This window comes from Dama dama, chromosome 24, assembly GCF_033118175.1.
Source record: "Dama dama isolate Ldn47 chromosome 24, ASM3311817v1, whole genome shotgun sequence".
Classification (NCBI taxonomy): domain Eukaryota; kingdom Metazoa; phylum Chordata; class Mammalia; order Artiodactyla; family Cervidae; genus Dama; species Dama dama.
Window position 1 is genome coordinate 27,312,630 of NC_083704.1, and position 72,089 is coordinate 27,384,718.

The 72,089-nt window shown below is 38.8% G+C and overlaps 1 protein-coding gene and 1 long non-coding RNA gene across 2 annotated transcripts; one reads left to right on the plus strand and one right to left on the minus strand.

The window, feature by feature from the left end:
* The first annotated feature begins 9,994 nt into the window (after positions 1 to 9,994).
* Positions 9,995 to 11,983, plus strand: LOC133045738 (uncharacterized). The gene is made up of 3 exons (XR_009690328.1): positions 9,995 to 10,358; positions 11,569 to 11,685; positions 11,847 to 11,983. It is a non-coding gene; the product is annotated as an uncharacterized LOC133045738 (long non-coding RNA).
* Positions 11,218 to 18,971, minus strand: LOC133045737 (histone-lysine N-methyltransferase SETMAR). Its single transcript, XM_061128049.1, has 2 exons — positions 18,752 to 18,971; positions 11,218 to 12,216 (listed from the first exon to the last, which is right to left on the minus strand). Exons 1-2 carry the CDS (start codon positions 18,866 to 18,868, stop codon positions 11,413 to 11,415), a joined length of 921 nt encoding a protein of 306 aa, XP_060984032.1. The 5' UTR covers positions 18,869 to 18,971; the 3' UTR covers positions 11,218 to 11,412.
* Between the last annotated feature and the right edge of the window lie 53,118 nt (positions 18,972 to 72,089).

Below are 72,089 nucleotides of genomic sequence, written 5' to 3' on the forward strand. Positions count from 1 at the left end.
CACACAGTGAAGCTGCAGCTTTTCAGTACTATTTTTTTTTTTAATCCTACAACGAATCTGAGAACAACTAAGGTAGCTTAGTGTAGGAAAATTCTCCTGTAGGAGTCAGACCTAGTTGTCAGAGGGTGATGAATGAAATCAAACTGAGGTCTTCATCTGGCCTTACCACTGCAGCATTCCTCACTCTCTGTGGCTGAAATATAACCCTGGGTTATGTGATCGGTCCAATTTTGATTGCAGATGAGTTCAGTCTGCAAAAGTGATTCACTGTTAATGAAATCAGTATTAAGGAGTAAATTGTTTCTACTCCCTACCCCTGCCCACAATCCACAGTGACCTCTTTACTGCCTGTAATTACTATGTTATTTTCCTCCTTGTGGTTTGGTGATCTGGACCCCATCTCTGAGTTATTCATTCTGACCTTTCCTATATATGGCTTGGTTTGGATGCTTCAGACCTTAGGGGCCCCTGAAAGTTTAAAAACTCATAGTCTGAAGGTCAGAAACCTTGCCTGTTATTGAGTCTCAGCAGCTTCGTATTCCCTATCTCTCTACTCCATCTAATGTCCTCAGAGCTGGTCCCTGTGCCGCGCCTGGCTTGTTGTGTTAGAAGTACTCCCGAGAGTTGTCACAAATGCATTTTCCTGAGCCCGTGTCCCAGAAGACTAAGTGAATAGGGCTCCAGTGAGGCCCGGGATCACTACTTTTTCAAATCCCCATTCTCACCTCTGGGGCTGCTTACTCCCAGAGGTAAGCTTTAGTTGCATTATCTAAAAGATGAAGGCTTGAAGTATATCAGATTTTCCTGTAGGGAAAAGGAGTAGCGAAGGTTGTCAGGAAATTCTGCCTGCGATTGTAGATGAGGAGCATTGCAAAGGAGTCACTCGTGTGTCCATCTTGGTGGAAACATTGGCAGCTGATAACTGCTTCTGCTTTAGGCTCTGTTTTTTGGCTTCCTTCTGAATGACGCAGACCAGTTGGGAGGAAACGTGTGCACTTACCTTGGTACAGATCTATGGCAGACCCCTCATTTCACAGTGAGGGACCCTTCCCCCTGGAATTCTGTGACTGGGGTCCCTGGTGAAGTAAACACAAAGGCAAAGCCAGGGAAACAAAACTAAGCAGTAGCTTTTGCTTTAAAAACAGTAACAACAGAAGGCTTTCCATAGTACTGAAGCGCCAAAATGATAGCTGCTATGTAGAAACTGTTTTTATAAATGTTTATAGATGTAGAAAGAGCCACATGACCTCAGTTTTTGAAATTTGCATTGAGGACCTAAAGTTGGCCTGCTAGCAGCTCCTTGTTGGTTTGTGGCTTTTTGGTTATCCTTGGCATGTACTTTCTCTGTTGGGACCTGTGGGTTTTGCAATATGAACATGGAGGTTTGGAGTTTTTATGTCCCATAATGTCTGTAAGATTCTAATAATCAAATTGGCTTTGTGATAAGGGATAAATGATTACTTACTGCTTTGTTTGTCTTCAGAGTGGCACTGTTGATAAACAAATAAGTTGAAACTGCAATTGGAGAATTCTAAATGAATTTCTTCTTAATTAAAAAAAAGTGTGAATTAACATTTGTTATCACCATAGATGCTTTATGGCAGTGACGGAGTAGGTGGACAAGGTGTTTAACCAGCTGTGAAAGTATAGGTGTATCAGTAAAAAAAAAAAAAAGTTTTTTTTAAAAGGGAAAAAAATATGACTTCACTGGATTGCTGTCCAGTAATGAATGCCTAATGAATGCTTATTATACTTTAAACCATTTCAAATGACAGGTGCCAAAAAGTCTCCCTGCCTTTAGCCTTATAAGTTTCCTAAATTTTAGAAAACCTATTTCTGCCTGGTATCATAATGAGAAATTGATACAAATGTCAAATTTGCACACACACACATCAGAATAAAGTGTTTTGAAGACCTATGAAGTATAGACATAATACATAGACCTTTCAGTTGAGACCCTCTCACTCTTGTTTATTTCTCATATTGAGCTGTACATGCTTTGAGAATGAAGATTGCTTTTGGTCTCTATTTCTCCAAAATGTAGCATAGCAGGTGCTTGGAAACTTTTGCTGAGTTAAATATGAGTTCAGGGACTCGACTTCACTCCACCCAGCACATACTAGATAACTTGATTTCTGAGGAATGAATGAATAACAGAATTGTTTAGGTGACTGGGGGGATCAACCAGAACTACTTCCCAAGTGCTCATCTTGGGGAAGAAAAGTAAGGCCAAGTGTCAGGTTTTCTATAAAGCTATACTGATTTCATTTTAAGAACTGCTGAGATATTTTAAGAGATTATATGTGCCCCTCCCCACCTTCCCTGCACCTTGTGTTTCAGAAAAGGTGGTGGTAGTAAATATAAGTTGATTGTAAAATCCTCTTACTAAACAAAAAAAAAATCAACAATTCAGTAGCCAAACTGGTTGTAACTGCTACTGCTAAGTCACTTCAGTCATGTCCGACTCTCTGTGACCCCATCCCTGGGATTCTCCAGGCAAGAACACTGGAGTGGGTTGCCATTTCCTTCTCCAATGCATAAAACTGAAAAGTGAAAGTGAAGTCGCTCAGTCATGTCTGACTTTTTGCCACCCCATGGACTGCAGCCTACCAGGCTCCTCCGTCCATGGGATTTTCCAGGCAAGAGTACTGGAGTGGGGTGCCATTGCCTTCTCCGAAATGGTTGTAAACAAGTCAAAACTTTGGGAGCAATTGCTGCAGAGAAAGGTAGGGTGCTGGGAGGGTCAGGGGTTTGCCAAAGATCAAAGATTGGTCTCTGAACCATCCTTAATTTCTACACTTGATGGAGTTGAGAATGCATTCCAGTGAGTGTACAGTTGGGGGAGTGGGAAAGAGGTAGACTGGTTACTGGAAAGGAAAGGAGAAAGAAGTTATTTTTAAGAGTTGGGGAAGACTGGAGAAACAGGAGACAGACACTTCCAAAAGAAACAACGAAAACAAACCCACTTTGCCTTGAGGGTAAATAGAAGTTCTAATGGAGGGGATTAAATTATGTTTAATACCGGCTAGGCAAATACATTTCAGGTTTGTTTGGAAGCAGTTTTCTGTATCTACCTACTCTGCACAAATGCCTAGAGGTAGTGGTAGGTTAGAAAAAGACAGAGTGGTTTAGGGGTGGAGGGAGGGTGGAGGGTGGTCTGGTCAGAGGGGTACATGGTGAGCAGAGGCCTCGGGACATGCTTCAGCCCTTGTTAATTGGCTGCCCTTGTAGACAGGGAGCATTGAATAGGTCTAAACCAGAAGACTAATCGAAGTACATAGCAGGGATAGTATTGAGGTACATCAAGTAATTTATATTTTCCCAGTTCAACCATGGAGACTTGGCAATGAGGACAAGGCTGGGCAGGTGGCTGGAGGAAGATGAATGACAAGGAGACAGCAGGCTGATGGAAGTGATGGCTAGCCAGCTAGCAGCAGACCGAAACAGGAGTAGGAGGGAAGGAAGGAAGAAGAGACAGGGAATTAGAATTGCTGGCTCTCTTGTTACTTGAGCTGCCTGGAAGCCATTTAAACAGGTAGCCTGGGAGATGGAATGTAAGAATACCAACAGTATCCAAAAAGACAATCCAGAGTATTCTGCAAAAAGAGGCAAGGGTAAGAACAATTTAAAGTAAAATCACACACACACACACACACACACACACACACCCCTAGTGCTCCAGAGTATTCTGCAAAAAGAGGCAAGGGTAAGAACAATTTAAAGTAAAATCACACACACACACACACACCCCTAGTGCTCCAGAGTATTCTGCAAAAAGAGGCAAGGGTAAGAACAATTTAAAGTAAAATCACACACACACACACACACACACACACACACCCCTAGTGCTCTCTGAAGGTAAACTTAAGCAACCTGCTTCTCTAAGTTTCTTCCAAGGGTAAGAACAATTTAAAGTAAAATCACACACACACACACACACACACACACACACACACCCCCCTAGTGCTCTCTGAAGGTAAACTTAAGCAACCTGCTTCTCTAAGTTTCTTCCAAGGGTAAGAACAATTTAAAGTAAAATCACACACACACACACACACACACACACCCCTAGTGCTCTCTGAAGGTAAACTTAAGCAACCTGCTTCTCTAAGTTTCTTCCAAGGGTAAGAACAATTTAAAGTAAAATCACACACACACACACACACACACACACACACACACCCCTAGTGCCCTCTGAAGGTAAACTTAAGCAACCTGCTTCTCTAAGTTTCTTCCAAGGGTAAGAACAATTTAAAGTAAAATCACACACACACACACACACACACACACACACACACCCCTAGTGCTCTCTGAAGGTAAACTTAAGCAACCTGCTTCTCTAAGTTTCTTCCAAGGGTAAGAACAATTTAAAGTAAAATCACACACACACACACACACACACCCCTAAATCACACACACACACACACACACACACACACACACACACACACACACACCCCTAGTGCCCTCTGAAGGTAAACTTAAGCAACCTGCTTCTCTGAGTTTCTTCCAGAAGGGAAGGGGAGGATAAGAGAGAGCATGGCTTTTCAAGGTGGACCTCAGAGAGAGATGAGTGAGAGATGAGGTGGAGAGGGAGGCAGGGGCCATCTGAGCATTTTGGGCTCCATCCTGAGTGTGATAAGTCACTGAAGGGTTTGAAGGCAGAGGATGCCCTGTGGGGATGGTGAGGCTGGAGGCACAGAGGCTGTGGCTAAGAGAAGAGAGGCTATGGGTGAGAAGAAATGATGGATGCCTGGAATGCAGCAATAATGGGGCAAAACAACAGATTTGAGAGATGCGTAGGGCAGGGAATGTATAGCACTTGGTGACTGATTATTTATGGGGAAGAGGAGGAAGAATCACAGATGACTTGTAGTTTTGGGCAGTGAGGCAACAAGTAATGCCATTAACTGAGTAACAGTGTATACAAAAATAGCTTTTTATCATCCCAGGGAAATCCCAAATAATTATAAAGTAAAAGGGATGATGAACTAGAGAGGTGGAATGAAGTGGGGATGGAGTTTCAAGAGGAAGGAGATATATATATATATATACATATATATATATGATTATGACTGATTCACATTGATGTATGGCAGAGACCACCTCAACATTGTAAAGCTGTTATCCTCAAAGGAAAAGTAAACTCCAAGGATATTCTTCACATACTCTTCATAATTTGGCTATAATTAAATGATCAAAGACAAGTATTCTTTTAATTAATTGATTAACAGATCTCCTTTGGGAACTTATTCTAATTCTTCCACAACATTTACCACCAAGAGAGACTTAACACTATATGGAATCTAAATTAATCTTGACTATGATAATATAACAGGCGTGTGTTTGGTTCTGTGTAGCAGTGTAAACCCAGAAATATGCTTGTAATGATAACCAAATTTATATGGTACTTTACAGCCTACATAAATCCACTGTTTCCTCTGAGTCCCATAACAACCTAGCCAGGGGAGCCAATTCCTTCCTTCCTTTGTAAGCATCAAGGCCAGGACAGCTTGTGGAAGAACCATAGGCAATATGTCGAAATATTTAAAATTTTAAGTCCACTTTGACAAAAATGTCTTCATAACCACAAGAATAGACATCATGTATAAAGTTACAGGTTTTTATATGACTGAAGTTGGCAAAATATCATATATGATGAAATTTAATTATCCTTGGGCTTCCCTTGTCGCTCAGCTGGTAAAGAATCCATCTGCAATGTGGGAGACCTGGGTTCCTCCCTGGATTGGGAAGATCCCCTGGAGAAGGGAAAGGTTATCTACTGCAGTATTCTGGCCTGGAGAATTCCATGGACTCTATGTCTATGGGGTCGCAAAGAGTCAGACACAACTGAGCGACTTTCACTTTCAATTATCCTTGTTCAATCCTGGCATCAAGTTGAGTTGGCAATGCTTGGATGGATAATAAAATAATGACTTGTGTGATTCATAATTTTTTACATAATTATTCTAAAGGGTCAATTTTTCTTATCTTCCTTTCAGTAAAATCATAAATTGTGCTATTATAAACAGGATTTTCACATGGTTGATGTCCTGTTAACAGTGATGCCAAATGAGACACATCTTTTTGAGTCAGTGTAGCTCTTTGATAGTCTTTTTTAAATTAAGTTTGAGAAAGCTTCACTGTGCTGAAACAGAGTTGAAAATAAATTATGCAATTTATTTATCATGTCCAAACATTTAATGATATTATATCTGATGAATTATCATTGTAGAAAAAGATGTTAACTTTGTCACATAAACTACTATCACTTATGTTGTCATTTTAAGTATCTCTTTAATGAGAAAAATGATAAGAACCATGTAACGTGAAGAACCAATATCAAACTTCTAGACACACACATCTGCAAATTTTAAAGTAGTATGAATTACAAAATATTTGCCTCCATGTGCAACTGTAATGCATACTGTGCTAATTCGTAAGAAACCACACAAACCACTGGAACGACAAACTCAAACAGAAAGAGAAACAAGAAGATTGATATGCAGTACTACAAGGAAACCATACTTTGTTATTTAAGAATTGCATTCATGTTGAGAGGAAGGATGTGACAAATTAATCTATCCATGTTCTTACCAAACTAAGTACTCCTACTGTTTAAAATCTTGCTGCCTTGTGAGCAGAGTCTATCTCTGATAGTGGTGATGGCCACAAAAAAATCACATTAGATGTAGTCTAATGTAATCACATTAGATGTTTTGTTTTGAGGACATGAATAAAGCAAGTGAAGTATTTCCCTGGGTTCTGAGAGTGCTTATTCCTGAGAGTTCAGTTACAGGTTACCAGTTTCCATGTGAGAGGCACCCATATCTTCTTTCTTTTTCTTATGACAGCTTTGAAAGTGAAAGTGTTAGTCGCTCAGTCATGTCCGACTCTGCGACCCCATGCCCCATGCCCGCCAGGTTGCTCTGTCCATGGAATTTCCCAGGCAAGAATACTGGAGGGGGTTGCCATGCCCTTCTCCAGGGGATCTTCCCGACCCAGGGATCAAACCTGTGTCTCCTGCATTGCAGGCAGATTCTTTACCATCTGAGCCACTAGGAGATACAATTCACATAACATGATACTCATCCCTTGAAAGTGGTTTTTAGTATATTCACCCTAAAAATAAACTCTGAACCCATTACCAGTCACCTCCTGTTCCTCTCTTTGCACCAGCCCCTGGCAAAAATTAATCGACTTAATGTTTCTATGGAATTACTCTGGACATCTCATGTAAATAGGATCATACAATTTGTGGCTGTTTGTGTCTGGCTTCTTTCATTTCATGTGTTTTCAGCATTTAACCATGTTGTGGCATGTCAGCACTTCATCCCTTTTTATAGCCAAATAATCTGTGATATGGATATCACATTTTGTTTATTCATTTATGAGTCAGTGAACATTTGGGTTGTGTCTACTATTTGATTATTACAAATAATGCTACTGTGAAGGCTTGCATACAAGTTTTTGTGGGACATGTTTTCATTTCTCTTGGGTCCACACCTAGGAATGGAGTTACTAGGACACGTGGTTACTCTATGCACAGCATTTTAAGGAACTAATCAAATGACTTTACGAAGTAGTTGTGCAATTTTACAACTCTACCAGCAAAATATGAAAGTTCTAATCTCTCCACATGCTTGTCAACACGTGTAGTTGCCTTTTTCATTGTAGCTACGTTAGTGCTGCATTATTGCTTAAGCCCTTTACAAATGTTAACTTATTTGATCCTCTCAATAATGCTATATCCAGAAAAGGGAATTCAGAGAAGTTCAGTAACTTGCTGAACACTCGCGCACTGGAGAATGGTGGAGCTGTAATAAGGAATATGTTACACAAAGAGAACTCTGAACACTCAAGGGAATGATAACAATTTGGGGAGATTTTCACCTCTCTTAAATGAGATCTTCCTGAATTTAAGATAAAACCATCTATTCTATGCAAGACAGGCTCCTGTTGATGTATACTTAATCTACTTCTGACTTATGTTTCAGAATTAGGCTGTATTGGGGCTCAGTATTGAAAACAAGAGGGAGTAAAATAATCTCTGAATATTCATTTCAATTAAGGCAAAATTTTCCATTTAGTCAAGAATAAAATATACTAGCCACTGATACTAACATTTTGTGATTATTAACTTGAAATTTTAAAAAATAATTTTAAAAAGACTTCAAAAGTTGTGTTCTCCAAGTATGTTCTTTATTATTCTCGGGTGAAAACAATTTCTGAAGTACATATTTCCACATTCTTAATGAATTCAGTGGAAATTGACATAAGAGCCATTTTTATATTTTAATTCCATGAATAAACACAACACCTTTTAAAATTCTAATTTTATAGTAATTTATAATTGTAAAAAGCAAAGAGTCAGACATGATTAAGTGACTTTCACTTTATATATTTTTATATTATAATAATCAAACAGAAGTATATCTTTTAATATTTTCTCTCAAAAGTGTAAGTGTCAGCTTTTTTAGGAACATAGCAATTAAGTAAATGCAATTAATTCAGTGCCTATAAAAGATGTGAAAGTCTTCAACTCTTACTTTGGGAATCTGATTTCCAGGTGCACATGTGCTCAGTCATGTCCGACTCCTTGTGACTCCGTGGACTGTAGCCTACCAGTCTTTTCTGTCCGTGGGATTCTGCAGGCAAGAATGCCAGAGTGGGTTGCCATGCCCTCCTCCAGATCTTCCCAATCCAGAGATGTGAACCCCCGACTCTTAATGTCTACCTGAATTGGCAGGTGGATTCTTTCCCACTAGCGCCACCTGATTTCCAGGACTATGTGCTGTTTAAGCATACATTTGTGTATGAGTACAAAAAACTCCAAGGCTAAGTTCTGTCTTTGGAAGAGACATCACGACAGAAGATACTGCTCATGTCCTAACTGCTTATGCACAGTGATATTCAATAGATAAGGAGCAGAGGGAAAAAGGAAAAGGGTATTTGTAGAATCAGTGACCCACTCGTGTTCCTTCTGACCACTTCCTTATTCTTCTTTTTATGTTGTTGTTAAACTTTATCTTTACTTTTTATTTTTTGACCATGGCACATACCATGCAGGATCTTAGTTCCCTGACCAGAGATCGAACCCACATTCCCTGCAGTGGAAGCATGGAATCTTAACCTGGACAACCAGGGAAGTCTCTCCTTATTGCTTCTTAAGTAAAGCACTTGAAAGACCATTTAAAAATTGTTACAAGCTGCCTTACAAAAAGCAGGACTGTTTCAGAGAAAACAGAGTTACAGAGGAAGGTTGGTAGGAAGAAATGATTAGTTTGGAGGAAAAAATCTGTTCTCTTTTAGAACAGATTTGTATGTTTGTAATTTGGGGCATTTTATGTGTATATAGTGTCATTTGTTCACAGGGAATCATTCCTGATAATGTTATATGGATATGCACACTGTAACATAGTTATTACCTTAACAGTTTCATTGAGATATAATTCACATACCATACATTTCATTCACTTAAATATACAATCCTTTTTATGATATACAGGAGTACAGTGTTATATATAATATGGGCCCCTATGATATACCTTTTAAAGCTTACAGTCCCTTGGTGGTAGAGTTTAAATGTACAAGAAAAATTATAGGGCCCAAGTAATCATTTTAGCTTTCAAAAAATCTAATAAACCTCCACAGTAGCTTTGTTTTTGCATTAAGGAAGTTAGAGATGTTTGCCTCTCCAGAAGTTTAAATGCAGTTATAAAATTTCCACCACCTTCAGTGGTGTTGACAGTGTTATTTTCATGTTGTTAAAACATGGAGTGAAGCTGTTTGAAGTTTTGAAGCATAACTTCACAAGTTTTCCAGTATAGCCATGATATATAGCAAAAATTTTACAGTTTGTTTCCTTTTATGACTTTTGGTTATACACATGGAAGTCATTCTCATGGTTATAGTTTTCACTATGGGTGGTGATCATTAGGGTTTTAGTAGGTGATAATCAATCATGCTCTTTTCCTTGATTTGTTCAGCAACAAATGAGAAATAAAATGTAGGAGTCAGACAGAAATGAAAATATCAGCTTTATTACTGATAAAATGGATTGTAAAGTAAGGCTTAGGTATATAGCCATAAGGGCTTCCTTGGATCATTGATTAGGTTTGGTGCTGGTACTGGAAAATTCAAAAGGACAGTGGCATCAATGATGAAAAGACTATTTCGCACCTAAAAGTCCAGAGGTGTCAGATCCAGACTGGTAGAGAGCACTGCACAATGTACCAGCCCCAGACTCCTTTCCGTGTCGCTGCTTTGCTGTGTGTGTTTTCCTTTTCATTTAGGGGACCAGGATGCATGCTCCAGCTCATTATCATGTATACCTTACAGCCAAGAAGAAAAAAGAGGTGGGTACGAGAAGGATGTCTCAATTTAAGGACCCATTTTCCCTCATATTCCACTAACTGCAACACAGTCCCTTAGACACATCTAACTAGGAAAAACGAGTACAGTAACATATGAATGAGTTCTGTTCCAAGAGCATGTTAATAAGTCCATTTTGTTCATTAAGTCCAACAAAGTTAGCCTAGGTACCCAACTAACATGGGCTTCCCTGGTGGTGTTAGTGATAAAGAATCCATCTGCCAATCCAAGAGACACAGGAGACTCAGGTTCGATCCCTAGGTCAGGAAGATCCCCTGCAGGAGGAAATGGCAACCCACCCCAGAATTCTTGCCTGGAAAATTCCATGGACAGAGGAGCCTGGCGGGCTACAGTCCGCCATGGGGTCACAAAGAGTTGGACGTAACTGAGCACACACCCAACTAAAACAGCTGACTGTACAGTACTGTCCTGTGGTAGGTTTATAATACTTTTCACACAAATACATAGAAAACAAACATATACACAAAATGAAACAGTTTTAATCTTACGGTACAGTACCTTGAAAAGTACATTAGTACAGTACAGTACAATGGCTGGCACACAGGGGCTGGCACTGAGTGAACAGGCAAGGAGAGTTACTGACTAAAGGGGGTGAGTGATGGTAGAGCTGAAGGATCGTCAACGATAGGAGATGGAGGGCAAGCTGCAGTTTCACTCATACCTGACGTTGATGGTATGCTTGTTTGCATCTTTGACAGTTTGCAACTTGAAGGTTTGTACGTAGAGGACTTACTATGTTCTCAATAGTCACATACCCAGCTAAAAACTGAGAATTCTGATAGGAAGGGAGAGAGTGTTGCTGGACAATGTGTCGTCTCTGCCACATTCCCAAATTAAACTTACGCAGCCAGGCAACCACTGGGCTCCCCTAGAGTAAGGGGTGAGTGAGCTGCTTTCTGGAGAGCAGAGACCAACCTCGAGGGCAAGTTGCTTATAAGAAGGGAACCCAGGAAGAGCTGAGCCAACATGCTTGGTTCCTGCTCGTTCTCTTCCACTGTGAGGCCGGACACATTTCTCCTACGCTCTTCCTTCCTCACTCGTGTTTGGCTTTTCCGAGGGGCAGTACAGGGAGCTGTCATAGGGCAGGAACGCAGCACACGATCTGGCGCCACAGTAACAAGGTTTCCTTAATTCCCCATTATCTAACCTTGCTTTGTCTTCACCATTCATTAGATTAAGAAATCTTCCTGAATAGTCATAAGAGAGTTCTTCTTCGGGCAGAATGTCTCTGGCTGCAAAAAGTGCCAACTTTGGTACCATCGAGTCGATTCGGACAGGAATCATCAACAGGTTTGGCTCACAAGAATGGTTAAGGAATCTTCCGATGTTGCCTATCAAGGCAGGATCCACAAATGTTTCCATTACCTGCCCATTACAGACATGCTCCCTGATGGCTATAATGTAATTCGAATCATGTATTGTTTGTAACTGAATTCTTCTCTGCACTTCAGAGATCCCCAACACCTCACCGGCATATTCACAGACAAACCGTCCCTTTGGTATGAAGTCCAGGGTACGAAGTCCCCAGCCTTTGTGATCCGTCTTGAACACCTGGAGGTGGAACTGCAGACCCCACTGGACCACTCTGTTCTGGCAGTGGTCGCCGCACTGACACAGGACGTTGCATTCGAAAACTGGCTCAGCACACTTTGCTTCTGATCCCATATCTCTGAGGCATAAATGGTCGTCATAGTTATTCTCACGACGGAGGCAGGAGCAAGTACCAGGGAGGCAGGGAGTTTTGAGACAAGCACATCCAGGAAAGGTTATTTGAGAGGGATCTGTATCTGCTCCAGGCCCAGCCACATGATCAGGAGTATACTGCAAAACACAGAAACACTGTAAGTCAGCATGGTACGTCATAGATCTCATCTGTATTTCAAGCAGCTTTTGCTGAGACACTTCCAACAAACAGAACAGAACAAAAATGACAAGATATATTAAAATACTGTGAGAAAACATCTCCAGTTTAAAAAAAAAACATAAGGTTATTTCTTAGACTTAAAATTCAGTGGTTTCCTTTTAGGTATTGGAATAACACTAGGAAAAAATTATGTATCTTTCTCTTACCAGATATTGAAAATTCTGTAATCCATTTTGTTTCCCTCTTGGCTTTAAGTGTCAGGAAAATCGGTGCTGAATTTAGTTTTTGAATACAGCTAAGTATTTTCTCTTTGGTTTTTGACCTCTTTTACATTTACCTGATAATATACATGTATATATGTCTTTTTATGGTGAGTTACCTGAGATCTTTTTTTAGGATAAGAAAGTCATAAATGATACATCAATGACCTTTGGGAGAGAGTCTTCCATTGATTTTTTTTTTTATTTTTTTTTTATTTTTTTTTTAATTTTTTTTTTAATTATTATTATTATTTTTTTCCAGTGGGTTTTGTCATACATTGATATGAATCAGCCATGGAATATGAATCAGCCATGGTCCATTGATTTTTTGAAAGAATTTTTAAAATTTGAAGATTACCTAAACTCATATATTCTTTCATCTTTTTAAAAACGCTGTTATCTTATAGTTCTACTTGAGTATTCACAAGGTTCAAAGTAGAAACTTGGCAAAAAACTTGCAGACAGAATTCAAAAACTGGTCATGTAATTTTAATAGATACTGAAATTTATTGTAGATATATACATGTAAAGAAATCTTGTTCTTATTAAATGTGAAAGGGATAAAACAAAAAGATTTCTTGGTCTTTGAAATGTTCAAAATGTTACATTTATAAAATGTTATGAAAAATAAGTCCTAAGTCTAAAATCTCTGTGTGAAGCCTCACTTCCAGTTATTTCCTCACTGGCAGAATGAAGTATGTTCTCAAACCCTGAAGGTCAGAGTATCTCTGGTGAGCCCAGTGTATTTCTTTATATATAGAGTAATTCATTGACTTATACTTGTTTTGTTCCAAAAAGGAACTTTTTAATGAGACTTACAAAGAAGAAAGATAAACAAACAACAGGTAAGGAAATAAGGTGAAGTGAAAAATAAGTCAAGCGAGCTTAGACACCTAAGTGTGCAGCAGAAGTAGACTGCACATCTGGCTGTGTGCCAGGATAGTCAGAGGGAAATATGGTCAGATGTATGGCTTGTACTGTCCGTAAGAAACAGTCTTACTGTTCAGAAGCATTGACTTTTTTTAGTATGGAGACGCGAGAGAAATGTCATCAATGAGTCTGTCAAACTGTTCTTTTACAGGAAGCAGTTTCATGGACTGCTTTTCATCTCCTTCATTTTGACCCTCAGGAAATGCCAACAGCCTGTCAACAAGAGACCAGCCGAATAGCCTGTAGTAATTCAGGGATTGATTTTAGTGCATCCAGAGGAACATTTGAACAACCTAGCTTGCAGTCAGTTTTCTATTAATATTGTGTCAATACTTTCAGAAAAAGTATTGAACAGCATGTAGTTACACTCCCTGTGGAGGCCTCGGTGGAGCTATGCAGTTAGGTGCAGAATCCTATATTTTAAAAAATGCTGAGCTGGGGTGAAGGATTGACATCCTCCTGTGAAAGAATGGTGAGTGGGTGTACCTGCGGGGGAAGGCCAATACTGCTTAAAAAGTGACTTGGGGGTGGAGAGCGGAAATAGTTTCTCTTGTTTGTGTGGGTTCTTACAGCTTTAGCTTGGCAGAGGTGTCCTAAAAGGATAAAGGATGGCTTAGAAAAAGATACCCTATCAGTCAGATTCAGTGACTGCTGTCTTATACAGAATCTACTTCCAGATTTTAAGAGTCAACTTTGAAATGGTTACTGAGGCATTTTAAGAAGTGCTTGTAAAATGAAGACTTTACTATCACTTTGTTAAACTTTTTATGAAGAATTCTTTTCAACTGATGAGTTTTTAAAGGTACATATGGGCTTCCCTGGTGTCTGAGACAGTAAAGAATCTGCCTGTAATGCAGGAGACCAGGGTTCCATCCCTGGGTCAGGAAAATCCCCTGGAGAAGGGAATGGCAACTCAATCCATCTGGAGAATCCCATGGACAGAGGAGCCATGGGGTCACAAGGAGTTGGACACGACTGAGCAACTAAAACTTTCACTTTTCATTAAAGGCGCATATAATTTTAATGTGTTATAGAAATCACTAAACTCTAAGGTGATTTTCTTTTTTGACACAGAAGTATGTGTTGTATGTGCTTAGTCACTCAGTCATGTCTGATTCTTTGCGACCCCATGGACTGTAGCCCGCCAGGCTCCTCTGTTGATGGGATCCCTCAGGCAAGAATACTGGAGTGGGTTGCCAGTCCTCTTCCATGGGATCTTCATAACCCAGGGATCGAACCCATATCTCCTGTGGCTGCTGCACTGCAAGCAGACTCTTTACCACTGAGTCACAGGGGAAACCCTCTTCTTTCACAGGGGTTGCTAAACTGTAGAGGATCTACCAGGCATTCCTAAGATCGAGCACAGACATATGACCTACTGAGTGTGTGCCCCACCACAGGACGTGAGAGCAGGGGTGTGAAGTGGGGAGGTGGTAGAAATATCTGATGACAGCTTGAGCGTTCTGGATCCAGAGATGCCTACAGTTACTGCTCTTGGACTTTGCTTTTATGTGGGGCAACTGCTTCCCTTTTTTGCCTGAGTCAATTTGTATTGTATTTATGTTTCTTACAAACAAATGAGTCTTGACTAATACACCCAGGGTGGAAGCTGAGCATGGTTCCAGGAAATGGCTGCAAAATTTAGTCAAAGATATAAACGGCTAATAAGCAATGAGGTCTCCAGCTGGAAAGTGAGATGAGAGCAAAGCGGGCGGGAGGCCAGCCGTGAGCTCTGTGACTGCTGCCTGGAGCGCTGGGCAAGCAATAGAGAACTTCTTAATGCAGAACATGGAATGTCCCAGAGGAGACACACACAGGTCCAGGCTCGTGTTAGCACCGTGACTTATACCAAGTGACTCGCTAAACTTCAGGTTAGCAACTGTAAATCACGGATGACAGCTATATTCAAGGGGGGAAGGTTCTCAAGAAATTTAATTAACATAATATTGTACTCTGTGTCAGCCACTTCATACTTTTAAAATAGTCACTTTCTTAAATTCTTCTAGATACTATTTCTAGATTTTTATATCTAAAATACCATATATTTCTGGCATATTACTTAAGCTCTCTAAACATTCCCTTCCTATCTTCTCTCTCTTACAGGTTGCTGTGAAGGTAATAAATGTGAGAAACCATGTAAAAAGCTTACTCCAGTGGCTGGCTCATAAGTGTTCAATATGAATTATACAGTAGCCATTTAGTAGTGGTGGAAAAAAACAAACAGGTTCTGGAGTTAAACTTCTCAGGTTTAAACATACTCAAACCAAAGTATGTGTGGGAAACCATATGATTATCTTCCTACCTCCCATTACTTAACCATCTGGAGCAGGGAATACCAAGAGCTGACCCAGTACCGACTGTCTTCATTCATCAGTAAATACTGCCTTATTGTCTACTGTATGCACATGCTCCATGGGGTCACAAAAGAGTGGGACACCACTTAGCAACTTATCAACAAACAACATGCACATGCTGGGGTTTAGAAAGACTCACTCAGAAAAACAGAAAAGAGGACATGGGATTTTTATCATTTTTTCAGTTGTCACAACAACATATGCTTCACTTTTTCCATGTATGTATGAAAGCACAAAATTTATCAGGTAAGAGTTGGAAATAAATACAAAATGATCAGTTCAAAATGTACCAGAAACCAGATCCTTCAAGAACTGGGTGGAGAATTCATGTTTTTTGACAGAAAACTTAAGAGAAAAACTTTTATAAACAGAGTCACCCAAGAAGCCAAAATGCAAAGACAGAATGTTAAAGAGTAAATATACCTCCTTGGCTATCCTCATATACAATTAATTTCTCCCTTCTCTGAACTATGTGTGCACTTATTAATAGCATGAACTTTGGAATCTTAAGTGGCATAGACTGTCAGGCTCTCTGGTTGTACTAAGTGTGTAGGTCTGACCTTTCTAACAAGTATATATCTTAAGGAAAGGCATGGTCATTGAGGTTTGAGGTATAGAATGGTGATAGGTGTTGGGTTCCTATCCATGGTACTAGGCACAGAGCAGGTGACTTAGGGCATGTTATCTGACTTCTTAATTTCAGCTCTTAATAATTTCTGATTGGAAGACTGACATTTTTGAGTCACATTCTGTACCACAGCCCCAGAAACTAAAACATGTCATTGCACAATATTCCAGGCTTAAACCCTAGGCATCAATTCTGGATTTTAAGGAAGTGCTGTGAAAATCTTCATTCCTTTTTTGGTTGTTTTGAAACACCAGCTACAAGAATCTTTGTACTTGGCCTCTAGCCCCGTGAGTTTGTTTTTGCTCCAAGCAGCTATTAGGAGACTGTGAGCCAGATCATTCTTGTCAAGGCCAACTTGAGATCTTAAAAAGGATATCTGAGGCTGGTTTTAGAAACCTGAAAACATGGCTAGATCCAGCTCTTAGTTCAAGAAAATCGGTTTATTTTCTACTTGTGTTTCAACACCGATAGCATTATGATGTATTTGTTTCCAATCTTGAGTATCTGAATGTTCTTTTTGCCTTTTCATATAGGACCCGAAAGTAAACTAGACAAAGTTATTTTGACCTTGAATTCTCTGTGCTTTAATTCTTATGTGTACATATGCCTGTGAAGGTAGGGTTTGGGGCAAGCAAACTGTTTTGACCTTTTGTAAGGCTGCTATTGTGCTTCATGAATATATGGAAGCAAACTAGTTGAAGGCACTTTTAGACATATTTCAGGAATGCTTTAACTTCTTGGTAAGGCTGTAAGCTCCTTAAGGAAGGGAGCTTGTCTTCTATTTGTAACTCTTAGTGTACTCAGAGCTGTGCACACAGCCAGGAAGCTAGACCACCACGGAATTGAGTCTTAGTTTCCTGATTTTCATTTCTGCCCACCAACTGTGGGTGTAAGGATCAATCACAGGGCCTCCACCTCCACCCCACCCCACCCCACCCCACCCCACCCCACCCCCATATAGTGCTTCCTATATGCTCTTCTTGCAAGCTCAAGGGCAGGAACTGTATTGTTACCATTTTATCTTCTATGCCTAGCTTAACATGCTGGGCACATTATAGGCACTCAGTTATTTTTGGAAGAAAGAAAACATATATCAGTGTTTTTGACCAGGCATTTAACAGTGTTTGGTCTTCAATAAGCTTTTCGGGATCAGTGTTTAATATGGTGCTAGTCAACTGTATTATTAACCATTAACTGCCTAACGTAGTTTGAGGAAAAACAAGCATTTCCAACATGAATATCCTGCTCTACTCTTTGAAAACTGCTATGAATCTTTACCGCCTTACTTGATTCTCAAAATAACCCTAGGAAGAGGACAGGCAGGCTTTGATATTGATTATGGGTGTGACAAGGGGAATAAAACTTTTATTTTCATTTTGGAGATTAAGAAACTCAGGCTCTGAGACATGGCTAAGATGCTAAACCCCGAACCTAGCTCTCCTATAGTTCCATGCCCAGGGCTCTTTCCACTCCAACATTCTTGTTTTTTGTGGGGTTTTTTTGGTTATTACTCGTTTCTTAAGCAACATGCAGGAAAAGATCAGAGAGAGTGAAAAGTTGGAGCAGAAAGGGCTTTGAGGTAATAAGAGTAGTGAACATTTATTGAGTTCTTTAAGCAAACCAGGAGCTGTATTTTTACCTGTAATTCTCAAAGCAATCTGTAAAGAGCTACTATTATTTTAATAGTACACGAGAGGGCTCTGAAGGTCTAGCCGAGGCTATTTATATTTGCCAAAGCTCTCACAGCATGGGGGAAGCCTCAACTAAGTCTGATTCTAAAGGCTGTTTTTAATCATGACACTGGGATCTTAACGACACCTGAGACCAGACAGGCAAGTGATTTGCTCCCTATCTTTCAATGAGTTCTGGGGACAGAACCAGGACAGAAAGCCAGGTTCTCAAGGCTTTTTCCAAGGGACCTCAAGAAACCCGGTTTTCTCTTAAGTGAACTGCCATTCTTAGGGTAGAAAGCTAAAGGGTTAACTGAAAAAAACCGGAAACCTGTCAATTTAGGACCTATTTCCACGCGCAGATAGCTGTGAGATTGGGTTAAGGGGGAAAAAAAAAAAAGCGAAAAACTTGGACAACCCGAAGCAAGCATGAGCATCAACCATCGAAAGACGACCACTTAACGGTAATTGCGAGCCGAGTGCGAGGACCACCCGCTCTACCAGAACGCTTCCTGGAAAGGCGCCAGCGCCGACCCCGACGCTGCGCACGTAGCGCGCGAGACCGCCTAGCCCCGCCCCACCGAAAACGATGCCGGCCACGCCCTCGGGGGCCGCGCGCGGCTCTCGGGCTAGCCGAGCCCCGCCCATACCTGAAAGGGCTCAGGCTCCGCCCCTGGGGGCCAGGCGCTCACGGGCAGATTTTCAAGGCCACGCGCAACGTCCAGCTGGTCTTTCAAGGCCTCAGGTGCCTCCTCACACGCTGCCATTGTGCCAGGGCCAGTTCTCTACGGCCTTAGCGGCCGTTTTGCCCCGACACGGTGCTCTTACCACCTAGACCTCTTGAGCCTCGCAGAGGACGCTGGGAGTCAAGCCGTGGGGCCCCACAGCCTCATGGGAGCGGTAGTTTTTATACCGCAGCTCACGAGTGGCTCCTCCCTCCACGCTCAACTTTCCTTCACTTTATGGTCTGGTTCACTTTTTGCTTTGAGTCAGACGCACAACAAGTAATACAAAACCTTGTAAGGTACGGACAGAGCTTTGGGGACACAGTGAAGTCCTTGACGTTTTCCTGTGCGCCCAGGGAGGGCTTTCGAGGCGAGGTCGTTTGTCCGTGTCTGAGGGTTTGGAAGTTTTACCTGGCGCAGGGTGGGGGAGGGGCGCGCCCTACGCTGAGGTGGGCAAGGCTACCCCCTGGGTCTCTGAAAACCTGAAATTTGTGGAGCGACTCCGGGGCGTGTGACGGAGATTGTGCTCGGAGGCCAGGTAGCCTGACCTGGGATCGGAAGTCTGTGGAGGGTCCGCGCGCTCCCTGACTGGAATCTCTGTTCCCTGTTGACGTCCCCTGCTCTGAGAAAACCAAGCCTGGTCCCGCAAAGAATGCTGATAACGTCGAAATTGCTGAATCCAGTGGAATATTTTGAACTTTCCCAAAGCGCTCTGACCCGACTGTTCTGCAGCTTCTATGTGAAACCCTCTCTCACAGAGTGTGGGGGCCCCGTCCTGGGTGCGCTTGCCTTGCGCAGACCGTCCTTCCTATCCTGACCTCGGGCGTGACTGATAATGGGGGCGGTTGTCACAGGTTTCTCTCGGGGCCCCTTTCTCACCTTCTTTGGGATTCCTCAGTGATAGCATCTACTTCTTGGCTTTAGATACTCTTATAAAAGTATTAGGGTTTCAGCTCAGCTGGAGATGGATTCCGATTGTGGATCACTTCAGTTCACTCGCTCAGTTGTGTCCGACTCTGCTGCCGGCTGCAGTCCATGGGGTCGGAAAGTCGGACAGGACCGAGCAACTGAACTGGACTCCAGCACGCCAGACTTCCCTGTCCATCACCAATCTGGGAGTCTACTCAAACTCATGTCCATCACATTGGTGATGCCATCCAATCATCTCATCCTCTGTCGTCCCCTTCTCCCGCCCTCAATCTTTCCCAGCATCAGGATCTTTTCAAATGAGTTCGTTCTTCGCATCAGGTGGCCAAAGGATTGGAGTTTCAGCTTCAACATCAGTCCTTCCAGTGAACACCCAGGACTGATCTCCTTTAGGATGGACTGGTTGGATCTCCTTGCTGTCCAAGGGACTCTCAAGAGTCTTCTCCAACACCAGACAGTTCAAAAGCATCAATTCTTTGGCACTCAGCTTGCTTTCTAGTTCAACTCTCACATCCATACGTGACTACTGGAAAAACCATAATAGCCTTGACTAGACAGACCTTTGTTGGCAAAGTAATCTCTCTGCTTTTTAATATGCTGTCTAGGTTGGTCATAGCTTTTCTTTCAAGGAGCAAGTATCTTTTAATTTCATGGCTGCAGTCACCATCTGCAGTGATTTGGAGCCAAAAAATAGAAAGTCTGTCACTGTTTTCACTGTTTCCCCATCTATTTGCCATGAAGTGATGGTACCAGATGCCACTATCTTAGTTTTCTGAATGTTGAGTTGTAAGTCAACTTTTTCACTCTTCTCTTTCACTTTCATCAGGAGGCTCTTTAGTTCTTTGCTTTCTGCCATAAGGGTGGTGTCATCTGCATATCTGAGGTTATTGATATTTCTCCCGGCAATCTTAATTCCAGCTTATGGTTCATCCAGCCCAGCGTCAAGATTGCCAGGAAAAATATCAATAACCTCAGATATGCAGATGACACCACTCTTATGGCAGAAAGTGAAGAGGAAGTAAAGAGCCTCTTGATGAAAGTGGAAGAGGAGAGTGAAAAAGTTGACTTACAACTCAACATTCAGAAAACTAAGATAGTGGCATCTGGTCCCATCACTTCATGGCAAATAGATGGGGAAACAGTGGAAACAGTGAGAGACTTTATTTTGGGGGGTCCAGAATCACTGCAGATGGTGACTGCAGCCATGAAATTAAAAGACACTTACTCCTTGGAAGAAAAGCTATGACCAACCTAGACAGCATGTTAAAAGGCAAAGACATTTCTTTACCAACAAAGGTTTGTCTAGTCAAAGCTATGGTTTTTCCAGTAGTCATGTATGGATGTGAGAGTTGGACTATAAAGAAAGCTGAGCACCGAAGAAATGATGCTTTTGAACTGTGGTGTTGGAGAAGACTCTTGAGAGTCCTTTGGACTGCACAAAGATCCAACCAGTCCATCCTAAAGATCAGTCCTGAGTGTTCATTGGAAGGACTGATGCTAAAGCTGAAACTCCAATCCTTTGGCCACCTGATGCAAAGTACTGACTCCTTGGAAAAGACCCTGATGCGGGGAAGGATTGAGACAGGAGAAGAAGGGGACGACAGAGGATGAGATGATTGGATTCCATCACAGACTTAATGGACATGCTTTTGAGTAAACTCCAGTGGTGTTTACCCAGTGATGGACAGGGAAGCCTGGCGTGCTGCAGTCCATGAGGTCGCAAAGAGTTGGACACAACTGAGTGGCTGAACTGAACTGAACTGATGCTGGGAAAGATTGAGGGCTGGAGGAGAAGGGGATGACAGAGGATGAGATGGTTTGACAGCTTCACTGACACAATGGACATGAGTTTGAGTAAACTCCAGGAATTGGTGATGGACAGAGAAGCCTGGCATGCTGCAGTCCATGGGGTTGCAAAGAGCTGGACATGACTGAGCAACTGAACTGAACTGAAATATTCAGACTGACAGGACTGTTGTAAAGCCACATGTGTCAGGTTCACTCCGAAGGTCACAGCCTGCCACCCCAGAGGCTTCAGATGTTCTTTGGGAATAGCACATGCAGTTATCACACAGTAGATGATTACACAGTAGGTTATAAATGCCTTAGTGTTCTTGTTTGTCTTCCCAGAGGATGGTTCAAATGCAAGAGGAGATCCTTATTAATAGGAAATGGAATCATCCTGAATGAAGAGTCTTAAACACCATTGGAAGTATAGGTTTGAAGGTAAATATTTTATCAGACTCGGCTATGCACTTGCTCTTACCTAGGAGACAGTTACTTATGCAATCCAGTTGGTTAGAGTATAATTAAGGATGTAAGGAAGTTTTAGGTAAATTGAACAACAAAAGAAAGAGCAGTTGTAGGTAGGAAATTTAGAGAAAGTTTCATGGAGAAGGGGTTATTTGCCATAGGCCTTGAAGAATGAATAGGATTTATGAGATTAGGAAAGGGCATTGCAGGCAGAAGAAACAGTAGGAGTAGAATAAAGAGAGAAATGTGTAGAGAAAAGGAAAATTTCATATTAGATGATGGCAATCAGGTTCATTTCATTTCTCAGGAATTGTAAGTAATGAAGTAATTTGCAAATATCCAAAGAACATGATGTTCTTTGATTTTAAGAAACGTTGGAACACTGATTACGTGCACAATGTTACCTACCAATTTGGGGAGTGTACCCATGAAGAAGACATGGTGCCCAACTAGAGCTTCCACTCCAGCACAGAACTATATAACACCCAGAAATTTATAAGAACTTGAAGAAAGTTTTGAAAAAGTAATTATAGAACAGTGAGAAGAACCACACTTGTGTTTTTAGATTATTATGCTGTTTCCCTTTTTGACTTTTTTGGTAATATTGTCTGCCTTTTGGAAAAAATGGAAAGATCCTTTTTTTTTTTTTTTTTAATTTCTAAAGTTGTCAGTGATGGTGCTTCCAGTAAGATATTTAGTTCATGTCATCCTTTCATTTGTTTTTGTCTTTCTGGCAAAGGATTCCCATGTATTTTATGTAGTGAGGTTAAAATAATGAGAGGGTGTTTACAGGCTGATATAGCCAACCTTCAGAGTGCCAAGCAGTCATTCATCTTTTCCAGGTCTAAAAACCTATCTTATTTTCTCTGGACACTTGACTAAGAGCCTGAATCTTCAAAATTTGTTCTGAAAACTGTTAATGGCTGTTTGGTGAAAAAAAAAAAATACACCTCTGGACAGTAATGAGTTGCCCAACTGACTTATTAGTAAGCCTTGGACCTGAAAATGATCTTGATTATTCAAATTTCTTTTGGCTTTTTCACTGGCAGAAGAGAAAATAATCTGTTAAATAACAGAGAAAACATTAAAGGAAAAGAAAGCAATATAGTATAAACTGCAGCATTTCATATGTTCAGTTATTTTTAGCTCAGTTATGAAGTTTCACCATAATGGCCTTTAATTGATATGTTTTCCTTAGGCTTTTTCCTTTTGCCACTGTTTAAGTTTTGCATGATTTTGTGTTTAGAAGCTAGTCTTTCATCAAAACCTAACTAGCATTATCTGAACTTAATCTGAGATATATTTTATAGCCAATGATGGAAGGTCTAAAGTTAGCAGAAATTATATATTTATTGGTGTTAATGACTGCTTTAATAAAACAATTTGGAACATCTTAGCTTTCTAATAACTATCACTACTAGATATTCAGTCAGTTCAGTTGAGTTCAGTCACTCAGTTGTGTTCGACTTTTTGAGACCCCGTGGACTGCAGCACATCAGGCTTCCTGTCTATTACCAACTCCCAGAGCTTGCTCAAACTTGTGTCCAGTGAGTCGGTGATGTCATCCAACTATCTCATCCTCTGTCCCCTTCTCTTCCTGCCTTCAATCTTTCCCAGCATCAGGGTCTTTTCCAATGAGTCAGTTCTTTGTATTAGGTGGCCAGAGTATTGGAGTTTCAGCTTCAGCATCAGTCCTTCCAATGAATATTCAGGACTGATTTCCTTTAGGATGGACTGGTTGGACCTCTTTGCTGTCTCAAGTCTTCTTTATCGCCACAGTTCGAAAGCATCCATTCTTCAGCAATCAGCATTCTTTATAGTCCAGTTTTGTCATGAGATTGCAGCAATTCAGTCACACTTTCAGGCTCCACTTCTAATTCTAGTTCTCTTGCTATTTCCACCACATGTGTAGCTTCTTCTTTCACTGAAGTCTTGAACTCCTCAAAGTCATCAGGGGAGTTGGAATCAACTTCTTCCAAACTTGTGTTAGTGTTGATATTTTGCACTTTTCCTATGAATAAGGAATATTCTTACTGACATCTGGAATGGTGAATCCTTTATAGAAAATTTTCAGTTTATTTTGTCCATATCCATCAGAGGAATCGTTATCTATGACAGCTGTGTTTTACACTATGTATTTCTCAGTAAGACTTGAACATCAAAGTTACTCCTTGATCTGTAGACTGCAGAATGGATATTGTGTTAGCAGGCATGAAAACAACATTAATCTTATTGTACATCTCCTTTAGAACTCTTGGGTGAGTAGATAGTAGGCACATTGTCAATGAATAGTAATATTTTAAAGAGAATTTTTTTTTTCCCCTCTGAGCAGTAAGTCTCAACCATGGACTTAAAATATTCCGTAAATCTTGGTGTAAACAGATGTGCTGTCATCCAGACCTTGTTATTCCATTTGTAGAACACAGACAGAGTAGTTTTAGCATATTTCTAAAGAGCCTTATGATTTTCAGAATGGTAAATAAATATTGGCTTCAACTTCAAGTCACCAGCTGCATGAGCCCCTGACAAGAGAGTCAGCCTATCTTTTGAAGGTTTGAAGCCTGGCGTTGATTTCTCCTCCCTAGCTATTGAAGTCTTAGATGACACCTTCTAAAGTAAGATTATTTTGTCTGCATTGAAAATCTGTTGTTTAGTGTAGCCACTTTCAATAATTATCTTAGCTGGATCTTCTGGATAACTTGTGCAACTTCTTCATCAGCACTTCCTTCACCTTGCATTTTTATGTTATAGAAATGGCGTCTTTCCTTAAACCTTACCAAAATTTTCTTCTGTAGTTTCCTTACCTCTCTCACCCTTCATAAAATTGAAGAGATTAGGTTTTAACTTAACAGAAATGGCTGGCTTGATCTCCTATCCAGACCACTCAAACTTTTTCCAAATCAGCAATAAGGCTGTTTCACTTTCTTATCATTTGTGTGTTCACTAGAATAGCACTTTTAATTTCCTTCTAGAATTTTTTCTTTGCATTAACAACTTAGAAAATTGTTTGGTGCAAGAGGCCTAGCTTATGTCTTCTTTTTACATGCCTTCCTGACTAAGTTTAATCATTTCTAGCTTTTGTGTGTGTGTGTGCGTGTGATAGGAAATAATTTTATTATATTTTATAGCTTTTTACAAAATTTAAACTTTTCATTTTATATTGAGGTATAGCTGATTAACAATGCTGTGATAGTTTCAGGTACTCAGCGATGTGACCCAGACATACATATACATCAGATACCCCTAAGTATCATCTGAGATCAGAATTTTTCTTACAGATCATACTAAATTTCAGTTTCTTGTAATTCTTCATTCCTCAACTTTCTAGACCTGTAGCAGCATTTTCTCTCTGGTAGCTTCCCAGCTGCAATTCTGATATTTGGAAGGAGAGACAAAGTGAAACCAAAGAATACCAAGACTAATGCAAAGAATTCTACTCAAGTACTCAAGACTAACTGGTTAAATTATCTCTAGGGAAGTGTTGATTATTCATACCTATTTTTAGATATTTCAGTGAGAGAAAATTTGGTGTGAAAAGAATCTTACAGAGGAAAATACCCTTTCCTTTCCATTATCTCTGTACGTGTTACTGTGTCAAAGTCAGTAGGAGGAGATGATCTTTGGATATAAATCGAGGTTACTGTGGAGATTCTTTTCCTGTCCCTGCCCCCCACAGTCCAGAAAGACCTTCCCCAATGTCTGCTGTAATGCATGAAATCTCTGTTGTTAGAATTTCTCCTGTTTGTGATAAGCACTGTTTTCTCCCTGCAGTGATCTTTTAGAATGCCATTATTCCTAGGAGAGAGAGAGAAAAAAAATATAAACATGAATATATCTTATCATCTTGCTCTCCTTCATGATAAGGAGATAACTTGGTAAGCCTGAGAATTTAAAGGAATTGAAGAGGCAGAGGGAAAAGATGCCCCACTGAGCAAATGAACATTTATTGAGCACTTACTAGATTCTCTAGTAGTGTCCAAAAATTTCTATGATGATAAAAATGTTCTGTACCAGCCATAGGAGATTGTTGGTTATTGCGTAGTGTGACTGTAGAACTAAATTTAAATTTTATTTAATTTTAATCTATCTAAATTTGATTTAAATAGCCACATGTAGTTAGTGCCTACTATATTGGGGAGCATATTTATAGACTTTATACTTCATACTATATACATTTCTTGTCTATATACATTTCTACATACTATATATATACTACATACTATATATATACAAATATATACACATTTCTTGTCCATGAAGTAGGCAAAAGTATCTCTATTAAAAAAGTTTTGGGAATTGAAGTTCAGATAAATTAAGTAAATTACCTGGTGTGCTGTAGTCCATGGGGTTACAAAGAATCGGACAGGACTGTGTGACTCACTTCACTTGCATATGTGTGAGAGTCTGTAGAGTGGGATTTGAGCCCAGGTCTGAAACTGCCTGTAAAGACAAAGTTTCTCACCATTTGTGTTGACATATCTTAGCCATATTCAGAGACTGCCTTTCTTCCAGCTTGTTCAGTCACTCAGTCGTGTATGACTCTTTGCAACCCCATGGACTGTAGCACACCAGGCTTCCCTGTCCTTCACCATCTCCTGGAGTTTGTTTAGACTCATGTCCATTGAGTTGGTGATGCCATCCAACCATCTCTTCTTTGTCATCTCCTCCTTCTGTCTTCAGTCTTTCCCAGCATCAGGGAAATGAGTCGGCTCTTTGCATCAGGTGGCCAAAATATTGGAGCTTCAGCTTAAGCATCAGTCCTTCAAATGAATATTTAGGGTTGATTTCCTTTAGGATCGACTGATTTGATCTCTTTGCTGCCCAAGCGACTCTCAAGGATCTTCTCCAACACCACAGTTTGAGGGTATCAATTCTTTGGTGCTCAGCCTTTTTTATTGTCCAGCTCTCTCATCCATACATGACTACTGGAAAAACCATAGCTTTGACTAGATGGACCTTTGTAGGCAAAGTAATGTCTCTTCTTTTTATTTCACTGTCTGATTTGTCATATCTTTTCTTCCAAGGAGCAAGCATCTTTTAATTTCATGGCTGTAGTCACCATCCACAGTGATTTTGGAGCCCAAGAAAATAAAGCCTGTCACTGTTTCCATTGTTTCCCCATCTATTTGCCATGAAGTGATGGGACCGGATGCCATGATCTGAGTTTTTTGAATGTTGAATTTTAAGCCAGCTTTTTCACTCTCCTCTTTCACCTTCATCAAGAGGCTCTTCAATTCCTCTTCACTTTCTGCCATAAGGTTGGTGTCATCTCCATATATGAGGTTGTTGATATTTCTCCTGGCAGTCTTGATTCCAGCTTGTGCCTCATCCAGCTGTGCATTTCTCATGATGTACTCTGCATATAAGTTAAATAAGCAGGGTGACAATATACAGCCTTGATGTACCCCATCCCCAATTTTGAATCAGTCCATTGTTTCATGTCTGGTTCTAACTATTGCTTCTTCCAGCTACTGTGGAGGAAAGAAAGGTTTATAAATGATGAAACTTAAAAAAATATGTACTATGTATATTGTATATATACAATCTTTTATCTTATTTGAAAGTATAGTAATTGTAAATGAGGAACTTCCCTGGTGGCTCAGATGGTAAAGAGTCAGCCTGCAATGCAGGAGACCTAGGTTCTATCCCTGAGTCAGGAAGATCCCCTGGAGAAGGGAATGGCCACCAACTCCAGTATTCTTGCTTGGAAAATTCCAAAGACAGAGGAGACTGGTGGGCTATAGTCCATGGGGTCACAAAGAGTCAGTCAGGACTCAGTGACTAACACTTTCACTTTCTTTCCTGTAGATAGTGGCATAATTTAACTTGAGAGTTGTTTTTTTTTCTTTTTTCCCCCTAAGTTCTGTGTCCTTGGGCTTTGAAAAAACAACCAGGTTAATTAATTATTTTGCCTCAAAAAAAAATCTTTATCTCACTACTGGATATTCTAGTCCTGAAATCTGACTACTAAGAATAGCCTCTTAGGCTACTGAAGTCTCTGCCTTGTGACAGTCAACTGTTATTACTATGATTTTACTGATTTGAGTTAGCTGAGAGAAGGGACTGAATAATATAAATCTATTTGCGGTTGGGATTCTGTCTATCTCTTGGTACTAATCAGAGTGTAGGGAAAACCACCAATTTATGAAGGGCCACAGGAGCAATTTCTAGTTCCACTGTCTTTATCTTTTAGTCATTTTAAGTAAATGGAGGCAACCAAATTCTCTATTCCTGTGCCACTGAGGGGAGGCAAAATAAGTGGCCTTTTGAATGCCACAACCTTTCACCTTCAGAAAAGAAGGCGAGAAGTTTATTTTTATGGGAAATAAAACTTTCTTTGTAATAGTAGTAGGGTTTTTTCAGTGTCTTTATAGTCCTAACTCTTTTACTTCCAGTTATATATTATAAAAACACTACATGGTTAATAAATGACTGATTATATCTTGCAGGTCTGAATTTCCTTCCCTAGTTGATTCTAGCTTTAATCTCCTTGGTTGAAAAGTTTCACCTTTCATTTAGCTTTCCCCTTGCGATATTAATTTGCAATTTTTAAAAAAGTGAAATATTTTTTGAACCTATTTGCTTTAGTAAAGTTTTAGCTCTGGAAGGTGAAATTTTATGTCCTGGAATTCACCCATGAGCTCAGCTTATAGGAACATTGAGTATAATAATTTGCTTTTTTACAGAGACTGGAAATTACAGAGTTGATGACAGGAGAAACTGATTCTCTCTGAAGATGAAATATGTGCATCTTATCCTCACCTCTTAGCAAATTTATTAAAGTTTTCCCCCAAAGTGAGTTTTTTGTTTTTATTTGGTAAATTATATAGGAAGTTCAGATTGTGTTTTCTAGACCCTAGATTTTGTAGGTATTTTGTTGCTGGGACTTTTGTCTTAATGAACTCTGGCAGTACCTCTTTAGGTAAGGCAGCTCATTTTACCTTTGCCCTAGCACTGAGTCCAGCCATCTGCTCTCGGTCTGGATTCAAACACAAAGGGAAAATACAAATTATAGCGGACTTGGTGGTGACAGCTGTTGGGAAAAAGAATCATTGTGTTTGATAGTGTCCTTTGGAAACAGACCAGGAGGTGAATCAAATACAATGTATTGTTTCATCTTATAGGTACCTGCAAGTTAGTTGAAATTTTAATTTCTAACTAACCCACCTGTTTCTACTTCTAGAGGAAGCCCCTTCTGTCACATACTGTGTCATCAAAATGTTCTTGGGTAAGGGTAGACCAGGATTGAAGTAAATATTTCACTTGCATCAGCCAGTGCATTGTGGATGTGCTATTTGTTTCAGTCTCTGTGTATTTTTAAACTAGAAATGATCATGGACAGAATTGCATATTCTCTAGGGCAAATGATCATCTTAGTGATATTACTGAGCCAATATTTTATTTTTCCCCCATTAAAAAATCTCTGTGCTGGAATTGGGTGGAGAGGGAGGTGGGAGCGGGGATCGGGATGGGGAATACGTGTAAATCCATGGCTGATTCATATCAATGTATGACAAAACCCACTGAAATGTTGTGAAGTAATTAGCCTCCAACTAATAAAAAAAAAAAAAAAAAACTCTGTGCTAATTAATAATAGCTAAGTAAGGGGAACAAAATTTTATATGAATAAATTTACATTTGAGCAACTGGAATTTTATTCCAAGCCATCTGGAGTAAATCATACTCCAGTCTGTTTTTGAAACTAAGTAGTTACAACTAATTAGTTGTTCCCATTTTTTTGGTTTTATTAGTGAGCAGATGAAGCTACAGCAGATCCTTAAATATAGTTATTGGAAACAGCCTTAAATCTAAAGAAACACCATATTAGGATTGTGATGAGGTGGGTAAAGAGATTTAAGGGTGACATTAACCTTGAAGGACAAGGAGATTTCTCATATTCCTTCTTGGAAAGTGTCTGAAATTCTTTTTTTTTTTTTTTTTATTTATTTTTTCAGTGGGTTTTGTCATACATTGACATGAATCAGCAATAGATTTACACATATTCCCCATCCCGATCCCCGCTCCCACCTCTCTCTCCACCTGATCCCTCTGGGTCTTCCCAGTGCACCAGGCCCGAGCACTTGTCTCATGCATCCCACCTGGGCTGGTGACCTGTTTCACCATAGATAATATACATGCTGTTCTTTCGCAACATCCCACCCTCACCTTCTCCCACAGCGTTCAGAAGTCTGTTCTGTACTTCTGTGTCTCTTTTTCTGTTTTGCATATAGGGTTGTCGTTACCATCTCTATAAATTCCATATATATGTGTTAGTATGCTGTAATGTTCTTTATCTTTCTGGCTTACTTCACTCTGTATAATGGGCTTCAGTTTCATCCATCTCATTAGAACTGGTTCAAATGAATTCTTTTTAATGGCTGAGTAATATTCCATGGTGTATATGTACCACAGCTTCCTTATCCATTTGTCTGCTGATGGGCATCTAGGTTGCTTCCATGTCCTGGCTATTATAAACAGTGCTGCGATGAACATTGGGGTGCATGTGTCTCTTTCAGATCTGGTTTCCTCGGTGTGTATGCCCAGGAGTGGGATTGCTGGGTCATATGGCAGTTCTATTTCCAGTTTTTTAAGAAATCTCCACACTGTTCTCCATAGCGGCTGTACTAGTTTGCATTCCCACCAACAGTGTAAGAGGGTTCCCTTTTCTCCACACCCTCTCCAGCATTTATTGCTTGTAGACTTTTGGATAGCAGCCATCCTGACTGGTGTGTAATGGTACCTCACTGTGGTTTTGATTTGCATTTCTCTGATGATGAGTGATGTTGAGCATCTTTTCATGTGTTTGTTAGCCATCTGTATGTCTTCTTTGGAGAAATGTCTGTTTAGTTCTTTGGCCCATTTTTTGATTGGGTCATTTATTTTTCTCAATTGAGCTTCAAGAGTTGCTTGTATATTTTTGAGATTAATCCTTTGTCTGTTTCTTCATTTGCTATTATTTTCTCCCAATCTGAGGGCTGTCTTTTCACCTTACTTATAGTTTCCTTTGTTGTGCAAAAGCTTTTAAGTTTCATTAGGTCCCATTTGTTTAGTTTTGCTTTTATTTCCAATATTCTGGGAGGTGGGTCATAGAGGATCTTGCTGTGATTTATGTCGGAGAGTGTTTTGCCTATGTTCTCCTCTAGGAGTTTTATAGTTTCTGGTCTTACATTTAGATCTTTAATCCATTTTAAGTTTATTTTTGTGTATGGTGTTAGAAAGTGTTCTAGTTTCATTCTTTTACAAGTGGTTGACCAGCTTTCCCAGCACCACTTGTTAAAGAGGTTGTCTTTTTTCCATTGTATATCCTTGCCTCCTTTGTCAAAGATAAGGTGTCCATAAGTTCGTGGATTTATCTCTGGGCTTTCTATTCTGTTCCATTGATCTATATTTCTGTCTTTGTGCCAGTACCGTACTGTCTTGATGACTGTGGCTTTGTAGTATAGTCTGAAGTCAGGCAGGTTGATTCCTCCAGTTCCATTCTTCTTTCTCAAGATTACTTTGGCTATTCAAGGTTTTTTGTGTTTCCATACAAATTGTGAAATTATTTGTTCTAGTTCTGTGAAAAATACCGTTGGTAGCTTGATAGGGATTGCATTGAATCTATAGATTGCTTTGGGTAGAATAGCCATTTTGACAACATTGATTCTTCCAATCCATGAACACGGTATGTTTCTCCATCTGTTTGTTGAAATTCTTGATAATTTGGTTTTCAGCTTTGTACTTGGAAACTTAATTTTTGCCTTTCCCCAAAGGTCAGTCAAGAAACCCATTTTCTGCCATTGGGCAATCAAACAGGAGTATGGGAAAGAGACTTAGTAAAAAGCTACTTCATTTTCTTCTGTTGGAGAAACTTAAAAAGCTTATTCACTAACCATGAACCCACGTTATCTATGATTTACAACAAGCCTTTACTGAAACAAAATGAGGCATAAATTATATATTTTGCATTGTGAAATAAACTAAGAAGAACAGGAGAAAGGAGGCACTTTAGATTGAATCAGAAGGGCTGAAAAATGCAGAAGGAAACAAAGATTTGTATATCTCTCTAGATCTATATTTATGTAGGTATATATATCTAGAATTTTAATCTAAATGAATATAACTGGAAATTTTTGAGATAAAAATCTGTCAATTTATTTAGAGCAGGAAGAGGCTGGGTTATTTTTCAGCAAAGAGCTTATATCCCTTATAGTGATCTGTTCTGTTTTTAACCTGGGACTACTATCAGTGTTAACATGTCTTAAAATATTCCATTGAAATTCTTTATTTTATTTATCATTTAACAATTGAGTATTTATTGAGGGATTTACTACTTGCAAGGCACTGTGATGGGGTAAGGAGAATGATTATAGTATTTGGTGAGCATACTTAATATGCCAGACAGTAGACACAGCCTTTTATGTGGGTTATTTTGTTCAGTCCTTCAAGAGTCTTGTGTGGTAGGAACTCCTCTGTCTCTCCTCACTACATAATGCAAGTAGAGAAAATGAGATGTGGAGAAGTTAAACCTGATTAAAATTTTGTAAAGTATCTTGATTTGTTTTCTGATTTCTGTTGTGTAAATGTTCCTACCATGACCAGTTTCAACCTACCAACAGTTTAACAAATGGCTTGAAAATTTCTGAGTAGTAAGCTATTGGTGAGACCAGGCATGAGCCGGTTTCAGTACTTGAAGTCTATATGTCCTCAAAATACTTCCAGTGAATGTAAGACTTTGTAATACCAGCTGGAAAATAAGAAGGACCGTATAAGGTGTAATGGAGGTTTAGAGCAAAGATACATTTTCATTTAGTCATTATCTTGTAATTTTAATTTACAATTAGAGATGATTCTATGATGTGGACATTTAAAAAGAATGACATTGGTTTTATTCATTAGAATTATTAAAGTCAACCCAAAATGCATATGAATATAACATGATAAAAATCTGCCATCATGTTAAATGATTGAAAATTCCTCAGCCTATCATATTTTCAATAATTACTTGTTTATGAATTGTTCTATTTGCTAACAAAAATCTAAAATGTCATAAAATATTATTTTAAATATTTTAATATTAATTGCAGCTTTATGTTTAAGCCAAATGAAAATAATTTCTTGTATTGCATATAGAATGATTGCTTTCTGAATTTTCTCGTATATGTCCCTATGGAGTCTCATACCATTCACATCTGTATTTATTCTTTTAACAAATATTTATCACATGAATGTTTATTACTTGCATCTTATGAGGATGCTGCTGTGCTAGTCCATAAGCTTGTATATTCACTGCCTCCAAATAAGGGTGAGAGATAGATGACCAAAAAATTTAAGTTAGAAATTGGTCAAAAATATAATAGATGTGAAATATATACATATATAATAGATGTAATAAGTTTAGCTTAGTTGCTCAGTCGTTTTTGACTCTTTGCGACCCCATGGACTGCACCACTCCAGGCTTCCCTGTCCATCACCAGCTCCCAGAGCTTGCTCAAGCTTTTGTCCATTGAGTCGGTGATGTCATCCAACCATCTCATCCTCTGTCATCCCCTTCCCCTCCTGCCTTCAGTCTTTTCCAGCATCAGGGTATTTTCCAATGAGTCAGTTCCTCACATCAGGTGGCCAAAGTACTGGAGTTTCAGCTTCAGCATCAGTCCTTCCATTGAATATTCAGGACTGATTTCCTTTAGGATGGACTGGTTGGATCTCCTTGCAGTCCAAGGGACTCTCAAGAGTCTTCTCCAACACCACAGTTCAAAAGCAACAATTCTTCGGTGCTCAGCTTTCTTTATAGTCCAACTCTCACATCCATACATGACTACTAGAAAACCATAGCTTTGACTAGACGGGCCATTGTTGGCAAAGTAATGTCTCTGCTATTTAATATGCTGTCTAGGTTGGTCATAACTTTTCTTCTAAGCAGCAAACATCTTTTAATTTCATGGCTGCAATCACCATCTGCAGTGATTTTTGGAGCCCAAGAAAAAAAGTCTGTCACTGTTTCCCCATCTATTGTCATGAGGTGATGTGACTGGATGCCATAATCTTTGTTTTTTGAATGTTGAGTTTTAACCCAACTTTTTTACTCTCCTCTTTCACTTTCATCAAGAGGCTCTTTAATGCGTCTTCACTTTCTGCCATAAGGGTGGTGTCATCTGTGTATCTGAGATTATTGATATTTCTCCTGGCAATTTTAACTATAGGTTGTGTTTCATCCAGCCTGGTATTTTGCATGATGCACTCTGCATATAAATTAAATAAGCAGGGTGACAATATACAGCCTTGATGTACTCCCTTCCCAATTTGGAACCAGTCTGTTGTTCCATATCTGGTTCTAACTGTTGCTTCTTGACCTGCACACAGATTTCTCAGGAGACAGGTAAGATAGTCTGGTATTCCCATCTGTTGGTAGGCATAATACCCAGAGTAAAATTACTTATAGATGGTCTATAATTTGGTGATAAAATAATTCATGAATAATTGTGAGGACATTTAAACTATATTTTAGGTAATGGGTAAGATGTAAAGATGTGGAATTAGAGGCAGAATAACTGGAGGTGATGGGAAAGCATGAGCAACTACTGTTCTCTGTTTTCTGTCCTCCCATTCTTAAAATGTGCTTTTGGCTCTGAAGCAGCTATACCCTAACAGTCCACAAGGTGGTAGGATAACTCTATCGTTTTCTTCAAGTTTTACTGTCGAAAGTAAGTTTTCGGTGTGTATGCCCAGGAATGGGATTGCTGGGTCATATGGCAGTTCTATTTCCAGTTTTTTAAGGAATCTCCACACTGTTCTTCATAGTGGCTGTACTAGTTTGCATTCCCACCAACAGTGTAAGAGGTTTCCCTTTTCTCCACACCCTCTCCAGCGTTTATTGCTTGTAGGCTTTTGGATAGCAGCCATCCTGACTGGCGTGTAATGGTACCTTGTTGTGGTTTTGATTTGCATTTCTCTGATAATGAGTGATGCTGAGCATCTTTTCATGTGTTTGTTAGCCATCTGTATGTCTTCTTTGGAGAAATGTCTGTTTAGTTCTTTGGCCCATTTTTTGATTGGGTCATTTTTTTTTCTTCTGGAATTGAGCTGCAGGAGTTGCTTGTACATTTTTGAGATTAATCCTTTGTCTGTTGCTTCGTTTGCTATTATTTTCTCCTGGGCATACATACCGAGGAAACTAGATCTGAAAGAGACACGTGCACCCCAATGTTCATCGCAGCACTGTTCATAATTGCCAGGACATGGAAGCAACTTAGATGCCCATCAGCAGATGAATGGATAAGAAAGCTGTGGTACATATACACAATGCAATATTACTCAGCCATTAAAAAGAATTCATTTGAATCAGTTCTAATGAGATGGATGAAACTAGAGCCCATCGTACAGAGTGAAGTAAGCCAGAAACATAAAGACCAATACAGTATACTAATGCATACATATGGAATTTAAGAAGATGATAACGATAACCCTATATGCAAAACAGAAAAAGAGACACAGATATACAGAACAGACTTTGGGACTCTGTGGGAGAAGGCAAGGGTGGGATGTTCTGAGAGAAGAGCTTTGAAACAAGTATACTATCAGGGGTGAAACAGATCACCAGCCCAGGTTGGATGCATGAGACAAATGCTCAGGGCTGGTGCACTGGGAAGACCCAGAGGGATGGGATGGGGAGGGAGGTGGGAGGGGGGATCAGGAAGGGGAACACATGTAAATCCATGGCTGATTCATGTCAATGTATGGCAAAAACCACTACAATATTGAAAAGTAATTAGCCTCCAACTAATAAAAATAAATGAAAAAAACCAAACAAACAAAAAAATAAGTTTTCAAATGCTTGTAGGAATTGTGATGAGGAATTTCAGAGAAATGCTTTCCTATGCCTTGATATGTTTCAATTCACATTTATAGGCAATCTAAGAAATTCACACTTGATGTATAACTTGACTAAGTACAGAATACTAAAGTGACTGAATACATAGCTTTGACAAAGAAATAAAATACTCTTCAGAGGTACTAAACTTGGAAACATGTTTTATTTGTCTGGGTGCTAAGAACTGGATATTTCTAAGTTTCACTGTGATTAAAAAACAAAGCCAACATAATTTATAATTTAAATTTATTCACCATGATGGAATGGTAAGTATGCCAGTAAGTATGACATGTGTGATTCAAGTAGTTTGCTTATATCTGGGTCTCATCATATCTAGATCTGCTAGTAGTTACAAAAATGCAACTTGATAAGTTACAGAACAAGAACAAGTTGCAGAACATGTTTTAAAACAGGTTTTTATCAATACAGTTTACTCAATGTTAGAATTATTTCTAGTTAGAAATGATTTGTAGCATTTTGTGTAGCATCATTTCTTGCCTTTTTTTTCACTTAGCTACCTAACATATGCTTATTGGGCACCTGTTGTATGTTGGCTATTGTGCAAGGTGCTATTAAATTAAAGTAACTTTCATGTTTGCTTTATTTTTTAAATTAACTTTAGTGTTTCGAACAGGTATAGTTTTACCAAAAAAATATGCAAATAGTACAGTTTTCATAAACCCATATCCAGCTTCCCCTCTTAATTAACACTTTACATTTGTAAGATATGTTTGTTACAATGGACCAATATTAAGTAATAATAAATTCCATATTGTATTCATATTTTATATTAGAGAATGATATTAAAAGTGAATATCTGGGCACTAGGTATGCTTCTTGATTCTGGAGTGTTGTTGATCTTAGGCTTGTTGATATATATGTGTATATATATTTATGTGTGTATATACATATCTATACATATATATGTATATAGATATATAGCACACACATATATGTATATACAACATGTATCTATATATACACAACAGAAGTAGAAGATATTAAGAAGATGTGGCAAGAATACACGGAAGAACTATACAAAAAAGATCTTCATGACCCAGATAACCATGATAGTGTGATCACTCACCTAGAACCAGACATCCTGCAATGTGAAGTCAAGTGGGCCTTAGGAAGGATCACTACGAACAAAGCTAGTGGAGGTGATGGAATTCCAGTTGAGCTATTTCAAATCCTAAAAGATGATTCTGTGAAAGTGCTGCACTCTATATGCCAACAAATCTGGAAAACTCAGCAGTGGCCACAGGACTGGAAAAAGTCAGTTTTCACTCCAGTCACAAGGAATGTTCAAACTACTGCATAATTGCACTCATCTCACACGCTCGCAAAGTAATGTTCAAAATTCTCCAAGCCAGGCTTCAACAGTACGTGAACCATGAACTTTCAGATGTTCAAGCTGGTTTTAGAAAAGGCAGAGTAACGCAGAGATCAAATTGCAAACATCCGTTGTATCATCGAAAAAACAAGAGAGTTCCAGGAAAACATCTACTTCTGCTTTATTGACTATGCCAAAGCCTTTGACTGTGTTTATCACAATAAACTGTGAAAGAGCTGGGATTTCCAGACCACCTGACCTGCCTCCTGAGAAAGCTGTATGCAGGTCAAGAAGCAACAGTTAGAACTGGACATGGCACAACAGACTGGTTCCAAATGGGAAAGGAGTACGTCAAGGCTGTATATTGTCACCCTGCTTATTTAACTTATATGTAGAGTACCTCATGAGAAATGCTGGGCTGGATGAGGCACAAGTTGGAATCAAGATTGCCAGGAGAAATATCAATAACCTCAGATATGCAGATGACACCACCCTTATGGCAGAAAGTGAAGAGGAACTAAAAAGCCTCTTGATGAAAGTGAAAGAGGAGAGTGAAAAAGTTGGTTTAAAACTTAGCATTCAGAAAACTAAGATTGTGGCATCTGGCCCCATCACTTCATGGTAAATAGATGGGGAAACAGTTAGAGACTTTATTTTTTTGGGCTCCAAAATCACTGCAGATGGTGACTGCAGCCACTTGCTCCTTAGAAGAAAAGTTATGACCAACCTAGACAGCATATTAAATAGCAGAGACATTACTTTGTCAGCAAAGGTCTGTCTAGTCAAAGCAATGGTTTTTCCAGTAGTCATGTATGGATGTGAGAGTTGGAGTATAAAGAAAGCTGAGCGCCAAGGAATTGATGCTTTTGAACTGTGGTGTTGGAGAAGACTCTTGAGAGTCCTTTGGACAGCAAGGAGATCCAACCAGTCCATCCTAAAGGAAATCAGTCCTGAATATTCAATGGAAGGACTGATGCTGAAGCTGAAACTCCAGTAATTTGGCCACCTGATGCAAAGAATTGACTCATTGGAAAAGACCCTGATGCTGGGAAAGATTGAAGGTGGGAGAAGAAGGGGACAACAGAGGATGAGATGACTGGATGGCGTCACCGACTCAATGGACATGTATTTGAGGAACCTCCAGGAGTTGGTAATGTACAGAGAGGCCTGGTGAGCTGCCATCCATGGGGCTGCAAAGAGTCGGACATGACTGAGAGACTGAACTGAACTGACGTACACACACACACACACACACACAGCCACATCCTTGTGTTGTTGATATATTTGTATATATATATAAACACACACATGAATTAGTATACATCATACTGGTGTTTCCATTTCTAATCTGTTACCACATGAACTCATTCATTTATATGTCTCCTTCCCTGCTTATCTTTACTTTTATTTGATTTTAATTGAAGTATAATTGGCTTACAATATTATATTAATTTCAGGTGTTCAGCATAGTAGTTTGATATTTTTATACATTACAAAATGACCCTCACAATATGTCCAGTTACTGTCCATCACCACAAAAAGTTATTCCCATATTATTGGCTGTGTTTCCTATGCTATATGCTATTTCCTCATGACTTACTAATTTTATAACTGGAAGTCTGTATCTCTTAATCTCCCTCATCTATTTTTCTTATTGACCCACCTTTCCTCCATCTTCCCATATGCTACCAGTTTGTTTTCTACATTTGTGGGTTTGTTTCTGTTTTGTTATATTTGTTTATTTATTTTGTTGTTTAGATTCTAAATATAAGAGAAATCATACATCTGACATATTTCAGTTGAATATAATCCCTCTGGACTCACCCATGTCGTCACAAATGGCGTGGTTTCATTCTCTTTTGTAGGGTGTGTAATATTCCTGTGTGTGTGTCCACACTGCATATTTTTTATCTGTTTTTCTGTTGATGGACAGTGAGGCTGCTTCCATATCTTGGCTATTTGAAGTAACGCTGCAGTGAACACAGTGCATATATCTTTTTGAATTAGTTTTTTTTTGTTTTCCTTGAAAAAGTAACCCGAAGTGGAATTGCTGGTTTTGTGGGGAATTCTATTTTTAATTATTGAGAAACTTCTGTACTGTTTCCATAGTAGCTGTGCCAGTTTCCATTCCTACCAACAAAGCAAGAGAGTTCCCCTTTCTTCACACCCTTGCTAACATCTGTTATTTGTCGTTGTTGTTTTACAATAGCCATTTTGAGAGGTGTGAAGTGACATATCATTGTGATTTTAATTTGAATTTCCCTGTTGGTTAGTGATGTTGAGCATTTTCTCAGGTTTTTGTTGGTCATCTGTATGTCTTCTTTGGAAAAATGTCTATTCAGGACCTTTGCCTTTTTTTAAAAAATCAAGTTTTTTTTTTTTTTTTGATGTTAAGTTGTATGAGTTCTTTGTCTATTCTGGGTATTGACACCTTATGAGTTATATTGATTGCAAGTAACTTCTCCCATTCAGTTAGCTAGCTTTTCACTTTATTGATTATTTCCTTTTCTATGCAAAAGATTTTTAGTTTGATGTGTTCCCACTGTTTATTTTTGCTTTTCTTTTCTTTGTCTAGGAGAGAGATCAAAAAAAAAATATTGCTAAGACTGATGTCAAAGAGCATACTGCCTATGTATATTTTCAAAAGTTCTATAGTTTCGGGTCTTACATTTAGGTCTTTAATCCATTTTGAATTTATTTTTATACATGGTATGAGAGAGGAGCCCAGTTTGATTCTTTCACAGGTAGTTTTCTAGTTTTCGCAACACCATTTATTGAAGAGGCTGCCTTTTCTCCATTGTGTTTCTTGCTGCCTTTGTTCTAGGTTAATTGCCCTTAAAGTGTGGGTTCATTTCTGGGCTTTCTGCTTTGTTCCATTAATCTGTGTGTCTGTTGTTGTGTCAGTACCATAGTCTTCAGTAAACTGTAGCTTTGTAGTATAGTTTGAAATCAGGGAACATGGTACCTCTAGCTTTGTTATTCTTTCTCAAGATTGTTTTGGGCTACCCATGGTCTTTTTGTGGTTCCGTAAAATATTTTAGAATTATTTTTTCTGGTTCTGTGAGAAATGTCATTGGTATTTTGATAGGGAATGCACTGAATGCATAGATTGCCCTGGGTTGTATGGTCATTCTAATAATATTAATTCTTTTAATCCATGAACACAGTATATCTTTCCCCCTGCTAGTGTAGCCTTCCATTTTTTAAATCAGTATCATATAGTTTTCTGAGTACAGTTGTTATATCTTCTTGTTGGATTTATCCCTTGATCATTCCTTCCTTGACTGTTGTTATAGTCTCTGTTTTAAAGTATTTTGCCTTTTATAAGTATTGCTACCCCAGCTTTGTTTTTGTTTCCATTTTCATGGAATACCTTTTCCCATTCCCTCACTTTCAGCCCGTGTGTTTCTTTAGGGCTGAAGTGAGTCTCTTGTAGGCAGCATATAGATGGATCTTGTTGTTTTTGGTCTACTCCACCACTCCATGCTCTTTGCTTGGAGCATTTAGTCCATTTATGTTTAAAGTAATTATTGATAGGTATGTACTTATTGCCATTTTTATTGTTTGCAGGGTTTTTAAAATAGTTTTTTCTTTGTTCTGTTCTTCTTTTGCCCTGTCCCCTTTACATTTGATAACTGGATTATGTTATACTGGAATTCTTTTATTTTTTCTGTGTGTGCATTCATTATAGATTTTTGTTTGTGGTCACTGTGAGGTTCATATACAATAGCATTTGTAAGTATATATTATTTTAAGTTGTTAATTTCCTAAGTTCAAACACATTCTCACAATTTTGAATTTTTACTTTCCTACTGTACTTAACGCTTTTGACATAATTTGCATCTTTTTCTTTTGCATATTCCTTATACAAGGGATTATGGGATATACAATTAACTACTTATTGTGGATATAGATGATTTATAATTATATAAATATAATTTATATTTATATTACTTTTGTTCTTTATCCCTCCTATTAGCTTTAAAAGTGGTTGATTTACTATCTTTACTATATATTTATCAGTGGGATTTTTCCTTTCATAATTTTCAAATTTGTAATTGTGGTCATTTTTTCCCCTTATGGAAGTCCCTTTAACATTTCTTCTAAAGTTGATTAGTGGTACTGAGCTCTTTTTGCTTTTGTTTGTCTATAAAACTCTTTATCCTCCCTTCAAATCTGAGTGGTAGTCTTGCCAGTTAGGTTGGTCAGATTGATTATGCATCCCATTCTTGTAGTGGCCTTATGTAAACTCCTGTGGAGCTTAGTACCACACTCCCCTCTGGTCACCAGAGTTATATGCTCTAGGAGTGCCTCCTCTTGCCGGCTGCTTAGGCCTTTCTGTTGTGGGGCTGATAATTGTGTGTACACTGATAGGCGGCTGACTGCCAGATGCTGCCTCACAATGGTGGCTGTTGGCCAGAAGGTGGGTGAGACTGGGCTACAGGTCGGCTGGCAGTGGGGCCTAGGGATCCAGGGCTAGTTCTGGCCCTCAGTTGGGCAAGGTTGGATCCTGGAGTAGCTGCTGCAGGCCTCGTGGGAGCTGCGCTAGGTGCTATTTTAAGAGGTCCTTTGTTGTCATTGTGCTCTAGCTAGAAGCTTTATAACCAGACATTTACCTTGTATGGATGACAGTGTCACAGAAAATGAGTTTAAGTTAAGAGAGACAGTGGTTCCCGTCTATAATAGTGTAGGAAGTACTGGAATGACTGATGGAATGTGGGTGTATGTGGGAGGGTGGTGCTTCCCAGGAAGACTTCCAGGAAGTCTTCAGGAACAGACGATGTATAATTAAGACCTATATGTGCTTGAAGGCTAGAGTTTAAACCCTGTCTCTTAGGTTCCTTTCAATTTTATTTCAAGTTTCTAGATGTTAAAGCTGTAATGTGAGAACATTCTCTCACACATCATCTGTGAGTGACCAGTGTACATCAAAGTGGCTCCTTGTTCTCAGATCAATTCCTCAGTTTCATAGGATGGGCCTGAGAATTCAATTAGGCAGGAAATGTGTGATGTATTTTGGCAACTGGAAACTGCTTTTCAGATTCTAAGAGGAGAAAGAGCTGCAGATTCCTGATCCCCATGCTCTGGTGATAGTGTCCTCACCTCCAACTGCTCTTTTACCTCCAGTCTGAGTTTTACAGGCTTCCTTTATGTCATTATCAATACTGCATGATCCAGTCTGCAGTTGTTTGACTCCATGGATGTGGAACTGTGAATACAGAAGGCAGACTCTACAGTTATATGTGGATTTTCAACTGCATAGCAATGAGGGTTAGTGCCCCTAGAAAGCTCATTGTTCAAAGGTCAACTATAGTTCTTTCAAAATCTTTCCCAAAAGTTATAGAGTATTTATTTTTTAAGTGGAAGGACATATAGAACAGTAATTTCTGCTTCTTAATTTTTTGCCTGAAGCTGATGATATTTTTGTGCTATGCCAAGAGTAATATTCTATCTACGTGTAGTTTCTCCACTTGTCAGTACTATTTGCATACTGCTCAGATTTATTTGCTGAGATTAGGAAACTGGCATTTATGCACCAATGATGAAACAGTTAAGACCTTGGTTGTATTATTGTATATAACCTCAACTTCCCCAAGTGTTTTCTGGTGAGGTAGTTCTAAATGATCATGAACCTGTACTGAAAATGGCAGGTGCCTGAACTCTCATGGGTCATTATTTCGCTTTTATGTGGAATCATCTTTAAATTTTTCAAGGAACGAGAGTTGGGAAAGGGAACTCATAAGATGAGGAGAGAAAAACCATGTATGTCAGAGCAGCAGTATGAACTGTCCAAATCCATGAATTATTAGAAAGACTTCAAAAATCACCCTATTTTGCTCTACTGGATGATTTGCTAATTTATTTTAAGCTCTTAGTTGATAATAATGGAATTTTCTAACCACAAACGGCTGTCTAATGCAGAACTAACCAAGGTAACAATGAAAAGCAGTCTATGATTTAAATATATTGTTTCCAAAAGGCACTGAGACACCTTGGGGCAAGTGAGGAGCACTCACAGGGGCACTGCAGATTATTTTAACTGTTCAAGAGGAACACAGTGATACTTAACATCTGTGCGGATTATTAGTTCTAGGATAGTTCACTTTCAACCTCAAATTCTGCTGTATTCCTTTTGATTAGGTCATATCTTTGCAAAGTTGGGTTTTGGTGATTACTGTGATTGATATAAAACAAGTACCAGTGGTAATCAATAGGAAGTGAGAGTGAGTTTTCAACTTCTGAGGTGTTGGGTAGTGACCTGTAGGCACACACATCTCATTAGTAAGTACCTGTACTTAAGAATAAAATTAAAAAAATTCAATTTATGTGAATTGTCTTTTCAAATGGCTATTAAGTGGTGGAGACATAAATAATTGTTTTGATATAACAGAACTCTTATATTTTCTCCTGGCTTAAGAATGTCATGAAAAAATTAGTCAGGCCCTAAGGTTGGTGGCTCAGTGGGTAAAGACTCTGCCCGTAATGTAGGAGACCTAGGCTCGATCCCTTTGTCAGGAAGATCCCCTGGAGAAGGGAATGACAACCCACTCCAGTATTCTTGCCTGGAGAATTCCATTGACAAAGGAGCCTGGTGGGCTACAGTCCATGGGATTACAAAGAGATGGACATGACTGAGTGACTAACACATACAAGGTTACCATGAGTCAAAAAAGTTTGACAACCTATAGGTGAAATGACTTTTGAAAATTGTTTTGGGCTCTGGCTTTTTTTCTTCTGGAAAGCTTTTGTATTTTTTCCCATCATTTTACCTAAATGTAATCATATAACTATTTTTTAAGCTATTTTTTGTTTCTGCCAGCTTTCCTCTACCTCTTCCTTATACCTCTGCACTTCCTCACCAGGTAGGAACATGATATATGTTGCTAGCAACCTAGTATATATCCTTTTATATTTGTCAAGGATATGCTTCTATAAGACATATATACATATTTATTTAAATATATAAGGCTGGGAGGTATTACTGTTTTATGAAAATGAGACAGTGATAGTTACAAATGGTAAATGATATCTGGGCATTATTATGGAAATAATTTTAACCTTGTAGACCCTCTATAATCATCTCAGAGATCCCAGAAGTTCCTAGACTACAGTTTGAAAATATTTGCAATAGATATATTTTTTTAAATAGCAAACGAAAACCTAAATCTGGATTATAGTGATACACCCATAGTAATTTTTTTAAGTTCTATTTAAATATTTCATGTCTAAAAATGCTTAATAATTTTTATCTACAGTATATAGTGTTATAAATGTAATGTTGTGGTATGATAGATTTTTCTTAATATTTTTCACTTGCTTTATTGACACTGATAAAATATCTTTTGAACTTATAGTTATTTTAAATGCTCTAGGATGTTAAAATTATTTGTAATATTCTTTAGATTTTTTTTTGGATGAGCTGTGCGTCTTGCAGAATCTCAGTTCTCTGATCAGGGATTGAACTCGGGCTGTGGCAGTGAAAGCCCAGAATCTCCTAACCATTAGGCAACCAGGTAACTGCCATATTTATAATATTCTTTTGTATTTTCTTTTTAATTGGCATTGGCCTGGTGGCTGACAGTGATGAGAACCATGTCATGTGCTTATTGATTCTTTGTATATCTTCTGTGAATTTTATTCATGGCTTTTGTTTGTTTAAAAAATCAAGTTGCTAGATTTTGTAATTGTTCTTTATATATTTTGGATACTCTCCTTTTAATATACGTGCTATATTTTTTTCCAGTCTGTGTGTGTAAGATGGTTTTGAGATTCAGATGAGGAATTATACATTAGGAACAGTACTTGGCACATAGTAATTATTCAAAACAGATAGAACAGAGGCTACCAGTCTATGAACTCCTCTTTCATATTTTCCTTATTAATTTGATTTGGGGACTATGGGCTTAATATCATTGCTATTCTGATAAAAATAAACAATAACACATTTGACCATCATTTTATTTAACACTTTGTTAAGAAAATGAGTCAATCACATTTTTTTGTTCAAATAAGTCATTTCTTCATTTCAGAATTAAAATTTATTTCTCTTTGCAGTGTCTGTGCTCAGCGTCAAAAGACATTCTACATTCTAGGCTGTTACCACTTTGTATAGTATTAGCTGTTCCCAGTCTTGTTTCTTCCTTAACATGGTTTCTGCTTTGTTTTCCTCTAGATTCATAAAATTCAAATTTATAATATTCAAAAGAACATTAAGAAACTATCATAACTTTGTAGTTTTTTATTCTGAGTACTTATTTTTATTATTTTATTTTAGTCTTATAAATGCCAAAAAACTGCATTTATTCCTTACATAAAAACTGTAATGCACTGACAACAAAACTAACCAGAAAAAACCCTAAAAATTTTAGAAATAGAAGTGACTATGTAATTTAGGAATATTGTGAACTGGTGATACTTTTAAGGTGTCTCGTAAAGAACATGCAGTATACTCTTGCAGCATACTGCGATGTGGGTCAAGCAGATGGGTGTTGCAAATATTTATTATCTGTCACTAGTATGGGAGGCTCATTTAGGATTTATTTTTATGACATACCCTAACAATAGGCTTGAATTAGTGAAGTGAACTTATAATTTATAAATTTTGTTAACTTTTTTTTTGCTTATTATATTACCATTCTAGGATTACCCATCAGTATGGAAATATTTGAACATTTTAACGGTTCTGGTATATATCAGATGACTACATGAACTCTCATCTTTGCGTTCTTGGAAGTATCATTCATTCCTCAAACAGCTACTAATTACTTTACAAATATGAGGGACTATGAACCACTGTGGGAGAATATAATTATGTAATAAGATCCAGAATGTGTACTCAGAGCATGTAAACTCTGATATATCTATACAAGCAAATAGAACATACAGAAGAAAATGCTTAAGACTAGGAAAGAAGTATTAATAACATATAATTTGCGTTCACAGAGATGTAATAGTTTTGTTTGAGAAATTTCATTGTCAAAGACTGAAATCAACCATATATATAGTATTTTTTCCTTATTATAATCATATACTCTCACTGTGAAAAAAAATCTGAAACTCTACACAGTCACAAAGAAGAAAATTGCTTATAATTTCATGTAAAAATTGCCATAATTAGTATTTTGGTGTTTGGCTCTATAGAATATAGGCCCTTTTGAAAAGTAAAGATACATTCTGGGTAGAGTTCTAGGAGTAATGGAGATAATATATACAGCTTTTGCTATTGGTATTTGTGGAAGAAGAAGGCTATTAGGTCAAGTTATCTTATGCACAGATTGTTTAATGGACAATAGTGATTTGACCAGAGATTATGTGTGTAACTTCACCATTGTGTCCAAGAGATCTGAAATAAATAGTGCAGCTTCCTTACTTAGTGGCTTAGGGACAGAAGAATCTCAGTCTTGGAATTCTGAGAATGTGATAGGCTCTACTGAGAAATAGAAACAAGCCTCATTTTACTTCAGAGGACTATCAGCTGATTATTAGAGACAGCATTATACTTATATGAGAAGTAGAAGCTTAGCAAATCCGCTATCACAATTATGACCACATAAATGTTATCAGTTAAATCTTTGTATTTAAATTAAGATTGGTTTAAAATTCATTTAAAATTTTTAAGTAATTGTTTAAACTAGTGTGAATTCCTTAGGGGACTAGCTAAAAGATATTTGGGTGGCAAGAAATTAATCACAGTGAAGCAAAAGATATGTCAAAGATATTTAAAGTGTATCATTCACATGTAGATAATAGAAAGTTGATAGTAGGGCCACTTGTATGCAAATAAATAGAAAAGTATGGCAAGCCCGCTTTTTTGTACTTTTCCATTTTCTCTTTTAACTTTTCTCATTCTTAACTCTCCTTGCTATTTTTCTAGAGTCCCTTTCTGGTGGGTAATACCTACACTTGTCCTCATTATATGGTGTCCAACCCTTAGGCTTATTCTGTGCTTTCTCCCTTTGTCAGAAATATTGTTACTATCAGCTGTTTTCTCTGTTACATGTTGAAAAGTAAACTAATGTGCTGATCCTCCCCAAAATATTAATTTTTAAAGGGTATTTTAATTTATTAATCTTTCAGTCCTATTTTCATTTTGACCATTTTTAGAGAGGCAAAATTTTAACCAAGAAAGAACAAATATTCATGTCGCATTTTCAGATGGGTTGACAAAAGTATTTAGACACTGGGTTAACATTATAGACCCCTCAGTTCATCCTATAGACAACCAAACAATTCCAGTTGAATATATACTTTTACTGTGTCAAGAATAGAAGAGAGAAGTGCTATTTGTGTCTTTTAATGCAAATAGACATATGGAAATTCCTTTTCCATGAAGTTTTACAGACATTATTTTTGCCTCCAGAAGTTGAGTTTGGGAGCAATTTTCCAGAAGAGATTTAAAATAAAAGGAGCACACTTACAGAAGATTTGCAAGCCTTCTCTCCTTAGTGATTTCTCTATCCCTGAGAGCCTAAAGATCGTCCGGGAAAGGCACCCCATGCAGAACGTCAGTTCCTTTCAGACCCACAGTCTGAGCTCCTAGAATGGCATAATACGCAATCTGAAATAGAGAGGCAGTCATCTAATTCGTTTTGTTCTCAGAGTGGAGAAGTGTAGCGCATGATTACAGATTGAGCCTTTAGGAGAGCAATAAAATTAGCTCTGACAGTCGTCTCCAATAAAATATTTTTTTTCATTGGGCAGAGTATCTAATCAATAAAGACATTTTTGGTGTTCTTATTTGTATAATACAATGTTTGAAGATATTATGTCTCTAAAAGTAGTCATAGGAAAAAGGAATACATGATTGAGACACCTTGTCTTAAGAGAAATGATCTATGACATTTAGGTTTTAAACTAAGGTTTCCTTTTAAGACCTTTTTCTAAATAGGAATTGACTGAGCAACAGTTCTTTCACCTTATACTCTTGTACGGGTATCATTATTTTCCCTGAAAGTTCCATTTAGCCTAAAAGGGTTGAAATTGAAATAACTGTGGCTAAGAGCCATTCGTATTACCATAAACATTTGTTTCCCACTCTTGGGGCCAAGTGGTTCTGTTTGTTTGCTTTGATAAGGCAAGAATTGGGGAGTAGAGAAATTGTGGAAGGTTTGTATAAGAAGATTTTTTATTCTAATTAGTGATTGTATAAATTAAATAGAAATAGTAGTCTGTTAACTCTACATCTTTCCTCTCTATTGCTTCTTTTTGAAAAACAGGTTCAGAATTCTTAGCATTGTGTCTTATTAATGGCCAGGTATTGCTTCTGGTAAAACTGCAAAAAAGCTTACCCCACCTTCCCATTCATTTGAAAGGGATTTCTTTCCATGGCTAGATAAGTACATTGATTTTATGTTTCATGGAGATTAGTGGTTTAAAAAAATGTTAATAGGGATTATCGATTCTACTTTGTATACATTACTTTGGACTTAGTAGTCTTTTTAACCCATGCACAGTCTTTAAAGATGTTTTCTTTCTGCTCTCAATAGTATTAAATAAAATGTATAACAATTATACAAATCAGGCATATTCAGTTCAGTCGCTCAGTCATGTCCGACTCTTTGTGACCCCATGGATCACAGCACACCAGGCCTCCCTGTCCATCACCAACTCCGGGAGTTTACCCAAACTCACGTCCATTGAGTCAGTGATGCCATCCAACCATCTCATCCTCTGTTGTCCCCTTCTTCTCCTGCCCCCAATCTTTCCCAGCATCAGGGTCTTTTCAGATGAGTCAGCTCTTCGAATCAGGTGGCCAAAGTATTGGAGTTTCAGCTTCAGCATCAGTCCTTCCAATGAACACTCAGGATTGATCTCCTTTAGGATGGACTGGTTGGATCTCTTTGCAGTCCAAGGGACTCTCAAGAGTCTTCTCCAACACTGCATTTCAAAAGCATCAATTCTTCAGTGCTCAGCTTTCTTCACAGTCCAACTCTCACATCCATACATGACTACTGGAAAAACCATAGCCTTGACTAGATGGGCCTTTGTTGGCAAGTAATGTCTCTGCTGTTTAATATGTTTTTTTTTTTTAATATATGTCATAACTTTCCTTCCAAGAAGTAAGCGTCTTCTAATTTCATGGCTGCAGTCACCATCTGCAGTGATTTTGGAGCCCAAAAAAATAAAGTCTGACACTGTTTCCACTGTTTCCCCATCTATTTGCCATGAAGTGATGGGACCAGATGCCATGATCTTAGTTTTCTGAATGTTGAGCTTTAAGCCAACTTTTTCACTCTCCTCTTTCACTTTCATCAAGAGGCTTTTTAGTTCTTCTTCACTTTCTGCCATAGGGTGGTGTCATCTGTATATCTGAGGTTATTGATATTTCTCCTGGCAATCTTGATTCCAGCTTGTGCTTCTTCCAGCCCAGCATTTCTCATGATGTACTCTGCATATAAGTTAAATAAGCAGGGTGACAATATACAGCCTTGACATACTCCTTTTCCTATTTGGAACCAGTCCGTTGTTCCATGTCCAGTTCTAACTGTTCCTTCTTGACCTGCATACAGATTTCTCAGGAGGCAGGTCAGGTGGTCTGGTATTCCCATCTCTTTCAGAATTTTCCACAGTTTATTGTGATCCACACAGTCAAAGGCTTTGGCATACTCAATAAAGCAGAAATAGATGTTTTTCTGGAACTCTCTTGCTTTTTCAATGATCCAGTGGATGGTGGCAATTTGCTCTCTGGTTCCTCTGCCTTTTCTAAAACCAGCTTGAACATCTGGAATCATGGTTCACGTATTGCTGAAGCCTGGCTTGGAGAATTTTGATCATTACTTTACTTGTGTATGAGATGAGTGCAATTGTGTGGTAGTTTGAGCATTCTTTGGCATTGCCTTTCTTTTGTATTGGAATGAAAACTGACCTTTTCCAGTCCTGTGGCCACTGCTGGCGTATTAAATAAACAGGAATATTAAGTAAGCAAAATTAAGATTATGGGCTTTTACCAAAGAGTCAAAGCCAATTTCCAAGTCCTTATATAATCTTCTGCATTCTGGATTGTTTTTTTTTTTACTATTCTATTGAGTTGTTCTTTCTTTATAAAGTGTTTTATGCTACTTTTTGAAAAGGAAATATGTTCAAATAGATTGAAAAATCAAAGCAAAGTAAAAAGTTTATGGTAAGGATTCTCATTCCTACTCCTGTTTTTACCTTTCTTCTTTCTCTGTTCCTACATTTTATTCTACATGTAACAATTTTTATTATCTTCTTTAAATCCTTCCAATTTTTCTTTATCTAAGTACATATTCTCCTCCTCTCCCCGCCCCGCCACAGTTCACTTCATACATAGACAATTCTAAATCTTTCTGTGTTATTTCTTCTAATTATTTTCTCTCACCCTGAACTATAAACATGTTCCCCAGACTTTTTGGCTTTTTGGTCAGACAAACCTGTATTATAGTGCTGGCCCTACTACTTACTAACTGTGTGACCTTGAGTTAAACTTGAGGGTCTCAGTTACTTTACTTTTAAAATGGAAGTTTCTTTACCTATGAGATAGGGTTGCTGTGAGTATTAAATGAGGTGATCTATGACTGATAGCCTGTGGTGGGCAGTGTGTATCTGACTTTTTTCCCTTGGCTTTTTCTCTCTCCCATAGTATAACCACCCTTTCCCATCATCCCTTCCCTGAGGCAAAGGTACTATAACCTCACAAATCACATAATTAGCCCCTGCCCATGTAGTCTTCACACTGCAAGTAGAGGGGCCTTTCTGTGGCTTGTGTCACCTGCACAGAGGATGACCTTCAAAGATCATCATGTGATACTCTTCATGATCTAGGCTCTTCTTACCTGTCCAGCCTTATTTTATGCAATTCCTCTTTTGTGCTCTATACTTTATCTACCTGTCCAGAGGATATTCTTCATTTGACAGTTCATAGATCTTTTCTTTAGGGTCAATTATTAGAGCTTTCTTAGTTTCCTTTGGCGGTATCATATTTACCTGGTTTTTCATGATCCTTGGTTTTTTATGCTGGTTTCTGTGCATTTGAGTAAAGGGGCTCCTCTTCCAGACTTTGTAGGTTTGCTTTGCAGAGACAGTTCTCCACCAGTTGGCTTAGTTTGGGTTTCTGGGTGTGTCTGCTGGTGATGTCTTTGGGCAAATGGTCTATTTTTGAGTGAGGCAACCATTTGAGCTCTGAGGATGGGAATGAGAGGTGTGCCACTGGCCGAGAACATCTGGATAAGACTGCTGGCCTGGTTCCCTACCCATGTGAGGTTTTAGGACAATTTCTGTGTTTGTTTGAGTTCTCTGGTCAGGCTTACTACATGGTCAGGTCTAGGTACTATAGTCAGTAGCTGATGGGACTATAACTTATTAATAGCTTCCCTTCACTGTCAACAGGCCATGGCTCAGGGCCTGTAGAGATGTACAGTTTGTGGGCCTGATTCTAGCCTGGTCAGATGTTGCCACCAATTTTGCTCTGCAGACAAGGGAAGCCACGGTCTGTGCACTGTGTTCAAGTGCCACTATATGTGGGGCTGTTGAATGGGCTATTCAGCTCCGGGTGTGCTCTGGTTAGATTCTCTGGTCAGACAGCTGAAGGCTGTATTCAGTAATGAACAAGGCTACAAGTTAAATTCCCTGTCTGGGTGCAGTGAAAGAAGCAGCTCTAAAACTGGTAAAGCTTTTTGTTGTCTTAACTCAAGCCATCGCACATCCTGTGTTCCCTGGCTAAGGAGGTCCTCTGGCTTTGCTCTACAAGCTATTGGTTCCATCTGCCCTTCTCTCAGCTTAAGCACCACAGGTACACACAACCTCTAGGACTTGTCACTTGCCCTTCTGGTCAGAAGACTCTCTCCACAATAGGTGGAGGTATGATTTAGCACCTTGCCTGAGTTTGGGAAGCTGGGATCTAGGATAGAGAAAATTTCTCCTTCGAGGACTCGAATCAGCAGATTGGCATCCTGTCAAGCTCCCTGGCCAGAATCCACCGCCAGCTTGTTTCTGCAGGTAAGCAAAGCCACCAGTTGGGTTTGCTATTAATACTTGGGCACTACACATGTGAACTTGGTCTGACAAGATCCTTGTGCTGGTTGTTGCAAGCCCTTCTCCACTTCTCTGTCACAATCAGATTCACAGTATTTGAGCCCCATAGATTCCTCCATGATCTCTGTGGTAAAATCAGAGTAGAGTTCTACTGTGAGAAATCAGAGTAGAGTTCCCCATAAAGTGACCCACAGTGCTTTGGAAAGCTAGTGTCTCCCCCGCCTCCAACCCCTGGTTCTCTTTTCCCACCGGAGGAACTGGAAACTGATGGGAGACCCCTCTGCATGGTGCTGCCCTGGCCTGGAGAAGGGGCGATGTGGTCAACATGTAGACACTTCCCTCACCCTTCTAATGCAGTCTGCCTTGATGCCTGAGGTGCAGGGGGTACTTCAGACTCACCACTGTGTTCTGGGATTCTCTTACTGGTGTTTTGATCTTGAATAGATGTGAGTGTTCTTGTCAGGGAGAAGAAATGACCTGTATTTTGCCATTTAGTCCATATGCAGTTTTTTTTTTTTTTTATTATAAGCTTTTTATCATTACATAAAAAAGAAACTAGTGTGAGATTTAAGTGAATTGGCTTTAATGGCAACTCATAATTTTCCTCTATCACTACGTACACTATTTAACCTGCTAACTTTTTTCCCCATAATACCTAGACTTTTCCAGTGAAGAAAGTAGTGCAGTAACTTATATTTTGACTCAGATTCCTTGTTGTTGTTCAGTCACTAAGCCGTGTCCAACTATTTGCGACCCCATGGACTGCAGCACACCAGGATTCCCTGTCCTTCACTATTTCCCAGTTTGCTCAGACTCATGTGCATTGAGTTGGTAAGGCCATCCAACCACCTAATCCTCTGTCACCCCCTCTTCTTATTTGAGTAACTATTCCAAAAGCATTTCCTATTATTGGAGCTATTCCATTTGACAACAGTCACATACAAAATTTAAATTCCAGATCACATGTGTTGACAATGTTGAGAATTTAGAAGTTTATACAGTTCAGAACTAGTTGTATTTATCAGCAGTGTAGCTGGAAAGTAATCATAAGTATACTAAAAAAAATTGCCATGTTAACAGTGAAATTTACTTTACTAGCTCTATTTGTTTATGAATTGAGCTGCTATACCATTAGCCAGTGCCTGGCTATGCTGGGCTATTGTGTTATTGAAAAGTAGTTTTTGAGTTACTTTCTTTGCCCTAGATTCACCTACATTTCCAATAAAACATTTTTGTGTTGTTTTAGTCTTAGCAATCGGCTTAAAAGCACTCGTGTTTATATGTGAGATATTGAACATCTGCTTCTATTAACTTTTTAATTCAGCACCCTTTCTTTCAAAAAATGCTTTGGCTCTGAGCTTATTTCTTTTTTACTTACATATAAGATCCGCTTGAGTTTTGACCAGTCAGCTTGTCTCCACAAATAATGCATTGTGATTTTAGTACTTTACCCTCAATTATGACTACACAACTGAAGTCAATATACAAGGTATCATATTTCTAATAGAGTTGATACAAATTTGTTTGGTCCTCATTTACTTGGAGTAAACTTCACCATTATCACTTGATTTACTGCTGCTGCTGCATGCAGAAAAATGAGTGCCTCTTCTGGAAAAAATATTTCAGTGAGGTTTATCTAGGCATATATAAGTTAGAGTTAAGAATAAAATAATTTTATGTCTTAGTTTAGCTTATTAAAGTATAATTTAAAAAATAAGCTTAATCTAAAATCAAAACAATTATAAAAATATTATAACAAGTTATAAAAATATTATAACAAGTTTTAAAAATAGGTACCTGCATTTTATTAGATTTTTATTCCCTTGTGGGTTACAGGTGATAAATTCATTAGAAATATCACATATTTCAAGGTCTTATTGTGTGCTTAACTAGCATGCAGTTTAGGCCTCATGCTGCTCACCACTGAGTTTGACAGCATCCAGACTTGTTTCTACCTTATCTATCAAAACGACTCCACTGATCCCATGCTTGGATATTGTGGCAATGCCAAAGTGTTTAGTAAGTTTCTAAACTCTTACTATCATATTCTGTAGTTATCTTGTCAAGGACTGATAACAAACTACTGGGTCACAGACCACACTTTGAGTAATGCTGGCCAGGCAGATATTAATGGGCTGTAATACTACTAACTAATGTATGTTAAATTTGTATGCCAGGCTCTTTGGCAAGCAGTTTACATGTTTGTCTCATTTAATCCTCACTATAATCCATTAAGATATAGATAGTGTTATCATTTCCACTTTACAGATAACAAAAATAAGGCTCAGAGTAGTTTAGTAAATTTTCAAGGTCATTAAGTCTCCCCAGTTGGACCTGGGATTTAAGCCCCGGCCTGTGAACTCCAGAACCTGAGCTCTCAATCTCTAACTCAAATGCCATAAAGCAGGGGTCCCCAACCTCCAGGATCTAATGCCTGATGATCTGAGATGGAGTTCGCAATAAATGTATGCAATAATTGAGATATGTTTGAGTCATCCCAAAACCATCCCCTTCCCCACCCCACCGCTCCCCCGCCCACCTCAGCACCCCTCCTCCCTCCCCGCCCTGCAGCCATGGAAAAATTATCTTCCACAAAACCAGTCCCTGGTGCCAAAAATGTGGAGGACTGCTGCCATAAAGCATTGTCTTAGACCTAACAGGGTGAGTTACAGTGGAAAACGTGAGAAACTAGGTTCTGTTCTTAGTTTTGGTGCAACCGAGTTGTATGGCCTTTGTCAAGTCATATTATCTCTGGGCTTTGGTTTTTCTGTCTGAATGTGACATGGGGAGGGTAGAGACATCGATTATATGTTCTGTAAGTGGTGGTGTGCTGAAGGCAATTATATCATCTCAGAGGGGTCAATTGTTAAATTTATATGTATTGTTTTAGCTGGGTTAATGTCATCTTGATAGCTTGAAACTGACCATCATGATAGTACTTAAACCATGGAAATCAGCAAACACTGTAAGTTAGGGCTTTCCCTTGGTTATTAAACATTTGCTAGCATAATAACACTGCTTTTAGGTCTCTTTGAGTTAATTCCATATATTTTCAATCTTTCTATCAATCAGGAAGCAACTCCTTTGTTTCTTTATCTTGGATAGTTAGCACAGTAGATAGGTATCTAGTACATATTAGATGATGATGATGATGAAATCACCACATCTATACCTTAAAACTTTGGATGAGCCCTGCTGGAAGGTATTTCCCTGGAAATAGTGGCCCCTTAGGGGAAGTTCTTCCTATGGCTCCAGTGACCTGTGTATTGGCCTAATTTTTAGTAGAGATACTCTAACACTGCTTATAGCTTTCTTTTGCAATCCAACTGGCATTTATCACATTATTATGCTGAATGGGAAAATATAACACAGAAATAGTACATATGAAGTCATTATCCTTTATGCTAGTTTTATTGAGTTCTGGATTTAAAGAACATTAGTGGTTTTCTTTTTTAGTTCACTGCAAGGCCCTACTGTGTTGGTCTAGCCTCCTTTACTAACTTGGGTAGCATCCCTGCTATTCTATCTCCATTTTTTTTCCCCTCCAGTTTCCCGTCTTTCTGATTAGCTCTTGGTCTCTATTGCTTTAACTCATACCCTATAGCTGTTTTCCTATAGCTAATCCTCATTTTCATGCTCTCTCTTAAATAGTCTTTCTCCTTAGATCCAAAGAGTTACAACTGGTTCTTAATGTAATGTTTGGCATACTACTTTAGTGTATTGGGTTGGCCAAAAAGTTTGTTCTTTTTTTTTTTAAATTAAGATGGAAAAACTTGAAGGAACTTTTTGGCCAACCCAGTAATGATGATGTAACTGATGAGGTAATGGAAAGAATCTCAGGCTTTCGGTAAAGGAGACCTAGATATTTTGCTTTTGCTATTTTTCTTTAACCATTTGAACTTTTTTTCATTTATCAGATGATGCAATTAGATTATATTGTGATTCCCAAACCTGCCTGTGCCTCAGTATCACCCAAGGAATTTGATTAAAATATAGATGGCCTGTCTCACCTTACTCCAGAACTAATGTGTCTCTTTTGGGGTTGGGGGACAAAGAATGAAGTGGAGAGTTTATTTTTTTCTATATAATAGGTGGTAGAACTAGAGTTTCAGACAGTTTCCACAGGGACAGTTTCTTCTTTCGTTTCCTTCTTGTAATGGAAACAAATAGGACTACAATCAAGTATCGGTGGAATGTTTTACTGATATTATACTCAAATATTCTCATTTATCATTGTAAAATAAGTAGTTACTTTTTTAATGTAATAGCAGCATTTATAGAAATCAGTTAAACATTTCTTGTTTGGTGAGTCACCTAATGTCTTTTCTGGTTATTGAAGGTGGATTCCTGGTCAGTGAAATCCCCCAGGGGTCTTGAGATCTGAGAGAAATTACTGTCATATGCTTGTACCCATGAACTACTTGGATGTCATGAGAATCAGGGTTCAAATTTGTGTGTGTGTGTGTGTGTGTGTGTGTGTGTGTAAGATAACTAGAGACACAGTGGAATGAAACTGATTTGGGAAATTAGCTTCCTAGGAGTTCTTAAAAGATACAGATTCTCTTCAGATACTAGGATATGAGCAGAAATAAGCCAATGTGATTTTTTCTGTTCTTGTTCCCAAACTCCAGCTTCTGCTGTCTCTGAACTGTGCACCACAGTTGCTGGCACGGTGACACTTGCTGAATTCAGCAATTAGAGCATTTGTACAGAGTCCAGTGTTGATTGTACACCTGACCAACATTTTGTCTTGACTTTTTCCTGAGAGAATTCTGACTTTGTCTGAATATCCAGACAAAGCTCCCCATAGCTTTGTGCTTTAGAGGATGTTGGTCTCAGCAGCAGTTACAGCAGGCAGATTCTGTTTAGACTGAGCCAGTCATGGTGATTCCAGTGGACCACATGCTAGTGATTGGTTTAGAGGTGATAAATGATTTGTTTTGGCCAGTAAGATGTGAGGGAAGGTCTGCTAGGGTGGAAGTAGGGGGTTTGGGGAAAGGTTTTCTTGTTTTTATGAAGGATGTACCAGAAGAGACCATTCATTTTCTGACTCTTGACATTATTTTGTTTGCATATTTTATCTGGAACTACTTCCTCTTTTACCAGCAGTCTAAGGATGAAGTTAACGCAGAGGAGAGAGCAAGCAAGATAATCACAGGGAAGTGGAGCTGGCTCCCCAGTCATATAATGTCTGAAATTGCTCTAATTCTGAATTTCCCCACATAAGAAGCAATACATATTATCTCAACAAGTTGAGTCTGTCTGTGCTTGCAGATGAAGTCATTCTAACACCTACATCTCTCCTGTCTGTTATCCTACCACGATCATAGGCTCTTTTTCTAATCACTCATAGCGCAAACTGAGGCCAGAATATAATGAAAAGGATGTGCAGCGTAGAGAATAATTTTCAACTACTCATAATGCAGATAAAGCCTGCAGTCTCTCTCTAGGTGCAGTGGACACAGAGATGTGACATCCAAGAACCCTGATGGGCAGTGCTTGCTCCAGAGAGTCCCACCAGCTTGGTTAGCGGTTTGTCAGGCCTGCATCGCGGTGAAACTTCTTGTTTTGTCCTAAATCGCCTCCTAGTGCTTCCTTTCACTGAAGTTCTTTCCTAGTAAACACCTTACCCCCTCCCCACAACCATCTCAGTATCTGCTTCTGGAGAACCCAGACAGTGATTCCAGCTTCCTGTTCCTTCTTTCTTGTCTCTATGTGGCCAGGAGCACTTCATCTCCCACAGTTATTCCTGATTGCTTTGAACCTTGGTATCCGGGTAAATGGGCCAGAAAGTTTTTAAAAGAAATGTCCAGCTTCAGGAAAAACTTCTTGCCAGGATGTTTTATAGTAGGGTAGTCAGTTTTTTTCAGGGAAACTCCATTCCTATACATAGGGGACAGAGTCTTGCTGCATGGCTCCAAAAAGACAATAACAAAGTAGTGTGATACTCATAAATATATTGTCTGGTTTATACAGTCTTATCCATCATTGTTTTTTTAACCATACTTGATGACTTCAGGTGAACTGTTTAATCTTCTGAACCTCAGCTTTCTCATTCATTGAATAAAAATAACCATCCACCTCACAGAAATTGTAGTTAAATAATAATTATATATGAAGAGTACCTAGGACAATATTGACTATAGTATCCTTTCAATCGGAGAAGGCAATGGCATCCCACTCCAGTACTCTTGCCTGGAAAATCCCATGGACGGAGGGGCCTGGTAGGCTGCAGTCCATGGCGTTGCTAAGAGTCAGACCCAACTGAGTGACTTCACTTTCACTTTTCACTTTCACGCATTGGAGAAGGTAATGGCAACCCACTCCAGTGTTCTTGCCTGGAGAATCCCAGGGATGGGGGAGCCTGGTGGGCTGCCATCTGTGGGATCGACTTAGCAGCAGCAGCAGCAGCATGCTCTCAATAGTGGTTAGATTTTTTTTTTTTTTTCCGTTTTAACTCCTGCCTTTTCCTCCTATGTATTTTGTATCTTGGTGAAATTAAGTTGAAATGAACATCTAGGGCAATCTTGAAGGAAAAAAATTAATGTGATCTCATTAAATGTGTGTATAATTGCTCCTTGGTATATTACATGTAGGGACTTATGTAACACGCAGTCTCTTTTGGCTTCTTTTGTTTAGCATAATGTTTTGTTTGTTGAGTTATTTTTGGCTCTGCTGGGTTCTCATTGTTTTGGGTAGGCTTTCCCTAGTTGCAGTGAGTGGGGGGCAACTCTTCATTGGGGTGCATGGGTTTATCATTGTGGTGGCTTCTCTTCTTGCTGAGCACAGATTCTAGGTGTGTAGTAGTTCCAGTACATGGGTTCATTAGTTGCAGCATGTGGGCCCCAGGGCTCTTGGGCTTCAATAGTTGCAGCTTGTGGGCTCAAGAGCATGGGATCAGTAGTTGTGGTGCACAGGCTTATTTGCCCCAAGGCAGTGGGATCTTCCTGGACCAGGGATCAAACCCTCATCTCCTGCATTGGCAGGCAAATTCTTATCCACTCTGCCATGAGGGAAGTCCTAGTATAATGTTTCCAAAGTTTATCCATGTTGTAGTATGTATGTATCAGTACTAAATTCCTTTTTATCGCAGAATATTATTCCATTCTATGAATGTAACACATTTCGTCATGTCCATTTACCAGTTGATAGACATTGAATTGTTTTGATTTTTGAGTCTGTTTTGAATAACGCTGTTATGAACATTCTTCGTGCATAAGTCTTTGTGTAGATGTATATTTTCATTTGTCTTTCACCCAGGAGTGGAACTACTGGTTCATATGGTATATTTACATTTACTGTTCAGAGAAACTACCAAACTGCTTCTCAAAGTGGCTGCACTATTTCCTATATTTATTACCTTTGATTTTTGGAATTATTTTAAGATTAATTGTCTGTTGTCTATTAAGAAACAGAAAGTTGTGAACCACAGTACAGAGTAATTATGTAGCAGACACTCTGATGTGACACCCAGATTCTCCTTTAGGACTGAAAGATCTGTTCGTCTACCTTCTGGAAGTGCTGCCAGCTGACAGTCCACAGTGTGTCAGCCCTCTCCAGAACTGCCCTTGGCTAATCGGCCACCTTGTCCAGGGTCATGGCTGCTTCCTAGAGCAGAATGTATCCAATAGACTAGTTGATATGAGCCATATCACTTTCTTTTCGCCCCAACTGAGGGGGCCATCCAGTTTCAGCGTTCTCTGGGGAGCTGATGGAGGCCCTTGTTGAGACTGCATTATAGCCCCAACTCCTGTCTTCTTTCTTCCCTTCCTCCAGAAGGAGGATTGCTACTCAGACTACTCTCTAGTAAACATTCTGCTCATTATTCTGTATCTGTCCATCTGAATTGGTTCTTGGAGGAAACCAGTCTTGAAAAACAACGAATTTCTACCTTTTAAATAATATAGAATACATTTATGCTTGTCTTATTAGGTAGATCCCTCTGTTGACCAGAATCAGAGTATCTTGTTGAAGCCTAAAGCCACGTTCTAATCCCTGCATAGAAATCAGCTTCTGTTATCTCAGTATCTACCAAGAGAGGGCAGTGAGATGCTAGTTAAACTAGCAGAACTGTGCTGAAAATAAAGCAGTTTGATTATCACAGAAATTCCCAGTACTTTGTTCTCCAAAATAAAAGATATATATATTTTTTGCTGACTCTTCCTATATATCAAGAGATCTATAGGATATGTAGGGATAACTTCATTTAAAATATTCTAAATAAAGCAGAATTCCAATGAGTTTCCTTTTTTAAAGTACACTTCTAGCACAGACTGCGGTTTTAATTTTTAATTAGTGCTTCATTTGAAATATTTGAACAAAGTGGATTCTTCTTAAAATATAGTTATGGATGACTTATAAAATCGTACAACATTAGACTCCAGGGTTTCTTTAGTTCAGTCTCCCTATTTTGTAGGTAGAAATACGTGGTGTGAAAGACTTGAGATCAAGAGTACCAGGGAGAACCATGACTAAAAGTTGGTCAGCTGTTTTTTCACTATACCTTACCCGTCTTCCTCTCTTGTAGTACTTTGGTTATTTGTAGTTTTTCAGGGAGTTAAAAACCCTCATTCATAAAGAAAAACACTACAGAAATTCCCCTGAATAGGATTAGTGGTGGGTATTAGCATCAGAGAATTAGCCTGACTATGATATTTTCAGTGACTGAGTTTGGCATGTTCCAGGATTTGTTTTCTCTCTCTGCATTTCCAGTCATTTAAAATATTACTCTTACCAATAGTTGATAATTAGCATAATTAATTCAGTCTGATCTAATTGACCAGTTACTATTTTGAATGATTTGGTTTTACTTTGTAGTACCTAAAACTCTTCCCATGGTGAAATTATATTGTTTAAGAATATAGAACTCTCTAGGAAAGTTCCTAACAAAGTAAAAATCAAATAACCATCTTTGTTAATATCAATATGAAGTTTTCTAACCTCTTTGCTTGGCAAAGCCAGGAAATATCCTGCACCAGACCTGACTCAATTTTTAACACTAGTGATATTTAGGGAGCTTCCTACATGTTGGTGTCCTTTGTTAAAATCAGAGGCAAAATTCAGTTCTGTTTATTTTTTGATGATCATCTTGCCATGAATTAAAATTCTCCTTACACTCAATTCTGTTTGTCTCTGTAAACAGGTAACCTTGTTGTGACAAAATCCTAAAGAATTACAATGTGTAATTATAAATGCATTGCTTATTCAGTGGTTTAAGTTTTCCATTTCTTCATCAGTGTGCTTTGAATGTTAGTGGTGTGTGTGTTTGATAACAGAGAAAGATGAGAGAGAGAGAGACAGACAGATGGACAGACAAGAAAGGAAGGGACCATTTCTTTGCTGGTCTCTTTGCTTGTTTTTCCTTCCGTATTGAGACCCGTGGTCCCTTTATCACCTGCAGAGTTGGTTATGCTTCAGTTATTGTTTTAACACTGAGGTTTCTTTTTAAGGAGCCCAAAGCCATCTTCTCATCTTCAGTTTAGCACCAGTTTAGCTTTTCTAGTGGTCCAGCTCTGACCTCTGATTTGTCATTTGTTTTCCCTGAACTTTGAGTAAATGGTCTAACTATTCTGAGCCTCGGTCTCTTATCCATGACATGTGTTAAGAATACCCAACTCACAGTTTCAGTGTGCAGTGGTAGCTATGAAATATTTAACATACAACACTCAGTCAATATGTGGTATCATTGCTTCATTGTAAGAGCTTCACCTTCAAAAATTTCCTTCTTTTTAACTGTTAGTTGCATGGAGCGTAGATAAATGAGAGCAGCTTATGTTATTATATGAGCTCTTTGTTTCCCACTCCATTCCCAAATGGGTGGAACTCTAATAGGGTCAAATCGTCAAACAGCAGGGATGCATGTCTGGTAGAATTTCAGGCATCAACCAATCAAATGGAAGAGTCTGATGGAGTGTCTTTGTTAGGTTTCTCATGACTTCCAAAATTATTCCACATAAGGAGTTTTCCTCTTTTGCCTTTGGGCATGACTGTTGAATTTTGTGAAACTTGAATTTTTGATTGTCAGGATGACCACTTTATTCATTCTTTCTTTCCCATGCTTCAGGCCTTTACTCTTTTCTCCCTTATTAATGGTGCCCTATCTTTTGCATATATCAATTAATTTGAAGCATGGCACTTTTTAAAGATTGCTTTGTATTTTCAAGTATCTACTAGATATCCTTTAACTATGATGCATGACTAAAATTTTATTTCTATATTTAAAGCTTGCAAATTTCAATGCTGTGGTTCCAATACTTTGAGAAGTGTGTGTTGCTAAAAAATAGATTAGTTAATCCTCAGATTTCTAAAATGCTATCTTGTAATTCTTTTGTTTTTTAAAATTAAAAATATTATTTTATTGCTTAAAAAATAAATTGAGAAGATTTAAAATATATTTTCTTTTTATGAAATGCTATAATCTGGGGGTAGTTAGGTAAGCTTGGAGCTAGTAACAGAGATACTACTGTGAGAATTTAGATAACATTTGTGAAAAATGTCTTATAAGCTATAAAGTGTTATTTATATGAGGAATCCTTATTGCCAAAGAAACTGACAACCAGATTTGAAGTCACTGTTATAAATAACAATAGGAATTTTAGAGGAATGAAAATATGGCTCACAAGTTTAATCTCTTGGTTCAAGGTTTGGCTGTGTGCATGCTAAGTTGTTTCAATTGTGTCTGACTCTGTGACCCTATGGACCGTAGCCCGCCAGGCTCCTCTGTCCATGGGATTTCCCAGGCGAGAATACCATAATGAGTGGCCATTTCCTCCTCCAGGGGATCTTCCTGACCCAAGGTTGAACTCATGTCTCCTGCGTCTGCTGCATTGTAGGCGGATTCTTTACCACTAGTGCCACCTGGGAAGCCCCCAGTGTTCGGCTACATTGTCTTTAAGATAATCAGTCTTGGAGTCTCTGAAAACAAAAGCAGAAATTCAAAAGTAAAACAAGAAAATTAACACAGAGCTTTCCATGTTCCCACCAGATGCAGAGGACACTTTTTTGTCCTACTTATTAAGTGATGAGAGTTGGGGTCAGATGTGTTACAAATTACTACTGTAATGATGTCTGATATTGGTTAAGTATCTCTTTTGTAGTCTGAGAGTCAGGGTGCTTCTTCTCTGACATACCCCTTTCATTTACAATGAGCCTATTTTCTGATGATATCCTTTTAAACAGTATCCATTTTATCACCCAATTAATCAAGCTTGATGGAAAACCTAAATGGAATGTTATTTTTCTCAAAAGAAAAGCACTTTAAAAGTAGTGAAAGGGCAGCTGAGTTAAATGTTTGCAAGTCATATCTATGGAAAAATAAAATATGTGCCTTTTCATGGTGTCTTCCTTTTATTAAAGTGTTCTGATGCTGCAAATTACAAAAACACTTATGGCTTATGAAATTCTCATTACCCCAAACCCCTTTTCCCTTAATTGTTAGTGTGATAATGTGTGATGGCAAGAAACGGACTCTGGCTTTTTGAAGAGGCATAGTACTAATGCTATGGCTTGTGGTGGCTCTTTTATTAAAAGTCTCACTGTTCCTTTCCAGTGACTCCCTAATTAGCTCAGGCTCTGGCCCAGAGGACTGTGCGTGGCTGTATTTAACTGCCTGGAAAGTGGCTCTGAAAAGATGCTGGCTCAGCGTAAGTAACTGGGTTGTATCCTGGCTGCCTTTTGGGTGAGAGCTTTATTTTTAACTCTACTCCATGTTTCAGATGATTGCTAAAGTTAGACTATAGTGATGAGAACTTGGTTTCATTCCTAGACCTTTGCTTCCTTCCTACTTGGTAGTGTTCATAGCCATTTTCTTCTTCTCTTTTGCCACTAAGAGGTGGAAGTAAAATGATAGGCTTCTCTGGGAAATTTTCCAGAAAATTTTCTGAAAACATTTTCCAGAGTTATGTGCACGGTACTTAAGATTTGCTATGTTTCTCTGTCTATAGCTCTTGCAGGAACAACTCTGTCTTCTTTTATTCAGGTCTTCTATCACTGAATGATATAATAAATAAATAAAGCAATACAAAACAAAACAAGCAATTCAGTTGCAATTTCAGGGTGGAAAAGAGGCTATAAATATATGGAAAATAGCACATCCTTGCCCACTAAGAGTGTGTATCTAAGTATAATGTAAGGTAGATTGAAATAAGGGTCAGAGGGGAGTGTTAATGTTAATAATATACTTTAACTCATAGAGCTTAATAAGGGGATCAGGGAATGTTTCCTGGAAAACGTATTGTGTGTGTGAGGTTTTTAAAGATGGGTTTTCTAGGCAAAGAATGGACTGGGGGTATCTTCTAGTCATGAACTGAGAAGAGCCATGGCAAGGCTTGGTGACCAGCATTGATGAATGTGGCATAATGACTGGATATACTAGCAGACAAAGCTAGAGAGTCAAGGAGGGTCTTGAATCTGCTAGGCTAAGGAATTTTAATATTTTATAGTACTGGATTTTTATAGTATTGGATCTCTCCCAATCATGTTTAAAATCTGTTGAAGTATTTCTGTCTTTGTTTTTTGAAAAACATTATATACCTATTACTTGAATTACTTTGGAGTCATGCTCTTGGTTTCAGAGCAGTACAATTTAGTGAAGCAGAAATCATTTGGAAGACATATCCATGATGTCATTTGTCTTATGTAGTCATCTCCAGAAGGAGTGACTTAAACTGATCAAATGAGGTAATATACATGGACACTTTAAAAGGAATAATGTCAAATGGTAGATTCTATTATTCTGAAGAAAACCCTTGACCTTTATACTATCGTATCTACAATTATTTAAAACTTAGCATTGTTTTTCTTTTTCTTTATTCCACACCCTCCACCTTCATTAAAAAATAAAGACAATATAATAACATTAAAGAAAATTTGGAACAGAAAGGAAAATATACACATAAGTCCCCTCCTCTCACTGAGCTACTTCCATCACTGTAGTCCTGGGTTAGGGCAAAGTTGGCTTTTGGCTGTTTTTGCCAGGCTGGCTGGCATTTGTTCTCTTTTTATCTTGAGTATCATTCTGACTTTCCCTGAAGAAACGAGCTACTCTTGGACCACATGGTTGGTGTGAGACTGACCTTTTACTTTGTCTGAAGGGATCATGGCATGGCCACATGGCAGTTGCATCATTCTAGTTATGATGATTGGTTTAGGGATGGACATGTGGTCAAGCTAGGGCTTCCCTGATAGCTCAGTTGGTGAAGAATCTGCCTGCAATGCAGGAGACCCTGATTTGATTCCTGGGTTAGGAAGATCCGCTGGAGAAGGGATAGGCTACCCACTCCAGTATTCTTGGGCTTCCCTTGTGGCTCAGCTGGTAAAGAATCCACCTGCAATGCAGGAGACCTGTGTTTGATCCCTGGGTTGGGAAGATCCCCTGGAGGAGGGAAAGGCTACCCACTCCAGTATTCTGGCCTGGAGAATTCTGTGGACTGTATAAACCATGGGGTTGCAAAGAGTCGGACACCACTGAATGATTTTCACTTATATGTCATCAAGCTACGCTATTCAGAATCACAGACTCAATTCTGTGACTTTTGTTAGAACTTTTGGAAAAGAAGCGTGCTTTTCCCCTGGAGTTGCTGAGATAATAGAATATAAGCCTAAAGCTACTTGAAGTCATCTTGCTACCACTTGAGTAAGAATGGGGCCAACTTGGAGGAAAACAGAACCAAGAGCCAGAAAGAAAGAGAAAGTGTTTTCTGATGGCACTGCTTGAGAGGCAGCCATGCCAGGAATTGCATTACAGTCATGGATATTTTTTAGTTATGTCTGCCAATAATTTTCTTTTTTGCTTTGGCCACTTTGAACTGTATTTTTGTCATTGATGAATACACAGAGAAATACCGGAGGTGTTAGAGTTTGAACTCAGAGGAAGAAGATTATCAGTGGGAGCTGCAGTGGTCTGGGAAATCAAAATGTTGGCAATGACATTTATAAGGCTTTGAAGGATGGCTCAGATTGCATTGTTTTATTGGACACAGCTTCTCCATCATGCTGTGGGGTTTGTGCTGAGTAGTGTGCGTCCTCCTACCTGGCCCAGGGATGACACACTTCCATGTACCCTCAAGGTCAGTTTTTAGGAAAGGAGGGACAGCCACCCCACCTTTATTCTGTCTGCTTGGCATGAGACATGGCTTAGACCCACTTCAGCTTACAGTAGCTCTGTGTGCATGGAGAAGATTGGAGACGCTATCAGTTTTGGCCATTTTGATAAGAAGAGAGACAGACTATGTTATATACTTGGTTTCTCCCTTTGTTCTCATCCCAGAATATTTTCCCTGGTGAATCTAGCTGATATGAACATCAAGGACAGCCTGAAAGGACAACTTGTAGGCTGTATACAGAGGTGGATTGGGATACTTGCTCTGAACCTTTAGAACCAAACAGTAGAAATGTCTCCTGTCATCCCCCCTCTCTATGCTCAAGTGCCTGCAGCAGAGGCACTAATTGTGGCACCTTTGGAAGAAGTCTTTGTGTATCACCTAGGCTGTTCTTCTACTGCACCCTGTAAGGGGAAGCAGGAGTGAAAGTGGACAGATTTTCCGAGCAGGCTTAAGCTCTGATGTCCTTCACGCTGCTGACTTTGGCATCTCTCTTGCCGTCGAGCTGTGATTGCAATCATCATCTCGGCAGGCATATCACAGCTCCAGTTAGACTGCAGATGGTTTACACCCAAGCCAACAGAAAATGTGCATAATCCATGGGCTAACAGATCCTCACAAATCCTCCAGAGACAGCAGGACATGCAACCCTGCCCAAGCTGCTTTCATTTCTGCAAATTCCAAACTGGTTAGACAGTGAAGCATCAAAAGCAGGCATTTAGGTAACAGTAAAAAGGTAGGCTGATTATGTAGTGAAGTGGCTTTGCATTTTAAATTGAATTTATCTCTTTCTCTCTTTCACTTACTTGTCCTTTTAACTAGCTCTGAATCCCAAACAAAATGTTACTACTCCAGTAAGTTCTAGTTAAACAGAATGTTTCTCTTTTTTTCCTTTTTCTTTTTCTTTCCTGTACTCACCTCTCCTCTTTCCCCACCCCCTCTTTCTTTTCTGTGCATGTTATTGATTCCACTCTTATAAGAAAATTACATAAAAACAAACAAACACTAAAGCAGTCAAGGCAGGTTGGTACAGAGGGAAGATCACCAAATGTCTTTTTCTCCTAGCTTCATCTTTATGCTCTGTGGACCTTAGTTTCCAAATCTATAAAATGTAAAGCTAGGAACACTGTATTATTTTGTTACCATTGTTCTAACAAATAATCATAAACTTAGTAACTTAATACAAATTTATTATCTTACAGTTCTGTAGGTAAGAAGTCTAATACAAGGCTCATGGGCTAAAGTCAAAGTGAAAGGTTTCATTCTTTCCTGGAGATTCTAGGGGAGAATCTGTTACCTTACCTTTTCCATCTTCTAGGAGCCACTACCTTCTTCAGTTTGTTGCCCTTTTCTTTCATCTTCATAGCCAGAAACAGCAGGTCAGATCCTCATGTTCTATCTCTCTGACCTGCCCTTTGGCCTTCCTCTTCTATTTTTAAGGAGTCATGTGATTAGGTTGAGTCCACCAGGATGATCCTAGATAATCCGCCTGTTTCAAGCTCCTTAATCTTAATCACATGTCCAGAGTCCCTTCTGCCCTGTAAGGTAACAAAGTCACAGATTTTAAATAATCTATCTGCAATGCAGGATACCTGGGTTAGAATTCTGGGTTGGGAAGATCTCCTGAAGAAGGGAACGGCTACCCACTGCAGTATTCTTGCCTGGAGAATTCCATGGACAGAGGAGCCTGGCAGGCTACAGTCCCTGGGAAGACAAAGAGTCAGACACAACTAAGTGACTGTCATGTCTTTGTGGAGGGTTCAGTATTATTCTGCTTACATGTTAGTGAATCCCTAAGTTTTTATACATATTGAATTCTCTTTGTGGAAGCTTCCTGTCTTCCCATCTTGTCCTATAGATCAAGACTATGATCTAACTCAAGTTCAACTCAATCTCTGACAACCAAACTGGTAATTGATAGGGCAATTTAGGTTCATTGTTATGCAAGTTAGCTTACATGTTTTAAAAATGTCTGTTTAATTGAAAAATTTTTAATTGGAAATTTCACATAAAAACACAAATTTCCAGCTTCTCTCAAAGGAGCAATAACACCACCACCACCAGCAAAACAGGAGAATTTGATAACACTAGGCTATTTTTTTTTTTACCCTTTGCATGACAACCCTTAACCAGAATTGAGTAGTGCCTATTGGTTATGGTTTTTCCAGTGGTCATGTATGGATGTGAGAGTTGGACTATGAAGAAAGCTGAGTGCCAAAAAATTGATGCTTTTGAACTGTGGTGTTGGAGAAGACTCTTGAGAGTCCCTTGGACTGCAAGGAGATCCAGCCAGTCCATCCTAAAAGGAAATCAGTCCTGGGTGTTCATTGGAAGGACTGATGCTGAAGCTGAAACTCCAATATTTTGGCCACCTCATGCAAAGAGTTGACTCACTGGAAAAGACCCTGATGCTGGGAGGGATTGGGGGCAGGAGGAGAAGGGGACGACAGAGGATGAGATGGCTGGATGGCATCACTGACTCGATGGGCATGAGTTTGAGTAAACTCCGGGAGTTGGTGATGGACAGGGAGGCCTGGCGTGCTGCGATTCATGGGGTCACAAAGAGTCAGACACGATTGAGCGACTGAACTGACTGAACTGATTGGTTATTGTCTTCAGACAGGCATTTTGTACTTTTTTGGTCTCTGTGTGAGCATTTGAATTTTCTAGCTCTGCTCTAGCCCTTCTATTTCTTCAGCCCTACTATATAACTGCTCTTCACCCTGATGACCAAAATGTACTGCACATGCCTGTAGTTATAAATTATACTTTATCCACTAATTATTGAACTAGGCAAACAGACTACTGTATTTTATCTCTTTCATTTTTTTTTTTTCCTGGTTCAAAAACAATACATCTATTATGGCATTTGAGAATACTTTCTAAATCACCACAACTATACCTCCTCCCTTGAGGGTTTCAGTTAATTGAGGTTTTCAATATTATTGGCTTCCTTCTGTTTATAAAAGAAAAATGAAAAAGGGTAACTGTCTTTTGCAGGCAGTAATTTATGGGTTGTTTTAATAGCCTTCGTTTTGAAAATGTATTTTCCAGCTTTCCAAAGTGCAGGTGATACTTTTATAATATAAAAATATTTAGTGGAAGTTATTCATTTAATAAACATCCTTTTGCCACTATGTTTTGTGCTGCTAATACTGAGCTCTAGGCAAAGAGAACTGAATGGAAAATTAGTCATTGCTTGGTATTTTGAGACTTGCAATTCCCTTCCTAGATTATTCAAGGCCAGTTATAACCCAAAAGGCAAGGTGCTGTAATTCATTGATAGAAAAAAAAATAAACAAACAAACCACAGTTCCCAAAAGTCACATATCCCACATCTCATTCAAATATTACTTTGATGAAAAAGCAGAAACATGTAAACAATTCACATCTGAGATTTTAATTCTGTATTGAATGATCATATCATCTTAAACAATTATTTATTCAACAAAAGCTATCTTTTTGCCTTCTGAAATATGTAGGTCAAACGGGGTGCTCTTCATTTAAATTCAAATTGTGATAGTTGTGAAAGTTCAGGAGCAATGGAAAGAAACTTTGCTAGAGATAAACAATGTTAATTCTCAGTTTTTTGAAGGAAACATAAGAGTTGGAATGTAAACCAAGAATTAGTTACATAAATTGAGCTTATGTCTTAAAAAGCTTTCTAACAGTGCCTTTTTTTCTTACATTACAACTTATTGGACATGTAAAATTTAGCTGGATCTTAAAAAATTTGAACTTTTATGGAAAAGCATATAATTAAGTCAAATTGGTGATGAATTAGGTTGAAAGTTAGGTGATGTAAATCAAATGTTCCCTAATTCTGGTTTCAGAAGAGTAAGCAGCCAGTGGAGAGGTTGGCATTTTACAAAAGAATATACCATGAACACTTTTGTAGAGGGTATCTTTTTGTGTTTAAATATCAAGAAACAGAGGTGCAATTTCAAATTATCTGTTCACTGCCTGAATACTCACCAAGTCAGACAATTTGCAGTTTTTTCATCTTAGAGGTAGAGTTCCTTCCTGTGCCATGATTTTCCACTGTACCTGGTGAAAGAACAGATTTTCCCTTTTATTGAAGAGGTTGGCTGGGTGCATATAGTAAATTGGGAAGAAAGTGGTTTGATAGAAACTGCTTGAGGTTGTAACTTTCAATTTTCCTAGTTTTCGTTCTCTCCCTTAGACCTTTGAGTTGATTGTACCCGTGAAAAAGGAGAAAAGCCAGGCTGGTAATGAGCTTGGCTGCCTTGGTTCTCCATTCCTGCCACTCAGGGTTTTATTTTTCAATATTTGAAAGTTCAGCAGTTTCAGAAGGGTAAATCTATTTAGGGATTATTTTGTTTTTGTATTTTGGGAGAATAAATAATGTGGGAGGTTGTACAAATGTTTTTTAAACAGCTCAGGGTGTGTGTGTGTGTGTGTGTGTGTGTGTGTGTGTGTGTGCATGTGCGCATGTTTAAAGGGGAATCCAAAACCTCCTGCAGAACTATTATTTGCTACTTTGTTGTTACTTTTCAGGGGATTTGGTTGTCCCAGAAATGACACTTATGTAGCCCAAAGAAAATAAAAGGTTGTACTTGAAACATTTAATTATATTTCTATTTTGTTGATACTGTGTATTTTGTAGGAGATTAGGATCTTTTTCAAAAATATATATATTTTTTCACATAAAACATTCCAAAATTGCACATTTACCCAGTTAATTATGTCAGTGGTGTAAGGACAGTGAGGAAATGAGGATGAAAACTGCCACTCTTTATATTTGGAGGCTCAGTAGAATACATAGTTTATAGTTAACTAAAATTACCTTGATATTTGGTTTGCTACTTGTCAAAGACAAATGGCATCCAACTCTGTGAGAGAACATAGAGCTTATTTATCTCCCTACTAATTTTCCAAGCCAATCCTTTAGAAGGACATCTGAATTGGGAACAGGAATCCCCATCTGCCGTGTGGCTCAAGGCACGTGAGCAGATGTCAGTCAGTGAAAAAGGAATAATGGAATGAAAGCTCTTACACAGGAGCCAGCATGGCCTCTGTGTCTCCCTCTTTGAACGTGTCTCATGCTTTAAATCCACTGATCCTCTCAAGCAAGTCTGCAGGCCCAGTGGGGGCAGTTTGGGCATGTCTGGTTTTTTCTGTACCATGTGTAGTTTCTAGGAATATGTTACTTTCATAGACCTTTTCTCTGGATCTTGTCTCCCTCTGTCTATAACCCCCTTTCTCTACTACAGCTTCCCCATGTTGGTTGAGTATATGCTGAAAGTTTTCATCCTCCTCAGATTCCAGGTGGAAGCAGGAAAAAAGCCCCTTCTAATCTTGAATCTTCAATGTGTAGCTGAGGGAGGGCTGTTCCTAGTACCCATTCTCTGAATCTAGGAATGAAACCTGGGTCTATGGGGATGGTGGGAGGTGGTGAAAGGAGCCCTCAGCTTACATCTAACTCTTCCCCTTTTCCCTCCAGCTGCTTAATCCAGCTCAGGAATGGTTTTGAGGGCTTTCCTTTGTAGTGGAAAATTGCACTTGCATCATATCCTCTGTCTTTTTTTTATTCTACCGCTCACAGGAAAAGAAAAATAGATACCTTAAAGTAGCCCCTGGTTTTTAATATAAAGAGAGGCTTCTGGGATTTAGGTAACCTTTTTTCCTCCTAAGTGTGTGGTTCTTGATGTTGAGGCCTATTACTTTCGTGAGTGTTACCCTTTTTATGACTTAAATTGAGGTTTGAGCAATGACTCCTTTGTTTCCTGCCCTGTAATAGTGGCTGCTTCAGCCTCACAATGGCTAGAGGATCACAGGGGCTATAAGACT

What these genes read in the sequence shown, in the direction of transcription:
- LOC133045737 (XM_061128049.1), bottom strand. Translation starts at nt 18,868, where the DNA reads ATGGCAGCGTGTGAGGAGGCACCTGAGGCCTTGAAAGACCAGCTGGAC. An exon ending in CGGAGCCTGAGCCCTTTCAG is followed by an intron (nt 12,217 to 18,751) that starts GTATGGGCGGGG and finishes TGTGTTTTGCAG; the next exon opens with TATACTCCTGATCATGTGGC.